Source organism: Coregonus lavaretus, assembly GCF_964263955.1.
Source record: "Coregonus lavaretus genome assembly, chromosome: 12".
Lineage (NCBI taxonomy): Eukaryota > Metazoa > Chordata > Actinopteri > Salmoniformes > Salmonidae > Coregonus > Coregonus lavaretus.
This window is the reverse complement of record NC_139999.1, coordinates 24,623,120-24,695,208: the sequence shown is the minus strand read 5'-3', so window position 1 is coordinate 24,695,208 and position 72,089 is coordinate 24,623,120. Positions and strand designations below refer to the sequence as shown.

Here is a 72,089-nt window from a genome sequence, read left to right as displayed (position 1 = left end):
TATTTCTTTCTACTAAATTAACTGAAATTTGTTCTGACACTAATAGATGTACACATGTAGCTTTTTCCTTCTTTTTATTCTACTGGAACTGTCATATGTATTAACTGCGTTTGTCATGAAAATTCTATTGCCTGTGCATCTTTGCCTGACATGGGGTTGGTGAGAGGCATAATTTGGATTTACACATGAGTAAGTTGCTCCAGTATCTATCATCATTGGGGTGCCTCTATTCTTCACCTGAACCTTTAGCATAGGTTCTTCATCAGCCAGCATAGTTACTGCCACTAGCTGACCCCTTTAGGATTCTCTGGGCACCCCTAGTATCCATTATTTCTGGGTTTTTTATTGTCCTTCTGTGTCTTAAATTTGCTTTTTCCAGATAATAATAATAATTATCCAAAGCGACTTACAGTCATGCGTGCATACATTTTTGTGTATGGGTGGTCCCGAGGATCGAACCCACTACCCTGGCGTTACAAGCGCCGTGCTCTACCAACTGAGCTACAGAGGACCACAGATGAGCGTATAGTGCCTTTTTCTGATAATGTTATAATTGTAGCCTATTGCATTACTTTAGTTTAAAATATACGTTTGTTTATTCAACAAATCTAGAACCCACTATAAATTGGTGCTATTCCCTCAGCATAATAGCCAAAGCTCCTTGCATCCCCTGGTTCACGTAACGAAAATAAATTATAGTTCTAGAATTCATCAACTATTCGCATACTTCACTGGTGTCACGCAAACTATAGAATAAAGTAATAACAATTAGAATTTGTCAAATAAATGTTTTCCATCCAACTATTCAAACTTGCTTCAAATATCTCTTTCAGCTCGATACAGTCAAGCAAGTACGACTCTCTTTTACCCGAGAACTAGATCATGGCATTAGTAAAGTCTATTCACAACCCAACAATAACTAATAGTATATTTATATTCATATAATTAAAATAACTTACTTTCATTCCAGTCTACCTAAACAATTCAAATTATGGCCATAACTCTATCGCAATTGCCAGTCCGCTATTCAAATGTATGTAACTGTCCTTTCTGATTAGACTATAGTCACTCCTCCTTCTTTCCCGTTTGAATAAGTGAGTCCTTCAGTCTGAAAAGACGCAGGCTGCTAAATCGTCCAGTCTTATCCTGACTGTTCCGTCAATCTAAACAACCCACAACCATAGTTGAACTATACTTAGAAAACCTAGACTCCAATCAGCGATGCAGAATCTATGCTTTATTGAAATGACAAGTTAATCCTCCTTTATTCCAATGATAATGGTCAGTAGTTTTAGTATCTGGCACATACCACACTTTATCAGAAAATAGCTTTGAAGGACACAGATCTCACACGCTCAACGTAAACAACTTAGCAGTCAACGAGTCAAACCCCACATTCATTGATTTGGAAACAGATCTAACGACCTATCCAAATGAATTATATTTTCCCCCTAATATACTAAAATTCCTTGACTATATCACCTCTGCTTCTTAAATAATAGATAGCTTATTATAATGCTTAATTCCACCACATGCTCTATGTACTGTCTCCCATCCCCCACGTACGTCTACGTGTTTGGGCGTGCAAGTCAACACCTAGTATTTTATCCAATCCCTCGTATTAAATTACACTCACATAAAATTCATTAAATTCTAATATATTCACATCTACCAAACCATTCATGTTTCTAATGATTCTTTATTGCCACAAATCAGTTAATCACAATCTAGTCTCAGCGGAACGAACAACAAATTACCCAAATCCTTCCCCTCAGTCATAGAATCCTCCCAGAATCATATAGGCTGGTCACTATTCACTGATCTTACAAAATTCTATGACAGGCATTGTTGTACGAAACTCCAAGATATCATTTACAAGAAAAGCTTATTATTCCAACGTATATATAATTATCATACACACCTCTATATCTCATCATTCAAACTTCAGAGTGCGACTCATTTACACCATTTATACCACTCTCATTCCATATTTATACAATGTTGTTCTCAAACGCGCTTAATTACTATTTGTATAACCTACAGGAATATTTTATTCTATCAAAGGGCCCAAATTTGGAATGTTAACCCTATCCCAGTTATTATTTTACTGTAGTCAATTTATAATAATACTACATCACCTCTAAAGTTTCCAAATATAATGTCAGAAACATACCCTAAAAGATTGATCAAAATACTGTTATGTGGGCAGCTTGTCTCTCCCTTTTCTGTTTCCCTTCCTCCTTGTTTTGTCCCCTCTTTGTCTGTTGTATCTGTATGTGTGTTTGTCCCCATTATGTGGGTGTGTCTGGAGTGGATCGGGGGGCGTGCTCAGGATCTGCCTCTCCTGTGCAGCTGCGGGTTGTTTCCAGTGATTCCTGCCTACGCAGCTGCATCCTATTCTCTCATCAACCTGCACTACTAATTCCTGGGCATGGCTCTCCACCGGCGCCAGATTGTTGTTCTTACTAGAGCGGTAACTTGGCTCACCAGTAGAGTAAATTGTCTTTGTCTTCAGCCTGGCTCTTTACTCTCCTTAACCTGTCGTTTGTTTTGTCTTCAGTTCAGACATACCTCCCAACCTGCCTGCCTGCCTTCCAGCCTGCCTGCCTCAGCCTCTCCTTCCTCCGGAGCCGACTAGCCCACTCTGTTCCTTTTCTTCAGTTGTTTTTGGACTAAGACAAATTGAACTTTTATTAAAATAATTTTTGTTTCTTCCACTCCCTTAGTCGTGTTTTGTTTCTCTGAGTGCTGGGTTTAACCATAGCTTAACAAATACAATGCATAGACGTCATATGATCACACCGGTACACGTGACCTGTTCCTCCAACAGGATTCCTCATACCCCTCCTAGTAATGTGAATTTTCCACTCAGTTGGTAAACGTATATCCACATCCATATTCTTCTTTTTCCTAATGCGAGATTAGGCATGCCCTTTCTCCACCAGGCAGAAGCTTCAAACGACCTCAAATATAGTTCCTTTCCTTACAGAAAGGCTATTACTTGCAGGATTTCTTATTATTCTCACTCACACAGATGAGCAGCCACTTGTGCCCAAATGAATCAGACAGTTGAATGACTCACAGTAGCCCAAGCAAACCACTCATCCACATGAGATGATTAGACCCTACTCTATCTAACACGTTCTCTATATTTTGAAGCCTTAGTGACTGTTTAACCCGTTCACCTACTCAGGATGACCGATGTTAACTTCCAATTTATGTCACCTACTCCGGATGATCTATCTTTTTACCTGATCGACCCTTTCTGATTCACTTCCCCGACACAAGAAAAACTATTTTATACAGGATTTCTATTTATTTAGCCCCCTAGGTGATACACTTCCTCGACACATCTGGACTTCTACTACGCTTTCCTAAGCGACCTGTAAATTCGGCCCTTTTTTTTTTATACACTTCCTCGACACAGAAAAGAAGCGGTATTGCACAGGATTTCGCCTACCTAAGCAGACCTAAAAAACGATTCACTTCCTCGACACATTTTAAAGCGGTATTCGCAGGACTTTCTAACATGTTATTGTCTGATCGCTCAACCAGATGGACAATCGCCCGTGTCGAAATGACCCAGACAAAGTGATCAGCAGGATGAATCAAATGAATCAAACGAATCAAATGAATTGAACAGACGGTTCAGACGAACAACAGAGTGACATCACCTTCTCCTCCCTGCTGAAACCTCCTCCCCCCCTCCCCCCTCCTCCCTCTCTGTGGATGACTTCGTCAACCATTTTGAAAAGAAGGTTGATGACATCCGATCCTCGTTTGTTAAGTCAAATGACACTGCTGGTCCTGCTCACACTGCCCTACCCTATGCTTTGACTTCTTTCTCCCCTCTCTCTCCAGATAAAATCTTGCGACTTGTGATGGCCGGCCGCCCAACAACCTGCCCGCTTGATCCTTTCCCCTCCTCTCTTCTCCAGACCATCTCCGGTGACCTTCCCCCTTACCTCACCTCGCTCATCAACTCATCCTTGACCGCTGGCTATGTCCCTTCCGTCTTCAAGAGAGCGAGAGTTGCACCCCTTCTCAAAAAACCAACACTCGATCCCTCTGATGTCAACAACTACAGACCAGTATCCCTTCTTTATTTTCTCTCCAAAACTCTTGAGCGTGCCGTCTTTAGCCAACTCTCTTGCTATCTCTCTCAGAATGACCTTCTTGATCCAAACCAGTCAGGTTTCAAGACTGGTCATTCAACTGAGACTGCTCTTCTCTGTGTCACGGAGGCTCTCAGCACTGCTAAAGCTAACTCTCTCTCCTCTACTCTTGTCCTTCTAGACCTGTCTGCTGCCTTTGATACTGTGAACCATCAGATCCTCCTCTCCACCCTCTCCGAGCTGGGCATCTCCGGCGCGGCTCACTCTTGGATTGCGTCCTACCTGACCGGTCGCTCCTACCAAGTGGCGTGGCGAGAAGCTGTCTCCGCACCACGTGCTCTCACCACTAGTGTCCCCCAGGGCTCAGTTCTAGGCCCTCTCCTATTCTCGCTATACACCAAGTCACTTGGCTCTGTCATATCCTCACATGGCCTCTCCTATCATTGCTACGCAGACGACACACAACTAATCTTCTCCTTTCCCCCTTCTGATAACCAGGTGTATCTCTGCATGTCTGGCAGACATATCAGTGTGGATGACAGATCACCACCTCAAGCTGAACCTTGGCAAGACGGAGCTGCTCTTCCTCCCGGGGAAGGACTGCCCGTTCCATGATGTCGCCATCACGGTTGACAACTCTGTTGTGTCCTCCTCCCAGAGTGTGAAGAGCCTTGGCGTGACCCTGGACAACACCCTGTTGTTCTCCGCTAACACCAAGGCGGTGACCCGATCCTGTAGGTTCATGCTCTACAACATTCGGAGAGTACGACCCTGCCTTACACAGGAAGAGGCACAGGTCCTAATCCAGGCACTTGTCATCTTCCGTCTGGATTACTGCAATTCGCTGTTGGCTGGGCTCCCTGCCTGTGCCATTAAACCCCTACAACTCATCCAGAATGCCGCAGCCCGTCTGGTGTTCAACCTTCCCAAGTTCTCTCACATCACCCCGCTCCTCCGCACACTCCACTGGCTTCCAGTTGAAGCTCGCATCTGCTACAAGACCATGGTGCTTGCCTACGGAGCTGTGAGGGGAACGGCACCTCCGTACCTTCAGGCTCTGATCAGTCCCTACACCCAAACAAGGGCATTGCGTTCATCCACCTCTGGCCTGCTGGCCCCCCTACCTCTACGGAAGCACAGTTCCCGCTCAGCCCAGTCAAAACTGTTCGCTGCTCTGGCACCCCAATGGTGGAACATGCTCCCTCACGAACAAGCTCCCCCCCCAAAAAAAAACAACATTGTAAAGTGGTTATCCCACTGGCTATAAGGTGAATGCACCAATTTGTAAGTCGCTCTGGATAAGAGCGTCTGCTAAATGACGTAAATGTAAATGACATGTATTCTTAAATTCAAAAGCTCCCAGTCTCTAATTTTCTGGTTCTTAAATTTGGAGAGACCTACTTGGTATTTCTGTATCTGATGCCCGGCCCCGGATCGAACCACACAAACATCATACTATATAAGTAAGAACTTGGCTTACCTTTTAAAAGCGGCCGCTTTTGTTTGTATGGTCCGTCCAAGCCGTTTCACAACTGCAGATGTACACCGTCTCTGGTCCCTGTTTTCAACTCCTGGCAACGCTCGCCAAATATGTCGTAGAAATATTTGACTCAAAAGTAGTCAACTCAAAAATATCTCTCAAGAGACTGGAGCTTGTGAATCCAAAAATGAGACTTTATTATTTGCGTAACAAAGCCGAGCCACTCCATGGAACGGCTGTCTCTCTCTGGCTCAGAAATCTATTTTATACACACACAAATGCACAGTCATGTTTACATAGCATACAAAGCTACTTCCCTTAAGATAACTGATTAACATCTTTAACTGCCACGCCACTATTATCTTTCAAAGTCCAACAACATTTACATTTTACATTTTAGTCATTTAGCAGACGCTCTTAACCAGAGCGACTTACAGGAGCAATTAGGGTTAAGTGCCTTGCTCAAGGGCACATTAACGTCATTTAGCAGACGCTCTTAGCCAGAGCGACTCACAAATTGGTGCGTTCACCCTATAGCCAGTGGGATAACCACTTTACAATTTGGGGGGGGGGGGGGGGGGGGGGTTAGAAGGAATACTTTAGCCTATCCCAGGTATTCCTTAAAGAGGTGGGGTTTCAAATGTCTCCGGAAGGTGGTGAGTGACTCCGCTGTCCTGGCGTCGTGAGGGAGCTTGTTCCACCATTGGGGTGCCAGAGCAGCGAACAGTTTTGACTGGGCTGAGGGGGAGCTGTGCTTCCGCAGAGGAAGGGGAGCCAGCAGGCCAGAGGTGGATGAACGCAATGTCCTCGTTTGGGTGTAGGGACTGATCAGAGCCTGAAGGTACAGGGGTGCCGTTCCCCTCACTGCTCCAAAGGCAAGCACCATGGTCTTGTAGCGGATGCGAGCTTCAATTGGAAGCCAGTGGAGTGTGCGGAGGAGGGGGGTGACGTGAGAGAACTTGGGAAGGTTGAACACCAGACGGGCTGCGGCATTCTGGATGAGTTGTAGGGGTTTAATGGCACAGGCAGGGAGCCCAGCCAACAGCGAGTTGCAGTAGTCCAGACGGGAGATGACAAGTGCCTGGACCAGGACCTGCGCCGCTTCCTGTGTAAGGCAGGGTCGCACTCTCCGAATGTTGTAGAGCATGAACCTGCAGGAGCGGGTCACCGCCTTGATGTTGGCGGAGAACGACAGGGTGTTGTCCAGGGTCACGCCTAGGCTCTTCGCACTCTGGGAGGAGGACACAGCGGAGTTGTCTACCGTGATGGCGAGATCATGGAACGGGCAGTCCTTCCCGGGGAGGAAGAGCAGCTCCGTCTTGCCAGGGTTCAGCTTGAGGTGGTGATCCGTCATCCATACTGATATGTCTGCCAGACATGCAGAGATGCGATTCGCCACCTGGTGATCAGAAGGGGGAAAGGAGAAGATTAGTTGTGTATCGTCAGCGTAGCAATGATAGGAAAGGCCATGTGAGGATATGACAGAGCCAAGTGACTTGGTGTATAGGGAGAAAAGGAGAGGGCCCAAAACCGATCCCTGGGGGACACCAGTGGTGAGAGCACGTGGTGCGGAGACAGCTTCCCGCCACGCCACTTGGTAGGAGCGACCGGTCAGGTAGGACGCAATCCAGGAGTGAGCCGCGCCGGAGATGCCCATTTCGGAGAGGGTGGAGAGGAGGATCTGATGGTTCACAGTATCAAAGGCAGCAGACAGATCTAGAAGGACAAGAGCAGAGGAGAGAGAGTTAGCTTTAGCAGTGCGGAGAGTCTCTGTGACACAGAGAAGAGCAGTCTCAGTTGAATGACCAGTCCTGAAACCTGATTGGTTTGGATCAAGAAGGTCATTCTGAGAGAGATAGCAAGAGAGTTGGCTAAAGACGGCACGCTCAATAGTTTTGGAAAGAAAAGAAAGAAGGGATACTGGTCTGTAGTTGTTGACATCAGTGGGGTCGAGTGTTGGTTTTTTGAGAAGGGGAGTAACTCTCGCTCTCTTGAAGACGGAAGGGACATGGCCAGCGGTCAAGGATGAGTTGATCAGCGAGGTGAGGTAGGGGAGAAGGTCACCGGAGATGGTCTGGAGAAGGGAGGAGGGGATGGGGTCAAGCGGGCAGGTTGTTGGGCGGCCTGCAGTCACAAGTCGCAGGATCTTATCTGGAGAGAGAGGGGAGAAAGAAGTCAAAGCATAGGGTAGGGCAGTGTGAGCAGGACCAGCAGTGTCATTAGGCTTAACAAACAAGGATCGGATGTCGTCAACCTTCTTTTCAAAGTGGTTGACGAAGTCATCCACAGAGAGAGAGGAGGGGGGGAGGGGGGGGGGAGGATTCAGGAGGGAGGAAAATGTGGCAAAGAGCTTCCTAGGGTTAGAGGCAGATGCTTGGAATTTAGAGTGGTAGAAGGTGGCCTTAGCAGCAGAAACAGATGAAGAAAATGTAGAGAGGAGGGAGTGAAAAGATGCCAGGTCGGCAGGGAATTTAGTTTTCTTCCATTTCCGCTCCGCTGCCCGGAGCTCTGTTCTGTGAGCTCGCAATGAGTCATCAAGCCACGGAGCTGGAGGGGAGGACCGAGCCGGCCGTGAGGATAGGGGACACAGAGAGTCAAAGGATGCAGAAAGGGAGGAGAGGAGGGTTGAGGAGGCAGAATCAGGAGATTGGAGGGAGAAGGATTGAGCAGAGGGAAGAGATGATAGGATGGAAGAGGAGAGAGTAGTGGGAGAGAGAGAGCGAAGGTTGCGGCGGCGCATTACCATCTGTGTAGGGGCAGAGTGAGTAGTGTGGGAGGAGAGTGAGAGAGAAAAGGAAACAAAGTAGTGGTCGGAGACTTGGAGGGGAGTTGCAGTGAGATTAGTAGAGGAGCAGCATCTAGTGAAGATGAGGTCAAGCGTATTGCCTGCCTTGTGAGTAGGGGGGGACGGTGAGAGGGTGAGGTCAAAAGAGGAGAGGAGTGGAAAGAAGGAGGCAGAGAGAAATGAGTCAAATGTGGACATAGGGAGGTTGAAATCCCCCAAAACTGTGAGGGGTGAGCCATCCTCAGGGAAGGAACTTATCAAGGCGTCAAGCTCATTGATGAACTCTCCAAGGGAACCTGGAGGGCGATAGATGACAAGGATATTAAGCTTAAATGGGCTAGTGACTGTGACAGCATGGAATTCAAATGAGGAGATAGACAGATGGGTTAGGGGAAAAATTGAGAATGTCCACTTGGGAGAGATGAGGATTCCTGTACCACCACCCCTCTGACCAGATGCTCTCGGGGTATGCGAGAACACATGGTCAGACGAGGAGAGAGCAGTAGGAGTAGCGGTGTTTTCAGTGGTGATCCATGTTTCCGTCAGCGCCAGGAAGTCGAGGGACTGGAGGTTGGCATAGGCTGGGATGAAGTCAGCTTTGTTGGCAGCAGAACGGCAGTTCCAGAGGCTGCCTGCGACCTGGAACTCCACGTGGGTGGTGCGTGCAGGGACCACCAAATTGGAGAGGCAGCAGCCACGCGGTGTGGTGCGTTTGTGTAGCCTGTGCAGAGAGGAGAGAACAGGGATAGGCAGAGGCATAGTTGACAGGCTGTAGCAAATGGCTACAAAAATGCAGAGGAGATCGGAATGAAATGGGCTAAGCATCTGGGAGTGGAGAGAGCAGGGCCTCCCTCACCAAATCTTTTAGCTCGGAAACTAAAATTGTTTCACTGAACCACCCGAACAAAAACTCTCCCAACTTCCGCCTTTGGAAATCAGAATTGTTGTGAACCACAGCGGTTCAATGTTTAAAGGAGTAGACTCAACCCACTTTGTTCAGCTAGCCAACTATGACTCCATAGCCAACTAGCAGACTAGCATCCAATAACAATAACACACCGTTTAGCGCCAACACTTGGTCACAACAAACCACCAATATTGTGATATCACACTAAACAGATCATTCGTGTCTGTGTCAAGTTCCTTATATGACGCAGCAATGATTAGACGTTGGCTAGCTAGGACAAGTAAATTGTGGTTAGCTACTACAGTACAGCCAAATGGTCATGTTGGGTAGCTAGCAATGGCCACTGTGTCGACTCTGTTTGAAGAACGACTAGCTAGCTAGCTTCGTGCTACAGCTGGCACGGCCGAGGACACTGCCAAGACACGGTAACTACCCACAACAACCCACGAAGCCTAGCTATGACGCCGTAGCCAACCTGCAAGCTAGCATCCATTAACACACAACTTAGCATCAACACCTGGCCACAACAAACTGCCAAGAGTGTGTCAGCACACCAAACAGACAATTCAAGTCCGTGTCGAGTTCCCTTCACAACGCAGCAAAAAAAAAAATAAAAAAAATAATAATAATAATAATAATAATAATTAAACGTTGGAACCAGCTCTCCAGCGTTGCTAATCGTTACCAATAGCTACCCGCTAGCTAGCTAGCCTCGTGCCTCGATAGTAGTCCACAATTACCTATGGAAAGCTACTACAACCACAATACTAACCTACAATAAATTCAATACCTAACTACAGCTAGCTACCTACCTACGATCTAATACATGGTTAAGCAAAAGTTAAACGTTGGGTAGGAGTACATTACCGTTGGAACCAGCTCTCCAGCGTTGCTAATCGTTACCAATAGCTACCCGCTAGCTAGCTAGCCTCATGCCTCGAAACTAACCCACAAATTACCCACGGAAAGCTACAATAACAACAATACTAACCTACAATAAATACAATACCTAACTACAGCTAACTACCTACCTACGATCTAATACATGGTTAAGCTTTACTCAACACTACATGTAGCTTACCCCTACTTACCTACTTACCTGAGAGAGAGAGAGAGAGAGGCTCTATATGGAGGGTGTGACTCAATTGCGGAGCCTCCGGAGGCACGCAGAGGCCAAATTGAGCTCCGTACCGCACATGTTGTTTACAACACATGTTGTTTACTCCAAAAGACCATGGGCGCTTTTCCATATGGGGCCTCTTCCCCTTATCTCATTATATTGGTGACGTGGCTCAGACACTTTAAAAAATAAAATACATACATTCATTAAAGCATGTTTACACACTGTATTGGCTATTTTCCTTATTTAGACATGCATCTGGATTATAAAATGTAAATCATGTTTACTATATTTTACCTTTGACATTTCCCAACATTTTCCTTAATGATACATAAAATATTACCATAGTAGCCATGATTAGCTGTTCAGGAGTCTAATGGCTTGGGGGTAGAAGCTGTTGAGAAGCCTTTTGGACCTAGACTTGGCGCTCCGGTACCGCTTGCCGTGCGGTAGCAGAGAGAACAGTCTATGACTAGGGTGGCTGGAGTCTTTGACAATTTTGAGGGCCTTCCTCTGACACCGCCTGGTATAGAGGTCCTGGATGGCAGGAAGCTTGGCCCCAGTGATGTACTGGGCCGTACGCACTACCCTCTGTGACCGTACATACATATCCCAACCAGAAGCCGTGGATTACAAACAACATCCGCACAGAGCTAAAGGCTAAAGCTGCCGCTTTCAAGGAGCGGGACACTAATCCCGATGCTTATAAGTAATCCCGCTATGCCCTCAGACGAACCATCAAACAGGCAAAGCGTCAATGCTCGTAGGATGTGGCAGGGCTTGAAAACTATAACGGACTACAAAGGGAAACCCAGCCGCGAGCTGCCCAGTGACTTGAGCCTACCAAACTGGCTAAATGCCTTTTATGCTCGCTTCGAGGCAAGCAACACTGAGCATGCATGAGAGCACCAGCTGTTCCGGACGACTGTGTGATCACGCTCTCTGTAGCCGATGTGAGCAAGACCTTTAAACAGGTCAACATTCCCAAGGCCGTGAGGCCAGACAGATTACCAGGACGTGTACTCAGAGCATGCGCGGTTCAACTGGCAAGTGTCTTCACTGACATTTTCAACCTCTCCCTGACCGAGTCTATAATACCTACATGTTTCAAGCAGACCACCATAGTCCCTGTGCTGTAGCACTCACGTCAGTAGCCATGAATTGCTTTGAAAGGCTGGTCATGGCTCACATCAACACCATCATCTCGGAAACCCTAGACCCACTCCAATTCGCATACCGCCCCAACAGATCCACATATGAAGCAATCTCAATCGCACTCCACACTGTCCTTTCCCACCTGGACAAAAGGAACACCTATGTGAGAATGCTGTTCATTGACTACAGCTCAGCGTTCAACACCATGGTGCCCACAAAGCTCATAACTAAGCAAAGGACCCTGGGACTAAACACCTCCCTCTGCAACTGGATCCTGGACTTCCTGACGGGCTGCCCCCAGGTGGTAAGGGTAGGCACCAACACATCTGCCACGCTGGTCCTCAACATGGGGGGCCCTCAGGGGTGTGTGCTTAGTCCCCTCCTTTACTCCCTGATCACCCACGACTACGTGGTCAAGCACGACTCCAACACATCATTAAGTTTGCTGATGACAGAACGGTGGTAGGCCTGATCACCAACAACGATGAGACACCCTGTAGGGAGAAGGTCAGAGACAACAACCTCTCCCTCAACGTGAGCAAGACAGAGGAGATGATCGGGACTACAGGAAAAGGAGGGCCGAACATGCCCCAATTCACATCGACAGGGCTGTAGTGGAGCGGGTCGAGAGTTTCAAGTTCCTTCGTGTCCAAATCAGCAACAAACTATCAGCTGCACCATCGAGAGCATCCTGACAAGTTGCATCACCGCCTGGTATGGCAACTGCTCGGCATCCGACCATAAGGCGCTACAGAGGGTAGTGCGTACAGCCCAGTACATCAATGGGACCAAGCTTCCTGCCATCCAGGACCTATATACAGTGCCTTGCAAAAGTATTCATCCCCCTTGGCATTTTTCTTATATTGTTGCATTACAACCTGTAATTTAAATGGATTTTTATTTGGATTTCATGTAATGGACATACACAAAATAGTCCAAATTGGTAAAGTGAAATGAAAAAAAAAATTCTAAAGAATAATAACGGAAAAGTTGTGCGTGCATACGTATTCACCCCCTTTGCTATGAAGCCCCTAAATAAGATCTGGTGCAACCAATTACCTTCAGAAGTCACATAATTAGTTAAATAAAGTCCACCTGTGTGCAATCTAAGTGTCACATGATATGTCACATGATCTCAGTATATATACACCTGTTCTGAAAGGTCCCAGAGTCTGCAACACCACTAAGCAAGGGGCACCACCAAGCAAGCGGCACAATGAAGACCAAGGAACTCTCCAAACAGGTCAGGAACAAAGTTGTGTTTGGGTTATAAAAAAATATCTGAAACTTTGAACATCCCACGGAGCACCATTAAATCCATTATAAAAAAATTGAAAGAATATGGCACCACAACAAACCTGACAAGAGAGGGCCGCCCACTAAAACTCATGGACCAGGCAAGGAGGGCATTAATTAGAGAGGCAACAAAGAGACCAAAGATAACCCTGAAGGAGCTGCAAAGCTCCACAGCGGAGATTGGAGTATCTGTCCATAGGACCACTTTAAGCCGTACACTCCACAGAGCTGGACTTTACAAAAGAGTGGCCAGAAAAAAGCCATTGCTTAATGAAAAAAATAAGCAAACACGTTTGGTGTTCGCCAAAAGGCATGTGGGAGACTTTCCTAACATATGGAAGAAGGTACTCTGGTCAGATGCGACTAAAATTGAGCTTTTTGGCCATCAAGGAAAGCGCTATGTCTGGCGCAAACCCAACACCTCTCATCACCCCGAGAACACCATCCCCACAGTGAAGCATGGTGGTGGCAGCATCATGCTGTGTGGATGTTTTTCATCGGCAGGGACGGGGAAACTGGTCAGAATTGAAGGAATGATGGATGGCACTAAAAACAGGGAAATTCTTGAGTGAAACCTGTTTCAGTCTTCCAGAGATTTGAGACTGGGATGGAGGTTCACCTTCAAGCAGGACCATGACCCTAAGCATACTGCTAAAGCAACACTCAAGTGTTTTAAGGGGAAACATTTAAATGTCTTGGAATGGCCTAGTCAAAGCCCAGACCTCAATCCAATTGAGAATCTGTGGTATGACTTAAAGATTGATGTGCACCAGTGGAACCCATCCAACTTGAAGGAGCTGGAGCAGTTTTGCCTTGAAGAATGGGCAAAAATCCCAGTGGCTAGATGTGCCAACCTTATAGAGACATACCCCAAAAGGTGGCTCTACAAAGTATTGACTTTGGGGGCGGGGTGAATAGTTATGCATGCTCAAGTTTTTTGTCTTATTTCTTGTTTGTTTCACAAGAAAACATATTTTAATTCCAAAATCCATTTTAATTCCAGGTTGTAAGGCAACAAAATAGGAAAAATGCCAAGGGGGTGAATACTTTCACAAGCCACCCAAGTCACAGACTGTTCTCTCTGCTACCGCACGACAAGCGGTACCGGAGTGCCAAGTCTTAACAGCTTCTACCTCCCAAGCCATAAGACTGCTGAACAGTTAATCAAATGGCCACCCAGACTATTTGCATTGACCCCCACCTCCCTTTCCCCTTTGTTTTTACGCTGCTGCTACTCGCTGTTTATTATCTATGCATATTCACTTCACCCCTACCTACAGTGAGGGAAAAAAGTATTTGATCCCCTGCTGATTTTGTACGTTTGCCCACTGACAAAGAAATTATCAGTCTATAATTTTAATGGTAGGTTTATTTGAACAGTGAGAGACAGAAAAAAACAGAAAAACGCATGTCAAAAATGTTATAAATTGATTTGCATTTTAATGAGGGAAATAAGTATTTGACCCCCTCTCAATCAGAAAGATTTCTGGCTCCCAGGTGTCTTTTATACAGGTAATGAGCTGAGATTAGGAGCACACTCTTAAAGGGAGTGCTCCTAATCTCAGTTTGTTACCTGTATAAAAGACACCTGTCCACAGAAGCAATCAATCAATCAGATTCCAAACTCTCCACTATGGCCAAGACCAAAGAGCTCTCCAAGGATGTCAGGGACAAGATTGTAGACCTACACAAAGCTGGAATGGGCTACAAGACCATCGCCAAGCAGCTTGGTGAGAAGGTGACAACAGTTGGTGCGATTATTCGCAAATGGAAGAAACACAAAAGCACTGTCCATCTCCCTCGGCCTGGGGCTCCATGCAAGATTTCACCTCGTGGAGTTGCAATGATCATGAGAACGGTGAGGAATCATCCCAGAACTACACGGGAGGATCTTGTAAATGATCTCAAGGCAGCTGGGACCATAGTCACCAAGAAAACAATTGGTAACACACTACGCCGTGAAGGACTGAAATCCTGCAGCGCCCGCAAGGTCCCCCTGCTCAAGAAAGCACATATACAGGCCCGTCTGAAGTTTGCCGATGAACATCTGAATGATTCAGAGGAGAACTGGGTGAAAGTGTTGTGGTCAGATGAGACCAAAATCGAGCTCTTTGGCATCAACTCAACTCACCGTGTTTGGAGGAGTAGGAATGCTGCCTATGACCCCAAAAACACCATCCCCACCGCCAAACATGGAGGTGAAAACATTATGCTTTGGGGGTGTTTTTCTGCTAAGGGGACAGGACAACTTCAACGCATCAAAGGGACGATGGACGGGGCCATGTACCGTCAAATCTTGGGTGAGAACCTCCTTCCCTCAGCCAGGGCATTGAAAATGGGGTAGTGGATGGGTATTCCAGCATGACAATGACCCAAAACACACGGCCGAGGCAACAAAGGAGTGGCTCAAGAAGAGGCACATTAAGGACCTGGAGTGGCCTAGCCAGTCTCCAGACCTTAATCCCATAGAAAATCTGTGGAGGGAGCTGAAGGTTTGAGTTGCCAAACGTCAGCCTTGAAACCTTAATGACTTGGAGAAGATCTGCAAAGAGGAGTGGGACAAAATCCCTCCTGAGATGTGTGCAAACCTGGTGGCCAACTACAAGAAACGTCTGACCTTTGTGATTGCCAACAAGGGTTTTGCCACCAAGTACTAAGTCATGTTTTGCAGAGGGGTCAAATACTTATTTCCCTCATTAAAATGCAAATCAATTTATAACATTTTTGACATGCGTTTGCTGGATTTATTTGTTGTTATTCTGTCTCTCACTGTTCAAATAAACCTACCATTAAAATTATAGACTGATCATGTCTTTGTCAGTGGGCAAACGCACAAAATCAGAAGGATATCAAATACTTTTTTCCCTCACTGTACATTCAGGAAACGCCAACAACAAACTGTGAGCCATTTGTATTCATGCATAAAAAAATGAATAATGAAAGAAAGCATTGTAAGTTTGAATTTTGTAAAGTTAGTGTGGGACAGGTGGAATAATTATTGTTATCGATCAACAATTACAAACCTCCTGAAATGGACAATTAGGATGGTAGCTAACTCTATGGCCTCTCCTATCTGTTTTATCTTTAATCTGAGTCTAGAGGAAGATGTTTGTCCTCAGGCCTGGAGGGAAGCCAAAGTCATTCCACTACCCAAGAGTGGTAAAGTGGCCTTTACTGGTTCTAACAGCAGACCAATCAGCTCGCTGCTCTTAGCAAACTGTTGGGAAAAATTGTGTTTGGCCAAATACAATGTTATTTCTCTAAACAAGTTGACAACAGACTTTCAGCATGCTTATAGAGAAGGGCACTCAACATGTACTGCGCTGACACAAATGACTGATGATTGGTTGAAATAAATTGATAATAAGAAGATTGTGGGAGCTGTACTGTTAGATTTCAGTGCAGCCTTTGATATTATTGACCATAACCTGTTGTTGAGAATACTTATGTTTTATGGCTTTTCAAGCTCTGCCATATCATGGATTCAGAGCTATCTATCTTTAATGGAAGCTTCTCTAATGTCATTAAACATGTAGGGTGTGGTGTACTGCAGGGCAGTTCTCTAGGCCCTCTACTTTTTTCTATTTCTACCAATGACATGCCACTGGCATTAAACAAAGCCTGTGTGTCCATGTATGCTGATGATTCAACCATATACGTGTCAGCAACCACAGCTAATGAAGTCACTGAAACCCTTAACAAGGAGTTGCAGTCAGTTTTGGAATGGGTGGCCAGTAATAAACTGGTCCTGAACATCTCTAAAACTAAGAACTTTGTATTTGTTACAAATCATTCACTAAGCTCTAGACCTGAATCTGGTAATGCATGGTGTGGCTGTTGAACAAGTTGAGGAGACTAAATTACTTGGTGTTACCTTAGGTTGTAAACTGTCATGGTCAAAACATATAGATTCAATGGTTGTAAAGATGGGGAGAGTTCTGTCCGTATTAAAGAGATGTTCTGCTTTTTTGACACCACACTCCACAAAGCAAGTCCTGCAGGCTCTAGTTTCGTCTTATCTTGATCTTATCTTATCTTATCTTGTCCAGCCATGTGGTCAAGTGCTGTTAAGAAAGACCTAGTTAAGCTGCAGCTGGCCCAGCTGGCTCTTCATTGCAATCAGAGGGCTAATATAAATACTATGCATACCAGTCTCTCTTGTCTAAGAGTTGAAGAGAGACTGACTGCATCACTTCTTCTTTTCATAAGAAACATTAATGTGTTGAAAATTCCAAATGGTTTGCATAGTCAACTTACAGTACGCATAGATCTGACACACACACTTACCCCACCAGACATGCCACCAGGGGTCTTTTCATAGTCCCCAAATCCAGAACAAATTCAAGAAAGCGTACAATATTGCATAGAGCCATTATTGCATGGAACTCCCTTCTATCTCATATTGCTCAAATGAACAGCAAACCTGGTTAAAAAAAACAGATAAAGCAACACCTCACGGCACAACACCTCTCCCCTATTTGACCTAGATATGTTGTGTGTATGTATTGATATGTAGGCTATGTGTGCCATTTTTAAATGTATGTAGTTCTGTCCTTGAGCTGTTCTTGTCTATTAATGTTCTGTATTATGTCATGTTTCATGTTCTGTGTGGACCGCAGGAAGAGTTAATGACTATCGCCCCGTAGCACTCACCTCTGTCATCATGAAGTGCTTTGAGAGACTAGTCAAGGATCATATCACCTCTACCTTACCTGTCACCCTAGACCCACTTCAATTTGCTTACCGCCCCAATAGATCCACAGACGATGCAATCGCCATCACACTGCACACTGCCCTATCCCATCTGGACAAGAGGAATACCTATGTAAGAATGCTGTTCATTGACTATAGCTCAGCATTCAACACCATAGTACCCTCCAAGCTCATCATTAAGCTCGAGGCCCTGGGTCTGAACCCAGGGACACCACCCGAGCCACTGCCTGTTCACCCTGCTATCATCCAGAAGGCGAGGTCAGTACAGGAGCATCAAAGCTGGGACCGAGAGAATGAAAAACATCTTCTATTTCAAGGTCATCAGACTGTTAAATAGCCATCACTAGCACATTAGAGGCTGCTGCTGCCTATTGAAATCACTGGCCACTTTAAGAAATGTGTCACGCCCTGACTCAGGGGACGCTTAAATGTGGAGTCAGGGTGTGTATGTTCTATGTTGGGTATTTCTATGTTGGTGTTCTATTATGTGTATTTCTATGTTGGCCGGTGTGGTTCCCAATCAGAGGCAGCTGTAGCTCGTTGTCTCTGATTGGGGACCATACTTAGGCAGCCTATTGGCACTAGTGGGTTGTGGGATCTTGTTCCGTGTTAGGTATGTTGTTTGTGTACCTTGGACTTCACGTTTCGTTTCTTGTTTTGTCGTTGTGTTTAATAGTCAAATAAATATGTATGCATATCACGCTGCGCCTTGGTCTGACCCGTCAATCAACGAACGTGACAAAATGGAACACTGGTCACTTTAATAATGTTTACATATCTTGCACTACTCATCTCATATGTATATACTGTATTCTCTTCTATAGTATTCTACTGTATCTTAGTCCATGCTGCTCTGTCATTGCTTGTCCATATTTGTATATATTCTTAAATTCCATTCCTTACTAGATTTGTGTGTATTGGGTATATGTTGTGAAATTGTTAGATATTACTTGTTAGATATTACTGCACTGTCGGAGCTAGAAGCACAAGCATTTCGCTACACTCGCAATAACATCTGCTAAACACGTGTGTGTGTGACAAATACAATTTGATTTGATTTGATTAGCTGCGGCTTTCGCAACAGCTAATGGGGATCCTAATGAAATACAAAAAATACCAAATACCAAACCACAAGTTAGAATGAGCGCATTTTCATTTCACTGGTAGAATCGGGAAGTTTTGACTTCCTGTGTATTCTTCTGCTCATAGTGAACCATAACGTCCAGCATTCATAGCGAATGCAGATACCGCCCCGGTAGGCATGCCAACAAACTTTGTTGACGGTGTTGTTTACTTCGAACGACCAACACACAGTTGGAACACAGTAAACTCAGAACTTCTTTATGCAAATTATTTTGAAAAAGGTTGTTCTACACTAATGTTTGTAATCATGCCTGTGTGGTGTCCTGCATGTCTGTGCTAATTACGAACAAGCGCGAAAATGAGTTATCTTTCACCTTTTCACCGTTCTACCTACCAGAGATTTACCCCGATGCTACCAGTGGTTTGCGGCTATCAAGAATGATGCTTATGGTGACCAAAGATTATCAGAGGGATTTTCAGGCTGAACAGATGGGGAATCCATTCAGACAACAGCTGAGAAGTGATGTGATACCATCGTTTTCTCCCTTCACGACAAAACAGAAGATTATCGATTAGAGGTAACGTAACGTTAGCTGGACTAGATAAATTAGCTAGCTAACGTTACAGTCCTGTATTGAACTCTGAAAGCCATCAGCTAAATCATATAGCTACTGTATCTTTTGGATACACACTGTCAATCAATTTCACCTATGCCATGGTAGTCACTGCTAGACTGGTAGCTACCTTCAGCAGAAGGTTTGTTCTATCTTTGACTAACATTAACTAATGAAAGCTAGCTAACATAAGCATATAAGAGTAACTCAGTCGGGTAGCCATCTATTCCAGCCTTGTTGATATAGCTAACTCACTCTCGGTGTATTGGTAAATTAGTAATAATGAATGTGTATAAATTGTCTATGGTTGGTTAGTTGGTTCTCAGCTGGCTAGCAATCTTGCTGCCAATTTGGTGATGCTAACTAGCTAACAGCAAGCTGACAATATTGAAATGTCCATGTTAGGTGTGCTAAGCTAGCCAGTCTAATAGAGATCAATGCAATTAGTGGGGTGGTTAAATTGTGTGTTGTTGTGTGTTTTGTTGTAGGTGGTACATAATCTGATTCCACCAGCATGTGCTTTCAACCCCTAGCTCTGCACAAGTTGAAGGTAAATTGGCAAAAAGACCTTTTCTCTTTGTAAAACTCAAGTTATCTGGAGTCCTTCCACAGGCCCTGCTGAAAAACACCCCAAAGCGGCATAATTTTGGGTACACCAGCATGAGGGAGGGGACACACCTCGCGGTTATGGAGCACATCAAGATTGAGGGACAAAATGAGCAAGGGACACTAAAAGCTATACAATCAAGACTACAACAGTAATGACACAACCACCTCATTCTTCTCTCTGCATATTTTCAAAACACAATACAAAGACACGTCTACAAAAATCCCCTGCCAAGGGCTATTATTGACAAGAATGATCTGTCAAAGTAAATGGGCTGGGGGAGGTTTACAGATAGGTCTTCGAGATGAGGAAGGGGGTTTTGGTTGTAATTAGAGACAGTAAATGTATTGTTGTGTATGAGAACGAATGAAAGGTGCCATTTCTCCTCAATCTCCCATACACAACAATACATACTGTGTAAGAAGACTTTTCACACCTTCTGAAGCCCCCCAGCCCATTCACTTTGTTGACTGATCTTTCCTCTCAAAAGCAGCTCCCAATGTCCCTCATTGTCCCTAAAAAATACAATAGACTGCCTCTAAACACTTAGGTCCAAATCGGTTGACACCTTTACCAACAAAAGCGTGTTACCCTACATCCCTTCCACAAAAAGTGTAAAATGGTAACACCACAACCATGTCTTTCCAGGAGACGACCAGTACCAGCAAATCTTCTGCAAGAGGTCCAAACAGTTGGTGGTTAAGGTCTTCGAGCCCTACACCACTTCCAGCATCTTATCCAGCTGGCAGTACACTGCAGACAGGACAAGCACTCAGCTTCCACAGCCCACCATGCCAAACAACATTGTCAGTGTACCGAAGCTGGATAAAGGACCATAAAATAAATATGGATATTTTCGATCAATCCTAGAAATGTGTCTGCCTTTATGGATTCACAGGATATATTTATATAACCTGTACAGGGTTCAGTAGCATCAAACCGATGTTAGACATTCAGATATATCCAAAGAATGTTTATTTGTCAAAATCTAAAATACAGGGGAATGTACAATATTTAATGCTAACTCAAAAAGAGAGCTGGCTATCCAACAAGAATGTATGAACAGTGTTGTACAGTTCAGTGTGTCCGAGTGTGTCTCAGGTGTAGCAAAGTGCAAAGAACTGTAGCTACAGATTGTTACAACAGATCATTTTTGGTATCCATTACTGGGAGTTACAGGATAGATACTGTTTGGTGTAGCACAGAGAATTTTGAACAACCTTAGCTTGGCGATGCTGTCTTCGTCCTTTCTCAGTCAACGAGACATTGTTGGACTACTGCATGGAGCAAAAAAAGTATTTATTTTAATAACTGAGCATTTTCTAAATTCTGACCCCCTGCAACTGGACACAGACATTTTATGAGACTCCTGTTTCTACAAATCGAGGACGGAGACCGCATCGCCAAGCTAATGTTGGACAAAAATTATCTGTGCTACACCAAACTCTACCTATCCTATACCTGCCAGTAATGGATACCAAAAATATTTGGTTAAATCACATTATCTGGTGTAACAATCTGTAGCTAAGAGAACTGGTTATCAGCAGATAATGGGAGAGGTGGTCATGATAAAATTGCCATTCCAAAGAAACATATAGTAAGAAAATACAGTATGATCAATGTCGTAAAGTTCAGGGAATACTTGTAAAGCTGTGGGAGGAGTGTTGTCATGATAAAACTGCCATTCAACTCCTAGTTGAGTCATTTTCTACTTGAAATCCAGCATAATGTCCAATCCATCGAGAGTGATACAGTTAACGGGATACAGACCTGCTACAATGACACACGCAGGCAAAGGAATTCTGTTTCTCTCCAAGAATCCACTCCAGGAAGAAGCCCAGGCACCACAGAGTGTTGTCTGTAAGACAAAAAAAGATACACTATTCTCCATTGGACAGTTTGAACGACAGTTGAACTGTGCCAACATAACAACATTAGGGTAGACTAGTTGAACATGCATACATGTGCACAGAGATTAGATTTAGAACAATATCTAGCCTAATAGAAATAAATATGGCACAACCCTCAACCTTTGCACAGTGACCAGACCGTACAAATGCAGCTAGGTAGGTAGGCAGACAGTATCTAGTTACGGCCATGTCTAACAGGCATGCTTCGGAAAATATTTTTATAGTAAAACCAGCTTATCAGTTTTAGAGATTTACAACAGGTAAATTGTTATATTATTGTTTCTCCTCACTATTAGCTATTACACTTAGCTAGCTTGCTGGATGGCCAATAATAGTTATTTACATCTGTTTGGAATCCTATCTAGTGTCATGCCTATAATTTTGTGATATTTAAATGCATCCATGGTCATAATCATAACCAATGTCAATCCTTGACAATTATGTTACATAGCTAGCTAGTAAAAGTATTTAGTTGCTGATGTTACACGTTTGCTAAAAAGTTACAAATGCGAGGCATGGCGCATAGTAACAAGTTAGGAGGTACCAGGCTAACTAGCTAGTCAACTCCAGTGATGTGCTAACGTTTGCTGTTAAACTGAGCTTTAGGTGGCTGGTTGTAATGTTGTAGCTTGCTGTTTAGTAGCCATATAGATCTCAATTGTAAAACCTCTTGTATTTTTTGTCATAGATATGGCTACCTGTAGTTGTTTAGCTAACTTAGATAGCTAGACTAGCTAGCTACCTACCTAAGTTAGCAAACATACACTTGTTTTATTTCCTCCCACTGTAACACAGTAGTATGTTAGCCAGCAATACACAATATGGGTTTCAATAGATAAACTAAAGTTAGCTAGCTAGCTAGGTGGCTTGCAGGAAAGATAACTTACTTAGCTAGCCACCGTATTTGTCATCTGCCCTCTTGGTGCTGGTATCGGCTGTGACTGAGCTTCTAGCTAAATCCAACTCTTTGTTTGGAATCCTCTTCACTATATTCCAGATGAAACATCTATGGTTGAATGTCATCACGTAGCAAAATAATGCTCCATCGTCAAATTCGTATTGATGGGAGGAATCACTTGAAGCCATTGCGGTCTGGTCAGTTCTTTCAGTTTTTCCCAAAGGATTGTGTTGTTAGTGTCCACCTCCCTTTCAAAAAAGCCTGCCTTGGGAAAAGGATGGGTCCAGAGCACGAAGCATCACCCCTCACAAGTTGTAGACTTTCAGAGACTGGAAATAATGTATCAGCTTGTATATTTAGCAATGCTAATAGGAACATTGCTGAAAGACGTCCAATGGCTCTATCAAACAAGGACAACCATATCTACACGCACAGAAACATATAGTGCGATCAGTATCACATAGAGCCTTTGTGAAATGACACAAATCAGGACTACATTTATTTTCAGACGGCCCCCATCCAATACACCAGAAGCCGTCATAGGTTGTATCATTCAGCGCGCAAAGCCCAGACCTGCCTTCCTCCTGGGCAATTATGTGTGAAACACATCTCACTGACCTAGAAATGCCTTGGACATGATTAAAACAAGCCCAGATTCTCCCAGGGTGAAATTCCCCTTTTAAGGATGTAATTTAGTGGTAAACTAAAAACATAATCCACACTCTCTCGGAGCACTGCCAGGATTAGCTGCTTTTAGCATCGCTGGTGTATTTACACATTCCGCAGGAATAAAATTCAATTTAAACTTACTGTGCCGGTGGGAATTTGAGACAAAAGATCTAAAGGAACATATTATGTATTTACTCCCCAAAAATGAAGAGCTAGTTAGCTGCTAATGTGGCTATCATAAAGAACTACAAATGTCATGATGATCTGGACAAGACTGCCGAATCGAGGTAAAGGTAAGATTCTCTGGATTAACTATCTAATGAATAAATTGGCTACATTTCTTTCAAGGGACAATTCTGTGATCTGTCTTGTGCAAGTTTTAAATTGACACAATATCTGTTAGCAAAGGTGTCAGCTAGCGATGAAAAGCAGGAGCTTGCAGGGATTTGTGGTCTTTCATAATGTCTACTTTGATGCTAATTAGCAGTTTTGAATCTGAGAGAAAATAGAGCCAGATATTGATAAAAGTCACATTGTCCAAGAGAAATTTACAGTGGCTTGCGAAAGTATTCACCCCCCTTGGCATCTTTCCTATTTTTTTGCCTTACAACCTGGAATTAAAATTGTGGGTTTGTATCATTTGATTTACACAACATGAAGTTGAAGATGCAAAATATTTGTTTCTTGTGAAACAAACAAGGAATAAGACAAAAAAACTGAAAACTTGAGCGTGCATAACTATTCACGTCTCTTGGGGTATGTCTCTATGAGCTTGGCACATCTAGCCACTGGGATTTTTGCCCATTCTTCAAGGCAAAACTGCTCCAGCTCCTTCAAGTTGGATGGGTTCCGCTGGTGTACAGCAATCTTTAAGTCATACCACAGAATCTCAATTGGATTCAGGTCTGGGCTTTGACTAGGCCATTCCAAGACATTTAAATGTTTCCCCTTAAACCACTTGAGTGTTGCTTTAGCAGTATGCTTAGGGTCATTGTCCTGCTGGAAGGTGAACCTCCGTCCCAGTCTCAAATCTCTGGAAGACTGAAACAGGTTTCCCTCGAGAATTTCCCTGTATTTAGCGCCATCCATCATTCATTCAATTCTGACCAGTTTCCCAGTCCCTGCCCATGAAAAACATCCCCACAGCATGATGCTGCCACCACCATGCTTCACTGTGGGGATGGTGTTCTCGGGGTGATGAGAGGCGTTGGGTTTGCATCAGACATAGCGTTTTCCTTGATTGCCAAAAAGCTCAATTTTAGTCTTGTCTGCCCAGAGTACCTTCTTCCATATGTTTGGGGAGTCTCCCACATGCCTTTTGGCGAACACCAAACGTGTTTGCTTATTTTTTTCTTTAAGCAATGGCTTTTTTCTGCCCACTTTTCCGAAAAGCCCAGCTCTGTGGAGTGTACGGCTTAAAGTGGTCCTATGGACAGATACTCCAATCTCCGCTGTGGAGCTTTGCAGCTCCTTCAGGGTTATCTTTGCTCTCTTTGTTGCCTCTCTGATTAATGCCCTCCTTGCCTGGTCCGTGAGCTTTGGTGGGCGGCCCTCTCTTGGCAGGTTTGCTGTGGTGCCATTTCTTTCCATATTTTAATAATGGATTTAATGGTGCTCTGTGGGATGTTCAAAGTTTCTGATATTTTTTTATAACCCAACCCTGATCTGTACTTCTCCACAACTTTGTCCCTGACCTGTTTGAAGAGCTCGTTGGTCTTCATGGTGCCGTTTGCTTGGTGGTGCCCCTTACTTAGTGGTGTTGCAGACTCTGGGGCCTTTCAGAACAGGTGTATATATACTGAGATCATGTGACATATCATGTGACACTTAGATTGCACACAGGTGGACTTTATTTAACTAATTATGTGACTTCTGAAGGTAATTGGTTGCACCAGATCATATTTATGGGCTTCATAGCAAAGGGGGTGAATACATATGCACGCACCACTTTTCCGTTATTTATTTTTTAGAATGTTTTGAAACAAGTTATTTTTTAAATTCCACTTCACCAATGTGGACTATTTTGTGTATGTATATTACATGAAATCCAAATAAAAATCAATTTAAATTACAGGTTGTAATGCAACAAAATAGGAAAAGCGCCAAAGGGGATGAATACTTTTGCAAGGCACTGTACATGGTTATCAAAACGTCACGTCAGAGTAAGCCTACACAAAACACAGCCCTTATTTTAAGTGAATGGTGGAAAAATGATTTGAACCATTTCCCTGTTTAACCGCTAGGTTTTATTGATATTATGACACCTCCACTGTGGGGCTGTCTTCCTCTTTGCTTACCTCATGTCAAAATTAAAGCCCTGCACATGTGCACAAAAAAATGAATATCTTGTGGTTGTGGGGAACTTTTATTTTGACATGAAATAAGCAGAGCGGAAGTGAGACTCACTTTAAAATGTACAACAACCATGCAACTCTATGCACAAGGATTACTTTTAACAATTTACACAGAAAATTTGACAAAAACACATTTAGAAGAACAGTTCATATGCAAAGTTTGGTAAGAGAATGATGGCATCAACAACACAAACCATCATTCTGTTATCAAAATTTACATCTGCACTGTTCTTCAAATAAATGCGTTTTGTCAGATTTTCTGTGTACATTTTTTTAAATAGTCCTTGTGCATAGAGTTGCATGGTTTGTTAAACTTTGAAATCAATGGATATTATTTGGCATACATCAGAGTCAGATTAACTCATGGATAGGCTACTATGTCTCTCCGTGCAGTTTGACGGAAGTTACATGCTAGCTTTACCTGTAGACTTCCTGTCATTGCGCTAATGCTAGTTAGCAATGGCTCACAAAATGACGTTAAACTTCCTTCAAACTGCACTCAGAGACATAAAATTGGTATCCATGAGTTAATCTGACTCTGGGTAAGTAGAAAAATATTTAATTGCCAAAATCTCGCACTATCCCTTTAAGGTTAGGTTTATTAGCCCTACGTTCATGTAAGGTTTATTAAGCCTAAGCAACCTAATATGTAGGACTATCTAACCTAGCCCTTGGCATACTTCAGGATGTAGTGCTCTCAAATAAAGATCTGGACCTCAAAGCCAGTTCCACTGCTTTTTTTCTGCTATAATTTAGGACTGATTTACACCTGACAACAGGTGGGTGCAATTAATTATTAGGTAAAACAGAAAACCAGCAGTAGGCTTACTTCTTCAGGGTAAGATTTGAATAACAGTGCTATGGTACAGTGTTTCCCAACTCCAGACCTCAAGTACCGCCACAGCACACATTTATGTTGTAGCCCTGGACAAGCACACCTGATTCCAACTTGTCAACTAATCATCAAGCCCTAATTGAGTTGAATCAGGTGAGTTTGTCCGGGGCTACAACAAAAATGTGTGCTGTTGAGGAGTACTCTGGGACTGGAGTTGGGAAACACTGCTATAGTGTGTGAAGTTGTCAACAGTAGCATTTCATGGAGCCACTAAAATCATACGTTATAGCAATCTGGTGCCTGATGGCACAGTCGATGACGTGCCACGTAACCATTGGTTAATGCATGCAACGTCTAAGCAGGTTAACAACTTTTGAGTTTGAATTGAGGTAGACCTATGTCCAGGGGCCCCAGGGGCCCCATGCCGCCCCCCCCCCCCCCCCCTTGCCGGGGCTGCGGGGTGAGTGGTACGCCAGCGGCCCGAAAACATTACAGACGCATTCCAGATCTCATAACGGCAGGATAGGTGTTAACATGTCAGCTTACCACATCATGTGATACAGCAATTTCATGCCCGACTGCACAGTCGATGACGTGGCACGCAACCATTGGTTGATACAATGCAATGTTTGCGCATCTAGTCTGGCAGGAACTCGACCTTAGACTTCACTGTTCCATTACTGGGCAGCAACATCTGAAAACACATCATTTGAGAGTTGAGAGCAATTATAGCAGCAAATACATGCAGAGCGTTTCTGCCCTCTTGTGGCAGTAGCATAGTAGATAGTCAGTGGCAGCCAAGCATGTTATATGGTTTTTCCAACAGACAGATGGACAGACAGACAGTTAGGCCTAAACATTTGCTCAGCGGTCTAATACAGGTGCATAGGAGACCTTGGTTTGAACCCAGTCGGTCACATTGATCCATTGGTTTTTCTGGAGCAATAACAGAAAGAAAGTTTGCTAATGCTTTATGGCATTGAGCATGAAAAGACTTCCTGCAGAATAATTAGATTACTCATTAGAAACGAATGTACAACATCCTTTTGAGTGCTCTGGTCCATATTACTGTCTTAGATGTTTATCTCATGGGACTAACACCCTAACTCACTAAATCAGAGGGCTAACAATTGTGCCAGCAGTTTACATTCTAGAAAATCAAAGTACCTTTTGTGTGTCCTGTTTGTTTTTGTGGTGTTCCTTTTTCTCAGACCTCTGTCCTTACAACACCTCTCCCATTCCCTTCCCAGCCCAGCCCAGCTCCGGACTTGGTCCATTTCCCGGCTCACTAGAGCATTTCTTCTCCCACGGTATAGCTGACAGGCCTCCATACTTCCCTGCCTGGCTTCTCCTAGCAACATCTCACCAGGGACAGGGTAGGAACAGTGTCAGAACACAGTGTCAGGTGTCCATACCGTAGTTCTCCCTGATAGCCTTGTCTGGACCTGCCAAGACCCCTGTCAACATGCTAATGCTACTCTTCCTGGGGTCCAAACAGGAAACAAATAATAAATAAATAAATAAATAAATAAAATACATAATATAATATACATAATACTACATAATCTCTTTCACTGTGCTGGGGATGACAATGGACAGATGCAGGTAGGTTGGATTCACATGTATTTTCACTCTCCTGGTAGGGAAAGGAATTTCCAGTGAGAATGAATGATCTTTTACATGAAGATTACATGCATGTATTGTTTAGGGTAGTAATTCTATATTTTCAGAAATCTGTGAGGTTCCTTTCTGGGTCATGGTTCTAAGCATGGTTTCATTTTTTGCCTGCGGATGGCAGCAGAGTGTAGATTTACAAAGCTTGTTCTGATTTACAGATTTCTCAAAAAGGCATTTTGCCTTCCGAGATACTGATATTTCATTCTATATTGCAGATACAGTTTTTCCCTCTTTACAAGCTTACATAGCTCTTTCCATTGCTCTCTTCATGTGAAATAATATTGTCTCACACTTAATAGCACTTAATAGCATTTCCCCAATCTACATAGGTAATTATCTTAGACACCACATAAAAATGACAACAATTGATTAAAATATTAATTTATTGAGATATTTACACAGACATACATATTTCTAAATCAGTAAGCTAGATATTTAAGTACAGGTAAAACAGACTATGGGGAATTTAATTGTACATTATAAATTCCCTTATAAGTAAACTATTTTACTTGGGAGTAGGCTCATTACAAAACATCACTATAAAAAATGTGTTTTGTAAAACTCTGCAAGAATGACATTATAATATTTTCCATTGCACCACATAACATTATTATTGTACTTCTACTTCAAGTTGCCTCTCGTAGATCACGTTTTACCACTTATGACTTTCAAAGATAAATATATTTTTCTTTGGAAAATGCATGGCTGATAAAGAACTGTACCTAAGCAATTTAAGATCTATGATGCTACAACGATAACTTGCTAAATAAATGAAGTGTGCACCATTCTTACAAAGCACCAATATGAAGGTCAGCATATATATAATCCTTTATAAGGTTAACTAATAAAACAAGTGTTAAAAATTACTGTGGAACAAATCTTAGGAAGACTCACAAATCATAAATCAAGTGGTTTGACAAAGCAGATAGAATAACAATATTAGAATACATCCATATTTCACAAAGACCTTGGAGTTCTATATTTACAGTATTTAAATGTTTAATGATTCCTCCCACCCCATGAGATAATGATGAATAAAGTGGAATATTTGGCCTTGCAGTTTGTCGTTCATTATAGCTTCTCCTCTCTCTCTGCTCTAGCTCTCCTGGCCTTGGCCTGGCCTGATGATGCTACATTACACCCCAGGGCTACATCCCTGAGCCTTCCAGCATAGCCCCACTGCTAGGGCTCTGAAAACAAGACACAGAAAACAAAATATTATGGACTGTGCACCATGTTTTTGATAATCAAACGTTTGAAAAACTTGTAACTTACCGATTTCACCCCTGCCTCAGTATCGCCATTCAACAGCATCTTTGAACTGTCCTCCTGTGAATTCAAAAAGTAATGTAATCCTCACAAATTGTGTTACACATAGCAGGCTTTACTGTATTGCAGAATATGAAGTACTCCATATTACTACTGCCTGTTGAGTTAGCCACAGCTGTTCAAGTTCAGGACTAGTAACAATTCTTATACTAGAAATCAAATGTGATATTTGAGGCTGGTGCAAATGAAACAGATTGTAACAATGTCAGGGTCAATGTCCTGAGCTGTCTTTGTTCCCCTGTATGTCAGAGCATGGTAGTGGGAGCTGCACCACTGCCCTGGAGGATCAATTTACAGAGCAATGTTTCTCAGTCTATCCTGATCTCATAGACTAGACATAACATAGTAAACGAAAATCCGGGAAACTCAAATTAGTATGATATGTTACGTTTGGTGTGGTTACATATGACAGAAGGATACTTAATACTCCCGAGTGGCGCAGTGGTCTAAGGCACTGCATCGCAGTGCTAGCTGTGCCACTAGAGATCCTGGTTTGAATCCAGGCTCTGTCGTAGCCAGCCGCGACCGGGAGACCCATGGGGCGGCGCACAATTGGCCCAGCGTCGTCCAGGGTAGGGGAGGGAATGGCCGGCAGGGATGTAGCTCAGTTGGTAGAGCATGGCATTTGCAACGCCAGGGTTGTGGGTTCAATTCCCACGGGGGGCCAGTATAAAAAATGTAATAATGCACTCACTAAACTGTAAGTCGCTTTGGATAAGAGCGTCTGCTAAATGACCAAAATGTAAATGTTAATGCAAAAGGAGCGAGGGTGGTTGGTTGGTTGGTTGGTGTGGATGGGTGGGCTATAATGCAAACTTCTAGCAGCCCAATTGTTGCGTGATCAAATCTCCTCACGGACAACTTTAGCTTATTAGCAACTTTGCAACTACTTTTTTGTTACTTTGCAACTACTTAGCATGTTAGCTAACCCTTCCCCTAACCCTTTAACCTAACTCCTAACCCTAACCCCTAGTCTAGCTAATGTTAGCCAACTAGCTAGAATTAGCCACCTAGCCACCTAGCTAACGTTAGCCACAACAAATTGGACTTCGTGAAATATCATACAGTACGTATTGCAAATTTGTAACATATTGTTCAAATTGTAATCCGTAACATTAAGAACACCTGCTCTTTCTATGACATAGACTGACCAGGTGAATCCAGGTGAACGCTATGATCCCTTATTGATGTCACTTGTTAAATCCACTTCAATCAGTGTAGATGAAGGGGAGGAAACAGGTTAAAGAATGATTTTTAAGCCTTGAGACAATTGAGACATTGATCGTATGTGTGTCATACAGAGGGTGAATGGGCAAGACAAAAGTGCCTTTGAACGGGGTATGGTAGTAGGTGCCAGGCACACCAGTTTGTGTCAAGAACTGCAACGCTGCTGGGTTTTTCACACTCAATAGTTTCCCGTGTTTAAGAAGAATGGTCCACCACCCAAAGAACATCCAGCCAACTTGACACAACTGTGAGAAGCATTGGCATCAACATGGGCCAGCATCCCTGTGGAATACTTTCGACACCTTGTAGAGTCCATGCCCCGATGAATTAATTAATGTTTTGTACACTCATTGTAAATGTGTGTTTGTCTGTGTGGGTGTGTGCATGAGTGAGTGGATGTGTGCTAAGGTGCGGAGAATCAACACGTGGAACAGGGCCAAAGAGGGTGCTCTATTTCTAAGCACTGTCCTCCATTTACCTGTGCATGCGCCATGTGCAGCTTAGTATCAGGTCAAAATGACAGAACTTGACAACTTGATTTTTTTCTATTAGGAAAAATTATAGACAATCAAGCAATACTGCAGTAAACAAACTGAAGCGCAGACACAAATGTAGCATGGTGTGTATTCATATCTTCATCACCATAACAGTTATGACATAGGCTAGTTGTAAGTAACACATTTCTGTCTTTGCATTTTAGAAAGCAGAACTTGCATATCTGGCTTAGCTTGTCGTTAGTTATCGGTTTCTACGGTATAATCTAAAATAGGTTACTTCCACTGATGTATTTAGCCACTTTGTAATGAAGAGCAAGTTGTAATTGTAATTCATAACATATCATACAAAATGGGTGATGGACATTAACAAATTAATACATTCCATACGAAACCTATAATAATAATAATAATAATAATATGCCATTTAGCAGACGCTTTTATCCAAAGCGACTTACAGTCATGCGTGCATACATTTTTTGTGTATGGGTGGTCCCGGGGATCGAACCCACTACCCTGGCGTTACAAGCGCCGTGCTCTACCAGCTGAGCCACAGAGGACCACCTAAAATGAGTGTCTTGGGTTTACGTACAGAATAATACGAAATGCTCTGAGACCAGGTTGTCACCAAGGCTACATTGAAACAATTTGGCTCCTGTGTAGCGGAGCACTACAAATCGGATCCTGAAGATTCTTTAGGATTAAGCACACAGGAGGGTGATAGAGTGGTTTGAGGACAAAGAGTCTTCTTGTGATGCAGAGTGTCACGTTACTCAACCCCAATAATTAAGGGGCCAAATAAGTTAGTGAGGGCACAGAGGACTATGTCTAATGGTGTCTCCCAATGCTTAACAAAACCTTTCTGCAATTGTCTCGTCTGCCTGAGCAAGATATTCAAATAGATATTCTCTCTGTTTTACTCATAGCAATAAATTATTCTTAGGTCAGGGACTGAGTCTAAATCATGCTCTTGTGCATTTGAATATCCTACTCTCATTAAATCATTCCATTGGATACCTTGGAGAATTTGCACGGTTGGTCAAAGTTGGGATATTAAACTGAAGGCTCCAAAAAAATGTCACAGACAGACACATTTATGGAATTTCAGTGACAATTTATTTTGTACTGCCACTATCTTCCAATCTTAATGAAGGCTTAGCGGAGTTGGAGAGGCCACACATTGCCACTCACTCTCTCCCAGGCTTTGGTTTGTTTACCTGTTCAGGTGTCACCAGTTCAGAATTCCAGCCTTGACACTGCTGCTCACGTCTCACTTTCTGGTTTGTGACATTACATAGACGGCTGGATCAGGGGTGTGTTTGTCTCTGTAACTTAGCTCACCAAATACTATTATTAATCTCCTCTTCAACAAACATTCAATAAACAATCGATGAGTCTAGGCGGGTTGTGCTTTTTCACCACCCAATTAAAACAATCTATTATTATTATTTATTTATTTTGACTTAGTCAGATAATAGTTAGCCCCTTAATCAACATAAATAAAATCTTAATGTATTTTATATTTTTACTACATTAAATTAAAAAAAAAGCCTTTTTGTCACTGGCGTTACCTACTGTATATTTTAATGTCAATTCAGGCTTTCCAGAAAGTAATTTGACTATTTACTTTGGATATATAATCAAGACAGAAAAGGTTATTGATAATATTAAGATTTTTTTTATTAGTAATAATTTACTTTAAACAAAACACATTTTTCTATAATAACCCCAGTGACAGTAAGACCAGTGACCAGTAACACCAGTGACAAATCTTCAGGCTATTCTATTAAATCCAGCAGGACAGTAACACCAGTGATGGTAATACCAGTGACAAATCTGCAGAAAATATAGAATATCTAAGATGGCGGCCACAGTAGCTCAAACCACACTTATTAAATTGTAAATAAATGACTTAATCATTTGATTTGATCAGTTATTTTAATCAAATTTCCTTTCCCCCTTACTATAAACTGTGCAACACCAGTGACACATTTTAACGCTTCACATGAAATCATGACTCATGACCCCGAGGGACAAGCCATTTTCATGGTATTGACCGTGTTCTACGACAGGGTTTCCTAAAATCTGTCCTGGGGCCCGTTTTAGTTTTTGCCCTAGCACTACACAGCTGATTCAAATAACCAACGCATTATCAAGCTTTGATTATTTGAATCAGCTGGGGCAAAAACCAAAACGGAAGTACACCCAGGCGGGGCCCCAGGACCGAGTTTGGGAAACTCTTTTCTACGATATATATATATATATATATATATATATATATATATACACTACCGGTCAAAAGTTTTAGAACACCCACTCATTCAAGGGTTTTTCTTTATTTTTACTATTTTCTACATTGTAGAATAACTATGAAATAACCCATATGGAATCATGTAGTAACCAAAAAAGTGTTAAACAAATCCAAATATATTTTGTATTTGAGATTCTTCAAATAGCCACCCTTTACCTTGATGACAGCTTTGCACACTCTTGGCATTCTCTCAACCAGCTTCACCTGGAATGCTTTTCCAACAGTCTTGAAGGAGTTCCCACATATGCTGAGCACTTGTTGGCAGCTTTTCCTTCACTCTGCGGTCCGACTCATCACAAACCATTCTCAATTTGGTTGAGGTCGGGGGATTGTGGAGGCCAGGTCATCTGATGCAGCACTCCATCACTCTCCTTCTTGGTAAAATAGCCCTTACACAGCCTGGAAGTGTGTTGGGTCATTGTCCTGTGAAAAACAAATGATAGTCCCACTAAGCCCAAACCAGATAGGATGGCGTATCGCTGCAGAATGCTGTGGTAGCCATGCTGGGTAAGTGTGCCTTCAGTTCTAAATAAATCAGAGACAGTGTCACCAGCAAAGCACCCCCACACCATAACACCTCCTCCTCCATGCTTTACGGTGGGAAATACACATGCAGAGATCATCCGTTCACCCACACCGCGTCTCACAAAGACACGGCGGATGAAACCAAAATCTCCAATTTGGACTCCAGACCAAAGGACAAATTTCCACCGGTCTAATGTCCATTCTTGTGTTTCTTGGCCCAAGCAAGTCTCTTCTTCTTATTGGTGTCTTTTAGTAGTGGTTTCTTTGCAGCAATTCAAACATGAAGGCCTGATTCACGCAGTCTCCTCTGAACAGTTGATGTTGAGATGTGTCTGTTACTTGCACTCTGTGAAGCATTTATTTGGGCTGCAATTTCTGAGGCTGGTAACTCTAATGAACTTGTCCTCTGCAGCAGAGGTAACTCTGGGTCTTCCACTCCTGTGGCAGTCCTCATGAGAGCCAGTTTCATCATAGCACTTGATGGTTTTTGCGACTGCACTTGAAGAAACTTTCAAAGGTCTTGAAATGTTCCGTATTGACTGGCCTTCATGTCTTAAAGTAATGATGGACTGTCGTTTCTCTTTGCTTATTTGAGCTGTTCTTGCCATAATATGGACTTGGTCTTTTACCAAATAGGGCTATCTTCTGTATACCCCCCCTACCTTGTCACAACACAACTGATTGGCTCAAACACATTAAGAAGGAAATACATTCCACAAATTAACTTTTAAGGCTATATTTTCATTTGTTCAACACTTTTCTTTGGTTACTACAATCATGATTCCATGTGTGTTATTTCATAGTTTTGATGTCTTCACTATTATTCTACAATGCAGAAAATAGTAAAAATAAGAAAGACCCTTGAATGAGTAGGTGTTCTAAAACGTTTGACCGGTGATGTGTATATATGTTTTGCAATATAACTGTCTTCCATATGTTTTATTAACAATATTACACTTCAGTTAAAACAAAAATGTATATTTTGTGTCATTATTTGACATTTTTAAGTGTTTTTCCTGGTGGTTAAGGCGGGCGACAGGAAAGCCACCATTTTTGTAGAATGACCCAGACATTCTCAGACCAAATGAAAGGTCACAGTTTAACTATCAATGCAGTGTTTGTCCTTTTCTTATTTTCTTAGAAAGGAATACAATCTTCTCCAGCTCTTTGTACCTCTCTTCTCAGACATGTACCATAGTAATTTGATGTACAAACCTATGTTATTCATAACAATCATTCTGTCATTGTGAAAGCTATTGAAATAATCATACATTAATATATTCATACTTCTATGCAATGAAGAGACTGAAAAAGAAATGAGAAAGAATGTATTCATGTTTATACAATATTAAACATTTTAAGTGGCTTCAGGAGTCAGTAAAGGCAGATATTTCATACAAGTAGAACAATATTTGGTGCAAAAAACACCAAAATACAAATGGCCATCTATACGTAATCACGATAAAAACATTTAAAAAATGACAAATGCATAATTGATCGGTAAAATACATTTTCAGATACATCATTTCAATTTTCTAAAGTGCCTTATTGAAATAAGATTCAAATGATTGCATTTAATTGTGTATCGCTACATAATACAATCTAAAAAGCGCTGTGATACAATTACAAATGTGAGAATATCTACCTGGTCTCAGACCTTAAGCACAAAAGATAAATATCACTTTCCAAAACATGTACAGTAACGGTTATATGTTGCCAGAAAAAGGGTGAGATGGGGTTGGAGAAAAATCTATATCTATAATATAATATATGCCATTTAGCAGATACTTTTATCCAAAGTCACCTACAGTCATACATTTTACGTATGGGTGGTCCCAGCAATCAAACCCACTACCCTGGCGTTACATGCGCCATGCTCTACCAACTGAGCTACAAAGGACCACCATATCTGTGTCAGTCTCTTGTGTCTGCAGCATGCATTCACACAACCACTCACACACATACTGTAAAAATACTCTGATTCCTCAGATCACGTGGTTTGATAGTATACCGTTGGTATAAGCGTTACACGCACCACCGTTTCATAATGATAGCGTTCCTTGGTTTGAACTTTTTGATTAGGATGACATGCAGCTAGAGCTAGGAAGGCACTGTTAGGGATAGGTGCTTTCTCAGTGAGAGATTTCACATTGAGACATGTGACCTTGAATTGCAGATAAATGTGCCATGAGTAGGAGGCAAATTTGATTGTTTACTGTTAACAGTCTGTGCTGATTGTGTGATGCAGGTACAGTGTGCTTCATATACTGTAACCTAGAGAATTACTATTGGATATACACAGCCTAAAATGAAAAGTAACCACTGCTTTGTGACACACTTGAGAAAAACAACCAACTTTGGCTTTGTCTCTTAACATCTTACGTGGGTCCTTGTTTCTAGAGTCATTGCAGTACGGAACACTACATCCACTAGTGAATAGCTTCTCCCATCTTCTTCAGCCTGGTCTTATAGACTAGACGTAACATAGTAAACGTACATTTGACACTAGTATGATATGTTATGTTTGGTATGGTTTCATAAGACAGAAGGTTACTTAAGGTAAAAACAAAAGTAGGGTGGTTGGTCGGGGTGCATGGGTAGGCGTATAACGCGAATATCTAGCAATCCAAAGGTTGCGTATTCAAATCTCATCACGGGCAATGTTTAGCATTTTAGCTAATTAACAACTTTGCAACTATTTACTACTTTTTAGCTACTTTGTAACTACTTAGCATGTTAGCTCACCCTTCCCCTAACCCTAATCTTAACCATTTAACCTAACTCCTAAGCTTAACCTTAACCATAACCTTAACCCCTAACGCTTAGCCTAGCTAACGCATGCCACCTAGCTAACGTTAGCGACAACAAATTGCAATTGGTAACATATCATAGGAATTGTCATTCGTAATATATCATACGAAATGGATGATGGACAATCACAGATTAATACATACCATACGAAACGTAACATATCATACTGTTTGCTATGTTACATTTACCCTCGAGTCCAGGTTGTCCATTTTGAACCTCACACTCACTCTCATATCAGTTACTCTGCATTAAGATATCACAGATACAGTTTGACCTATCCCTGTAACAGTAGCCCATTGCAGAGTCAACCTTCCTTCTCTGTGTCTCTCTCTGTCTCTCCCACTGTGTCTCTGCTCTGAGTGGGTTAGTGAAGGCATTGTGTCATGGCTTGCCGACCAGTCCTTGTAGGTAGAAGTTCCTTGCTGTTGTCTTGAGTTGTGCAGTCAGAGCAACACAACACAGCAGTTCTGTGTCCACTCAACGCGCATAATACACACAAGTGTACAAACTCCAGAAGATTACAACTCAACGGTATACTTGGACCGGTTTGTCCCTACACCTCTTTCTCTCCATTATTGTGAAAGGACGTCCGTCTCAAGTTCTCCTTGACCTTGACAAACTCTGGGGCTCTCACTGTCTCCTCTTGTTTTTCCTGCTCCTTCTCCAGCTGAATCAGAAATAAAAGGGAGTTTATTCAATCAATTTCTATTAGATTAAATTGTAAAAAGCTCTATAGCAATACAATTGTATTGACCAATTGATGATCTCTCCTACCTCTTCTAGCTTCTCCTTCCTCTTGAGGAGCTCTTGTTCCAGAGGGGATATCTTCTTTCTGGCCTCATCTTCCTCCTTCCTCTGCTTGATGATCTGTTCCCTCTTCCTGGCCTCCAAGACACGCTGCAGCTCCGGCTTAGACTCCACACCAACACCGCCACCCCTGAGAGACCGAGGGAGAGAAGGTATTTACTAAGGTCTTCTGCATTTGAATTTTCCTCGTCTCCAGCAGAGGGAACACATCATGCTAAATGCTATGTTCTGATATTGCTCTCTCATACAATATCCTTTCCTCACCCAAAGTAGCGGTGCATGGGTAAAATCACTGGGGAAGCCAAGCCAGGAAAAAGCCATATTATAACCTATGTGTTGTGATAATTGCGTTGTTTGCTGTATCCTGTTAGTTCATATGCCTTGACAACGTGACATATAGGCCTAAGGCCGAGACAATAAGAATACACAGTGGGCAGAATAAATTCAACCACATCTTTGTTTCATCACAAAACCGGAGAGCAACATCTGTCCGGTGAAGTCCACAAACAGTTACATGACCTACAGCATGGACAAGCAAGTAAATATTTCAGACATTTTCGGACTACTAAACAACTATTGATTTAGAACCACGGAGAGTTACCACAAGTCGCAAAGAAAACAGGCGCTTCCTCCACTATTCCAGCACCATTACAACTTCAACATTTCAACATCATCTAATCACCTATGCTTAGTCTAATACCGTGACAACTAAAAGATACCAAAAACGATTTAATCCAATCAACGTAAGCTACATTTTATGTGTCTGTCCATGTTACTGATTTCTGTGTTTGTGTGTGTGCACATGTGTGCATGCAAAGAAAGAACATGTTGACTCAGCCTACTTGTAGAGAAACGCCAATACCATCATCCTCTTTCATGTTGCCTAAACGGCAGTGGTGGAAAAAGTACCCAATTGTCATACTTGTAAAAGTAAAGATACCTTAATAGAAAATTACTCAAGTAAAAGTGAAAGTCACCCAGTAAAATACTACTTGAGTAAAAGTCTAAAGGTATTTGGTTTTAAATACACTTAAGTATCAAAAGTAAAAGTATAAATCATTACAAATTACTTATATTAAGCAAACCAAATGGCACCATTTTCTTGTTTTTATTTTATTTACGGATAGCCAAGGGCACACTCCAACACTCAGACATCATTTACAAACGAAGCATTGGTGTTTAGTGTGTACGTCAGATCAGAGGTAGTAGGGATGACCAGGGATGTTCACTTGATAAGTGCGTGAATTGGACAATTTTCCTGTCCTGCCAAGCATTCAAAATGTAATTAGTACTTTTGGGTGTCAGGGAAAATGTATGGAGTAAAAAGTACATTATTTTCTTTAGAAATGTAGTGAAGTAAAAGTAAAAATTGTCAAAAATATGAATAGTAAAATACAGATACCCAAAAACACTACTTAAGTAGTACTTTACAGTATTTTAACTTAAATACTTTACACCACTGCTAAACGGTCTATGACTCTGTCACACAGTACACACTTTTAGTTTTTGTTGTCCTAGGCTGCCTGGTTAAAATCCTCTCTGAACAGGGGCACACTTTGTGAATTTATGGTTTGATCAGAATCGCCTCTAGTCCAAATCCCTATCTACAGCCATGGCTAATTTAGGAAAGGGGTGAGTTTAGCTAGCTAGCTAGCCACCGGAGGACAGCATCACAACGAGACGCAACAATTCAAGTTTTTTGGTGCGCCAGGACTATTCACAGCTGAGCTCACTCAGTTTAGTTCAACGCTGATTGGCTATATTTAAATATGATTTTATCAACGGAGGCCAAATGCTCGCTGGCTTCCCTTGCATTCATTGCTATGGTTGACAACATACTATTTTTGACCTGACAGTGTCAGATAGATGGGATACACATACTGAGACAGAGGGGCACTGTTTCGTTAGTTCGGATGCTTTCTCGTGTGAGATACTGTATATTCAGCCTCTTGCGAATTGAAGGACATTTATGAAACCCAGAGAGATTAAATACATTATTGTGTATGTTTATTTTTATTTTTTATTTACATTTTTGGGGGAAACCTGGCTTCCCTTGACATCCATGAATACCCACCAATGCTCACCCATATTTTTTTTTCATGATTCAATTACATTAATATGACAAAAATAAAATGTGAAAGGATTATGTTGCAGTTTAGCAAATAACAATTGCATAGAGGTAAAGCTTATTTCCCTGCTAATAAATGCTCCTGTAGTCCTAACATGGGCTACGGGACTTGTGATCAACAGAGCTGTGTTTGTCTATGAATCTCTATGGGGATGCCAGATTAATTAGGAGCCTCTTTTCCATTAGAAAGAAAAAGACAGCAGGAAGGACACCGCTGAGGCTTGGTGGTGGGACCCTTGTTTTGTTTTATCAGAAAGGAAGAAAACAATCCTTCTCCATTGTGAATCTACTTTGAGTTTATTCAATCACTGCATGTGGCCTCTAAAACCTGTCAAGAATTCATTCAATATCTTCCCTCAATATCTCACATCAGACCTCTTCAGGGTGAAACGCTATTACACTCAGGATAAGATAGAAAGTGTTGAGCTCTCTTTGTAACCCTCCTCTCACCTCTTCTCTGCGAGACTGCTAATTAAATTAACGTAGTGCCTTCATCCTCCTTAGGGAGGTGGTTTTTTTTGGTGGTAGAGAGAGGGAGGGCTGCTATTGGAGGTGTGATTAGTGTTTTTGTTAATTTTGTCTGTGCTCATCAAATAAGTGTACACAAACAAACATGGAGGTAATTAATTTCATCAGCACTCACCTCTCCACACACACAACACACCACACCCACGCACACACACACACACACACACAGTGTGTAGCAGTAGCCTGTGTAGATAGTTTATGAAAGAAACACACTACCAATAGACTACAATCCCCAAAAATCTGTGGAAGGTATAGTTTGATCGGCAAGCACAGGACAAGAATAGCACAGTGAAAGGGCTGATATCGGAGTCCACTATATTACTTTCTGGTTGCTGTCGTCCATAGGCCTTTTCATGACAGACTCTGGGACCCCTGACTCCTCTATACCTTCTCACTGCTCTGAAATCCATAGACAGTCCTTTCTTACTACACAGCATTGTGAACGGCATTGACATTTTAACCAAAACATGTTTTTTTTTCTCTGTGTGTTGTGGTCCATGCTTTTTTCCCTCTTTCCTCTTACATCCACCGCCTCAGATTTTCCAGACATCAATGCAATACATTGACACAAAATGCCTTATCTAGAGTGTGAGAGCGAACGAGAGAGGTAGTGAAACAGCAATCAGAGAAAATGGAGACCACTCAGTAAGAGAGAGAAAGGCTGTTCAGGTTGATGACCTGCACCCCCATCACAGTGGTGTGGCTGATCTCCCAGCGCTGTAAGGGCTCTCTCTCTGTCATTGTGCCCAACAGTTTGCCTGTTCTGGGCTTTGAGTCTCACAGCCATACCCCTCTTAGCACCAGTAGCAGTGCCAACCCAATCCCAGCATATACATGTAGATGCTTAATTGAAAGCATGGCACCCTTCCAGCTTACCTCTGAGTATCTGCCTGCCTGCCTGTAGAAAAGCAGAAGCGAATGCGTGTGTGTGCAATACACGCAATATAATCATCCCATGATTATGGCCAAATGGGCCCTCAATGTGGTGCTCTGCAGACTTTACTGTAGTATTCACTGTAGTGTTTGTGTGAACATGACTGTAAAATGATGTAGTATTTACTGTAGTGTTTTTGCAGACATGACTGTAGGATACTGTAGTACTGTAGTGTTTTTGCGGACATGTCTGTAGTATACTATAGTATTCACTGTAGTATTTTTGCGGACAGGACTGTAGTATATAGTAGTAACAACTGATGACTAGGGCTAGCTAAAATGGCACAAACCACCAGACTATGCCAGTTACTGTTTAATGAGGGGAACACTTCATCCAGGACATTAGACATAGGTTCGTGACAGTCTACCTATTGAGTTGGGTCAACAGTTCTGAGCAATGCAACGGAGCAGATGACACCTTATCAAAAAAATATATGTTTTATTACAATTGTAACATCTAAACGTTAGACAGGTTAAAGACAGTCACCTTATTGAAGGCGCTACCAATAAACTGCCTGGACCTCAAACCAGCAAAGCCTCTCCAAACAAACCAACTGAAAACAAAAGGACATTATTGCAGTGGCTTTACATAATGAACAATTTGAATATTGTCACATTAATAAACTCACTGATGGTCAGACTCAACACATACCATTCAGAACAATCAACCACACCTCAAAGATTTCTTCAAGCCCACATGTTCATAAAATGGTTGCTGACAAACAAAAAGGTGTAATGGGTCCGCACTCAAAAAGATGTTGCATAAAGCTTACTTCATTATTAGATTTTTTAAATGATTTTCACTGCATCAGGGATAGCGTACACAGACGTTTCACTGCATCAGGGATAGCGTACACAGACGTTTCACTGCATCAGGGATAGCGTACACAGACGTTTTACTGCATCAGGGATAGCGTACACAGACGTTTCACTGCATCAGGGATAGCGTACACAGACGTTTCACTGCATCAGGGATAGCGTACACAGACGTTTTACTGCATCAGGGATAGCGTACACAGACGTTTTACTGCATCAGGGATAGCGTACACAGACGTTTCACTGCATCAGGGATAGCGTACACAGACGTTTTACTGCATCAGGGATAGCGTACACAGACGTTTTACTGCATCAGGGATAGCGTACACAGACGTTTTACTGCATCAGGGATAGCGTACACAGACGTTTCGGCGTTACAGCCTTCTTCAGTGTGTAGGTGCAATTTTACCAATGATGCTGTACAACCTATACACCCAAAGGACCTTCCAGGTACAAAGCTTGAATAAGAACATGACCATGACCATGACCAAGGGGTGATTTTATACATTTCCTGCATGTTTTCCGCTAATAAAGGTGCTCAGGGAAACACTGACCAAACATTTGGTTCATAGCCTGTCACACAATATTCTTCTACTGTGGGACTCCAGTTAAAGAGCAGGCGGATGCAGAGAATGCTGTGGTAGCCATGCTGGGTAAGTGTGCCTTCAATTCTAAATAAATCACAGACAGTGTCACCAGCAAAGCACCCCCACACCATAACACCTCCTCCTCCATGCTTTATGGTGGGAAATACACATGCGTAGATCATCCGTTCACCCACACCGCGTCTCACAAAGACACAGCGGTTGGAACCAAAAATCTCCAATTTGGACTCCAGACCAAAGGACAAATTTCCACCGGTCTAATGTCCATTTCTCGTGTGTCTTGGCCCAAGCAAGTCTCTTCTTCTTATTGGTGTCCTTTAGTAGTGGTTTCTTTGCAGCAATTTGACCATGAAGGCCGGATTCACACAGTCTCCTCTGAACAGTTGATGTTGAAATGTGTCTGTTACTTGAACTCTGTGAAGTATTTATTTGGACTGCAATTTATGAGGCTGGTAAATCTAATGAACTTATCCTCTGCAGCAGAGGTAACTCTGGGTCTTCCATTCCTGTGGCGTTCCTCATTATAGCCAGTTTCATCATAGCACTTGATGGTTTTTGCGACTGCACTTGAAGAAACTTTCAAAGTTCTTGAAATGTAACGTATTGACTGACCTTCATGTCTTAAAGTAATGATGGACTGTCGTTTCACTTTGCTTATTTGAGCTGTTCTTGCCATAATATGGACTTGGTCTTTTACCAAATAGGGCTATGTTCTGTATATCCCCCTACTTTGTCACAACACAATTGATTGGCTCAAACGCATTAAGAAGGAAAGAAATTCCACAAATTAACTTTTAACAAGGCACACCTGTTATTTGAAATGCATTCCAGGTGACTACGTCATGGTTGTGAGAATGCCAAGAGTGTGCAAAGCTGTCATCAAGGCAAAGCGTGGCTATTTGAAGAATCTCAAATATAAAATATATTTTGATTTCTTTAACACTTTTTGGGTTACTACATGATTCCATATGTGTTATTTAATAGTGTTGATGTCTTCACTATTATTCTACAATGTAGAAAATAGTAAAAATAAAGAAAAACCCTTGAATGAGTAGGTGTTCTAAAATGTTTGACCGGTAATGTACAGTGGGGAAAAAAAGTATTTAGTCAGCCACCAATTGTGCAAGTTCTCCCACTTAAAAAGATGAGAGAGGCCTGTAATTTTCATCATAGGTACACGTCAACTATGACAGACAAATTGAGCATTTTTTTCCCGGAAAATCACATTGTAGGATTTTTTATGATTTTATTTGCAAATGATGGTGGAAAATAAGTATTTGGTCCCCTACAAACAAGCAAGATTTCTGACTCTCACAGACCTGTAACTTCTTCTTTAAGAGGCTCCTCTGTCCTCCACTCGTTACCTGTATTAATGGCACCTGTTTGAACTTGTTATCAGTATAAAAGACACCTGTCCACAACCTCAAACAGTCACACTCCAAACTCCACTATGGCCAAGACCAAAGAGCTGTCAAAGAACACCAGAAACACAATTGTAGACCTGCACCAGGCTGGGAAGACTGAATCTGCAATAGGTAAGCAGCTTGGTTTGAATAAATCAACTGTGGGAGCAATTATTAGGAAATGGAAGACATACAAGACCACTGATAATCTCCCTCGATCTGGGGCTCCACGCAAGATCTCACCCCGTGGGGTCAAAATGATCACAAGAACGGTGAGCAAAAATTCCAGAACCACACGGGGGGACCTAGTGAATGACCTGCAGAGAGCTGGGACCAAAGTAACAAAGCCTACCATCAGTAACACACTACGCCGCCAGGGACTCAAATCCTGCAGTGCAGACGTGTCCCCCTGCTTAAGCCAGTACATGTCCAGGCCCGTCTGAAGTTTGCTAGAGTGCATTTGGATGATCCAGAAGAGGATTGGGAGAATGTCATATGGTCAGATGAAACCAAAATAGAACTTTTTGGTAAAAACTCAACTCGTCGTGTTTGGAGGACAAAGAATGCTGAGTTGCATCCAAAGAACAACATACCTACTGTGAAGCATGGGGGTGGAAACATCATGCTTTGGGGCTGTTTTTCTGCAAAGGGACCAGGACGACTGATTCGTGTAAAGGAAAGAAGGAATGGGGCCATGTATCGTGAGATTTTGAGTGAAAACCTCCTTCCATCAGCAAGGGCATTGAAGATGAAACGTGGCCGGGTCTTTCAGCATGACAATGATCCCAAACACACCGCCCGGGCAACGAAGGAGTGGCTTCGTAAGAAGCATTTCAAGGTCCTGGAGTGGCCTAGCCAGTCTCCAGATCTCAACCCCATAGAACATCTTTGGAGGGAGTTGAAAGTCCGTGTTGCCCAGCGACAGCCCCAAAACATCACTGCTCTAGAGGAGATCTGCATAGAGGAATGGGCCAAAATACCAGCAACAGTGTGTGAAAACCTTGTGAAGAGTTACAGAAAACGTTTGACCTGTGTCATTGCCAACAAAGGGTATATAACAAAGTATTGAGAAACTTTTGTTATTGACCAAATACTTATTTTCCACCATAATTTGCAAATAAATTCATTAAAAATTCTACAATGTGATTTTCTGGAGAAAAAAAATCTCATTTTGTCTGTCATAGTTGACGTGTACCTATGATGAAAATTACAGGCCTCTCTCATCTTTTTAAGTGGGAGAACTTGCACAATTGGTGGCTGACTAAATACTTTTTTTCCCCACTGTACATAATTAAATTGGCTGTTAATGGAAATGCATTAAACATATAAATTGGAAAAGCTATCCATAAATATAGCAGCAGTTAACAATGAATGGCCAGAAAGGGGGTGCAATAGCATGCGGCATGGCACGTCATTCATAGACACTAACTGCTTTAGTGCCTATTGACGATAGTATCTTCTACCCATCTTTATGGGCACATGAGGACGGAGCTCACTCGTGTGCCCTCTATATAACTCTATGGTATGTTTACGGGCCGGTTCGAGGGCGCCTCCTTTCAATCCGGGTCCTTCACCCAGACAGAGCTAAGTAGTTGAGCACCACAAAGACTCTCACAAATAATAACCAGTATGCGTCAATTAAATGTGAGTACAAGCCTTTTATCTTATAGAATGGGATAAGAAGAGGACATCACCATTGTTTGTTTTGTATAGTTGATATCAGCCGCGATATGCTAAGGGTTCAGTCAAACAGCCATTTTGAGTCTATTGATCTGTTCTCTTTGGGACTTGTACTGTTAATGGACACAAAGTGCTCATTACATTGCAGTTTTGTGCATTGCCTTTATGTTAACTAGGCCTGCTTTTATGCAGTTGTGTAAAGTACTTAAGTTTTGGAGGTATCTATACTTTTGCTTTTACTTCACTACATTTCTAAAGAAAATTAAGTACTTTTTACTCCCTGACACCCAAAAGTACTCATTACATTTTGAATGCTTAGCAGGACAAGAAATTGGTCAAATTCACGCACTTATCAAGAGAACATCCCTGGTCATCCCTACTGCCTCTGATCTGGCGGCTCACTAAACACACATGCTTCGTTTGTAAATTATGTCTGAGTGTTGGAGTGTGCCCCTGGCTATCCATACATTAACAAAATACAAATGGTGCCGTCTGGTTTGCTTAATATAAGGAATTTTAAATAATTTATACTTTTACTTTTGATGAAGTATATTTTAGCAATTGCCTTTACTTTTGATAATTAAGTATATTTAAAACAAAATACCTTTAGACTTTTACTCAAGTAGTATTTTACTGGATGACTCACTTTTACTTGAGTCATTTTCTATTAAGGTATCTTTACTTTTACTCAAGTATGACAATTGGGTACTTTTTCCACCACCGATTTTATGGCTATGCTTTCTACTTTAGTTAGCTTTGGATTGTTTGTTTGCTTGCCATGCTATGTAGCCATTGATAAATTAGCCTGCTATAGCTTCGGCCTACCATGCCGCATGTTATTGCACCCTCTTGCTGGCCATTCATTAAACTACTGCTATATTTATGCATAGCTTTACCAATGAACATGCTTATAGGCCAAATAATGATGTATGTTCATTGCTGTTATTGTTTGCACCGTTTTGTCTCCTTTTAGATAAACCATACACCATACAAAGCCAACCAAGTCTCAATTCAAGACAAGTCTCATGTCAACAATCATTCCCTGCCATGTATCATCTCCATAATCTGAATCTACAAAGGCTCAAACTGAACTGCATCTCTGCCTGCTCTTTAACTCCCACAGTTGATGGGCATCACCATAACTCTAACCTAAACCTCAATCAGCTACAATCTTGTAACTGAAAAATATTTTATGACGGGCTATGAACCAAATATTTGGCCAGTGTTTCCCTCTGCACCTTTATTAGGGTAGGACATGCATGAAATGTATAAAATCACCCCTTGGTCATGTTCAGGTGTGAGCTTTGTACCCGGAAGGTCCTTTGTGTGTATAGGCTGTACGGCGTTGTTGCTGTTTATTTCTGTGAGCAACCATTTTGTGACCATGCGGTCTTGAAGAACTGTCCGGTTGTGTTCGATTGTTCTGAATGGTATGTGCTGAGTTTGACCATCAGTGAGTTCATTCAACAATGTTCATTAAGTAAAGCCACTTTAATAATTGTCCTTTTGTTTTCAGTTGGTTTGTTTGGAGGCTTTGCTGGTTTGAGGTCCAGGCAGTTTATTGGCAGCGCCCTCTAAGAAGGTGACTGCCTTTAAGTAAAGTAATTTGCATTTCAAATATATCTATTGTTTATGTAAATGGAGTAGTTAACTGTTTATTTTCTATCATCAGAAGTACAATATTGTTTGTCACTATTTTTGGTCATCTTGTGAACTTGGTCAGCTGAATCTCTGAAAGCACTAAAAACATATTTTTAGTGGAAGTAATAGATCGAAGTCTTTTTGGTGTACGCTTAATGTGTTATTTGTGTGTCAAACAAGCAAACCTAATCCTCAAAGCTTTAATAAACGTTGCTTGTTCTTTATAATCCTCTGTACTGTTCACACCCTTTTATTCAATTTTCACCTAAAATGACATACCCATATTTAACTGCCTGTAGCTCAGGACCTGAAGCAAGGATATGCATATTCTTAATACCATTTGAAAGGACACACTTTTAAGTTTGTGGAAATGTGAAATTAATGTAGGAGAATATAACACATTAGATCTGGTAAAAGATAATACAAACAAAAAAACGTGTATTTAAAAAAATAAAATGGTTCATTTTTGAGATGCAAGAGAAAGGCCACAATATAATATTGCAGTTTAGGCGCAATTTAGATTTTGGCCACTAGATGGCATCATTGGGTGTGCAAACTTTCAGATTGATTCAGTGAAGCATTGCAATACTGGACTATTTTGTGTCAAGTCTGCCCAAATGTGCCGAATTGGTCAATTGATTCTTTTTCAAGTACATAACTATAGAGAACATACAAAAATGATATGGTAATACAAAATGTAAGTTTACAGACTCCTAGGAATGTCATACATGATGGACCAGTAGCTTATACACTAACTTTCACACATCTAGATGGCCGGGCGGTGTGCGTGTGGAGCCAGAGACAGCAAGGGTTTAAACTGTAGAACCCAGTTCCTACATATGAATATAAAAATGGATTTCATCAAACAAAACTATGCTACATTTTATCTCTGGGACCCTCAGGATGACAAATCAGAGCAAGATTACTGAATGTAAGTACATTATTTACCTTCAGAGGTGAATGTATCAAACCAGTTCCCGTGATAATTTTTTGTTGTTGTTGTGCACTCTCCTCAAACAATAGCACGGTATGTTTTCACTGTAATAGCTACTGTAAATTGGACAGTGCATTTAGATTAACAAGAATTTAAGCTTTGTGCCCATATAAGACATATCTATGTCCTGGAAAGTTTGCTGTTACTTACAACAGTCATGCTAATCACATTAGCGCACGTTCGCTCAACTGTCCCGTTTTAATAGGTCTAGAACCTGTCTAACGTTTACAATTGTACAAAATTATATATTTTTGATAAGTTGTTGTCTGGTCCGTTGCATTGCTTAGAACTGTTGACCCAACTCAATAGGTGGCCCGTCACAAACCAGTGTCTTATATTCTGGTAGAGGTGTTCCCTCATTGAACAGTAACTGGCAGGGTCTGGTAGTTGTACCATTTTAGCTAACCCTAGTCAACAGGTTACAATTACAATATACTAGTCATGTCTGCAAAAACACTACAGTGAATACTACGGTAAAGTCTGCAAAAACACAGTGAATACTATAGGAATCGACAGCGAATAGTGTGTATATAAATATAGTAATACTACAGTATTTAGAACGTAGTAAAATAGTATTTTTTTCATGTGGGTTACCTGTAAATATGTAACATGTTTTCTTTGAACTAGGACAACAATGGAAAAGCATTTTAATCTAGACAAATGTCTAAATGCATTATATCCACATTGGTGGTTGTATTGTTTTTTTAATAGTCAAATAAAATCAATCAAGCGATACTACAGTGTGGAGTATAGTTTATGACAAAAATCTATAGTAAGCACTACATGATCGAGGGGGAACCTCTGAGGAAATCCCCAGCATGAGCTCCCCAAGGACAACACATTCAAATCAAAACAGCATCGACAAAGCTAGCAGCAGAGGTGGGTAGAGTACTGAAAATCTGTACTTAAGTAAAAGTAAAGTATCCGATCAGAAAAAAACATAAGTACAAATTTAGTTTTGTAATTTTTTTACACCTTATGGTAAACTGTGACAGCAAACAAAAAGGACAACTTAATGCAATTGATTTGACATTCATTTATCATTTAAGCCTGCCAGCATCATCTTGCAGATGTCCTCCAGCACAGGTAGTCTCCAATGAAGACTGACATCTGTCCATAGGCTGTACAGTTTCAACTCTGGTCGTATTCAATGTTGACTTAATATCTATCAATGTGCTCAATTTCATTAAAAGGTAAATGAATAGCATTAATGGAAATGAATTTCACAATATAATTTCAAGTACACGTGATGGTGAATGCATACTAAAAAGATTTACACCAAGTGTGTTTTTAAATGTTTTACTCAGAAGGAAATATCAAGGAGGATCAGGTAAGTGATACAACAGTCAAATAACAATATCGAAATGTCACTATATTTTATTTTCTTGAATGTTAATTTCTCTACCAATGTCATTTTAGAGAATTTGGCAGTACGTCCAACCGGCCTCACAACCGCAGAACACGTGTAGTCATGCCAGCCCAGGACCTCCACGTCCGGCTTCTTCACCCGCGGGATTGTCTGAGACCAGCCACCCGGACAGCTGATGAAAGTGTGTGTTTGCACAACTGAAGAATTTCTACACAAACTGTCAGAAACCGTCTCAGGGAAGCTCATCTGCGTGCTTGTTGTCCTCACCAGGGTCTTGACCTGAATGCAGTTTGGCGTCGTAACCGACTTCAGTGGACAAATGCTCACCTTCGATGGCCACTCGCTGGAGAAGTGTGCTCTTCACGGATGAATCCCGGTTTGAACTGGGCAGATGGCAGACAACATGTATGGAGTCATGTGGGCGAGCAGTTTGCTGATGTCAACGTTGTGAACAGAGTGCCCCATGGTGGCGGTGGGGTTATGGTATGGGCAGACATAAGCTACGGACAACGAACACAATTGCATTTTATCGATGGCAATTTGAATGCACAGAGATACCGTGACGAGATCCTGAGGACCATTGCCGTGCCATTCATCCGCCGCCATCACCTCATGTTTCAGCATGATAATGCACGGCCCCATGTCGCAAGGATCAGTACACAATTCCAGGAAGCTGAAAATGTCCCAGTTCTTCCATGGCCTGCATACTCAGACATTTCACCCATTGAGCATGTTTGGGATGATCTGGATCGATGTGTATGACAGCGTGTTCCAGTTCCCGCCAATATCCAGCAACTTCACACCAGATACTGATTGGTTTTCTGATCCATGCTTCTTCCTTTCTTTAAGGTATCTGTGACCAACAGATGCATATCTGTATTCCCAGTCATGTGAAATCCATAGATTAGGGCCTAATGAATTTATTTCAATTGTCTGATTTACTTTATATGAACTGTAACTCTTGGAAGTTGTTGCAAGTTGCATTTATATTTTTCTTCAGTGTATCTGAGAAATACTTATCTTACTCCAGAAATATATAATATTACAAAGGCAGAAGGTAATAAAGTGCAACTTACAGTTGAAGAAGTCGGAAGTTTACATACACCTTAGCCAAATACATTTAAACTCAGTTTTTCACAATTCCTGACATTTAATCATTGTCAAAATTCCCTGTCATTGGTCAGTTAGGATCACCACTTTATTTTAAGAATGTGAAATGTCAGAATAATAGTAGAGAGAATGATTTATTTCAGCTTTTATTTCTTTCATCACATTCCCAGTGGGTCAGAAGTTTACATACACTCAATTAGTATTTGATAGCATTGCCTTTAAATAGTTTAACTTGGGTCAAACGTTTCGGGTAGCCTTCCACAAGCTTCCCACAATAAGTTGGGTGAATTTTGGCCCATTCCTCCTGACAGAGCTGGTGTAACTGTGTCAGGTTTGTTGGCCTCCTTGCTCGCACACACCTTTTCAGTTCTGCCCACAAATGTTCTATAGGATTGAGGTCAGGGCTTTGTGATGGCCACTCCAATACCTTGACTTTGTTGTCCTTAAGCCATTTTGCCACAACTTTGGAAGTATGCTTGCGGTCATTGTCCATTTGGAAGACCCATTTGCGACCAAGCTTTAAACTTCCTGACTGATGTCTTGAGATGTTGCTTCAATATAGCCACATAATTTTCCTTCATCATGATGCCATCTATTTTGTGAAGTGCACCAGTCCCTCCTGCAGCAAAGCACCCTCACAGCATGATGCTGCCACCCCCGTGCTTCACGGTTGGGATGGTGTTCTTCGGCTTGCAAGACCCTTTTTCCTCCAAACATAACGATGGTCATTATGGCCAAACAGTTCTATTTTTGTTTTATCAGACCAGAGGACATTTCTCCAAAAAGTACGATCTTTGTCCCCATGTGCAGTTGCAAACCGTAGCCTGCTTTTTTATGGCGGTTTTGGAGCAGTGGCTTCTTCCTTGCTGAGCGGCCTTTCAGGTTATGTCGATATAGGACTCGTTCTACTGTGGATATAGATACTTTTGTACCTGTTTCCTCCAGCATCTTTACAAGGTACTTTGCTGTTGTTCTGGGATTGATTTGCACTTTTTTCACCAAAGTACATTCATCTCTAGGAGACAGAACGCGTCTCCTTCCTGAGCGGTAAGATGGCTGCGTGGTCCCATGGTGTTTATACTTGCGTACTATTGTTTGTACAGATGAACGTGGTACCTTCAGGCGTTTGGAAATTGCTCCCAAGGATGAACCAGACTTGTGGAGGTCTACAATTGTTTTTCTGAGGTCTTGGCTGATTTATTTTGATTTTCCCATGATGTCAAGCAAAGAGGCACTGAGTTTGAAGGTAGACCTTGAAATACATCCACAGGTACACCTCCAATTGACTCAGATGATGTCAATTAGCCTATCAGAAGCTTCTAAAGCCATGACATCATTTTCTGGAATTTCCCAAGCTATTTAAAGGCACAGTCAACTTAGTGTATGTCAATTTCTGACCCACTGGAATTGTGATACAGTGAATTATAAGTGAAATAATCTGTCTGTAAAGAATTGTTGGAAAAATTACTTGTGTCATGCACAAAGTAGATGTCTGTCCTAACCGACTTGACAAATCTATCGTTTGTTAACAAGATATTTGTGGATTGGTTGAAAAACGAGTTTTAATGATTCCAACCTAAGTGTATGAAACTTCCGACTTCAACTGTACCTCTGATCGCGTCTGGCTAAGAACCTACGAGCAAAAATCTCCTCAAGAGTGAAGACTTCACTTCAAGAGCCGGGGTGGAGATACAGGGTTTGACGGACAACTTTGAAAGCCAATGGACTTAAGGGTTTTGATGACAAGCTATTTTGAATACATTTCATTGGTCAAGGGGTCGTGAAACGTTCATACAGACGTAAAGGGGAACCAATAGTATTGATTCATGTAAAAAATAATAATAAAGTAAATCACCAAATTTGGAGTTACGAGGATTTCATCCAACAGCGACTATATCATAATATAAATCTATGTAGCTGAAGTGATTTGGTAAAATGTAACGGAGTAAAAAGTAAGTTACTTCCTTCAGAAATTACTTGAGTAAGAGTACAAGTACAGCCCACAGAGAGTAACTAGAAAAGTACTAGTTCCTCCAAGAATCTACTTAAGTACATGTACCCACCTCTAGCTAGCAGTAAAGCTGGCTAGCAGTCCAATTGATCCAAAAATTATAAAGTAAGCACTACTTGATTGAGGGATACTACAGTGTGTAGAATAGTATTCTACAGTATACTAAAACATTCTATATTAAGCACCACTACACGATCGAGGGATACTAGAGTGTGTAGTATAGTACGCTACAGTATACTACAAAAGTTTGTAGTAAGCACTACACGTTCGAGGGATACTACGGTGTGGAGTATAGGATTCTACAGTGTACTACAGTTTAACTACAGAATTATATAGAGTTATATAGTAAGTACTATCGTATTCTATAGTATTTTTTATGTGGGAAGATATTGGAGACCGTAAATTAGACTTGAAAGTTCTGATATATTATCTATTAATGTCTATGTTTTATATTCTTCCCATTTCTCACATTAAGTACACTCCAGGTTTTAGTGTACTGTGTCTTTCTCTCTCTGTCAGATCAATCCTAGGATGTGGATATATTCGATAAGAGTCATATTACCAGAAGATAGACAGACAGCAGGCGAGACATGCATGTCCTTTTCTACCAGATTTGCTTCACAATTAATTATTTATTAGTTGACTAGTGGGTTATGACTGATTGGTCTGGCTCTCCTGTAGGATATTGTTATCATAACCTATTTAGCGCCTGAATGATTAACTGACCAATGCTACAGAGTAAACAAGTTCAGATACAGGTCAGACACACCACACAGATAAGTCGGGAAATGATCGTACTGTAGAGAGATTACAGAAAGGGAAGTTAAGAGCAGATAAGGGAGGTATTTGCCCATTGTATACAGCATTCCATATTCCTGGAAACAGGGTTTCCGGATAATGACATTCTTTGACATTATGTGGCATTCTATAATGACATTCTTCTTGCATATTGGAGAATATAAGGATTCATGTTTATGATCACTGAAAATCATGATTATCAATGATTATAAAGAGAAATCCAACTGCATAATGACGCAAACAAGAAGAACACTAGAAGAATGTCATTTTTACTTCCAGAGCCTGATTTTCTATGGGCCTACTCTTCAATGGCAGTGAAACAGCAGGGCTGGAGGGGCATAAAAGGTCCTCTGTTGCCCACTCGCTTAAGGGTCTGAGTTCCCACTGTCACCTCATGGAGGGTTGGAGTGCTGGAGGAATGGGGATTTGCCCAGTTCCCAACAACTCAGTGATAGGGACAGGATCGTGGTGGGCTGTCACCTAGCAACAACTGGCTTCTAATGGGCCTGCTAATTAAAGAGATGTTGACATTGAAAGAGAGAGACAGACGACAGGCTTCAATGGAGAGAAAACACTGCTCTGTTTGGGTAGTTGCTATTTGATATGCCATACACTGTCTGTGCAGTATTTATTTATAATGGCATTTATTCATATTCGTAGGGGTAAAAGAATAACAACTGAGTCTAGGATTGATTAAAACTTTTGGTGTTAACACAAATATGAACTAGATATGATCACTGGCTTGTTTTGTCATAACTTAGCAGCAGTATAAAGTTGAACCACACTTTTCTGTACACCTCACCACTATTGCAATCACAGCTGGACTTGTGATGAACTTGCAAATTTTTCCTAAATGCTGGCATGTTTTTCTTCATACCAAACTCCTAACAGAGCTGATTCTCTGTAGCCCATTTAGAATTCCTATTTGAGACTTTTTAAATAGGGGGTGTTTTTCCCTTCCATCCCCCATACCCAAACCTGGCATGTTGAAAATATCCTGCTTCCTTAGTTTAAAGGGAGGCATCTGCTCTTTAAACAGTCCTCTTACCTGCAGTGCTGCAGGAGCTAGCTAAATATTTTTGGAACTTTCAAGTGTACAGTGGGGGGGAAAAAGTATTTAGTCAGCCACCAATTGTGCAAGTTCTCCCACTTAAAAAGATGAGTGAGGCCTGTAATTTCCATCATAGGTACACGTCAACTATTACAGACAAATTGAGAAAAAGAAAATCCAGAAAATCACATTGTAGGATTTTTTATGATTTTATTTGCAAATTATGGTGGAAAATAAGTATTTGGTCACCTACAAACAAGCAAGATTTCTGGCTCTCACAGACCTGTAACTTCTTCTTTAAGAGGCTCCTCTGTCCTCCACTCGTTACCTGTATTAATGGCACCTGTTTGAACTTGTTATCAGTATAAAAGACACCTGTCCACAACCTCAAACAGTCACACTCCAAACTCCACTATGGCCAAGACCAAAGAGCTGTCAAAGGACACCAGAAACACAATTGTAGACCTGCACCAGGCTGGGAAGACTGAATCTGCAATAGGTAAGCAGCTTGGTTTGAAGAAATCAACTGTGGGAGCAATTATTAGGAAATGGAAGACATACAAGACCACTGATAATCTCCCTCGATCTGGGGCTCCACGCAAGATCTCACCCCGTGGGGTCAAAATGATCACAAGAACGGTGAGCAAAAATCCCAGAACCACACGGGGGGACCTAGTGAATGACCTGCAGAGAGCTGGGACCAAAGTAACAAAGCCTACCATCAGTAACACACTACGCCGCCAGGGACTCAAATCCTGCAGTGCCAGACGTGTCCCCCTGCTTAAGCCAGTACATGTCCAGGCCCGTCTGAAGTTTGCTAGAGTGCATTTGGATGATCCAGAAGAGGATTGGGAGAATGTCATATGGTCAGATGAAACCAAAATAGAACTTTTTGGTAAAAACTCAACTCGTTTTGTTTGGAGGACAAAGAATGCTGAGTTGCATCCAAAGAACAACATACCTACTGTGAAGCATGGGGGTGGAAACATCATGCTTTGGGGCTGTTTTTCTGCAAAGGGACCAGGACGACTGATCCGTGTAAAGGAAAGAATGAATGGGGCCATGTATCGTGAGATTTTGAGTGAAAACCTCATTCCATCAGCAAGGGCATTGAAGATGAAACGTGGCTGGGTCTTTCAGCATGACAATGATCCCAAACACACCGCCCGGGCAACGAAGGAGTGGCTTCTTAAGAAGCATTTCAAGGTCCTGGAGTGGCCTAGCTAGTCTCCAGATCTCAACCCCATAGAAAATCTTTGGAGGGAGTTGAAAGTCTGTGTTGCCCAGCGATAGCCCCAAAACATCACTGCTCTACAAAGGGTATATAACAAAGTATTGAGAAACTTTTGTTATTGACCAAATACTTATTTTCCACCATAATTTGCAAATAAATTCATTAAAAATCCTACAATGTGATTTTCTGGATTTTTATTTCTCATTTTGTCTGTCATAGTTGACGTGTACCTATGATGAAAATTACAGGCCTTTCTCATCTTTTTAAGTGGGAGAACTTGCACAATTGGTGGTTGACTAAATACTTTTTTCCCCCACTGTACTTACTAGCCTATGTTGTGAGTGGATTACCAAGACGCTTTTAGAAAGCATTTTGGAGGGGCAGTGTAAGAGGTTCTTGTCATAGGCAACATTCCCATTTACCCTCTTGCCTTTTCTCTTGGAAAAGGCAAGAGGGTAAATGGGAATGTTGCCTATGATCACACTTTGTTTCGATCATTATGACCCTTTTTAAACCCATCCTTTCTGTTTGTTATGTTATTACAATACAGTACCTTTGGCTTATATAATTGAGAAGTGGGATTACACCGTTGTAGCATTATGATCAGTTGTCATCTGACCTTTCGTGACTAATGTCTATGTTTTAGAATGTACTTCTCCTTTTATGTAAATCCATACATGTTGAGGTACAGTGGGGAAAAAAAGTATTTAGTCAGCCACCAATTGTGCAAGTTCTCCCACTTAAAAAGATGAGAGAGGCCTGTAATTTCCATCATAGGTACACGTCAACTATGACAGACAAAATGAGAAAAAAAAATCCAGAAAATCACATTGTAGGATTTTTTATGAATTTATTTGCAAATTATGGTGGAAAATAAGTATTTGGTCAAAAACAAAAGTTTCTCAATACTTTGTTATATACCCTTTGTTGGCAATGACACAGGTCAAACGTTTTCTGTAAGTCTTTACAAGGTTTTCACACACTGTTGCTGGTATTTTGGCCCATTCCTCCATGCAGATCTCCTCTAGAGCAGTGATGTTTTGGGGCTGTCGCTGGGCAACACGGACTTTCAACTCCCTCCAAAGATTTTCTATGGGGTTGAGATCTGGAGACTGGCTAGGCCACTCCAGGACCTTGAAATGCTTCTTACGAAGCCACTCCTTCGTTGCCCGGGCGGTGTGTTTGGGATCATTGTCATACTGAAAGACCCAGCCACGTTTCATCTTCAATGCCCTTGCTGATGGAAGGAAGTTTCCACTCAAAATCTCACGATACATGGCCCCATTCATTCTTTCCTTTACACGGATCAGTCGTCCTAGTCCCTTTGCAGAAAAACAGCCCCAAAGCATGATGTTTCCACCCCCATGCTTCACAGTAGGTATGGTGTTCTTTGGATGCAACTCAGCATTCTTTGTCCTCCAAACACGACGAGTTGAGTTTTTACCAAAAAGTTATATTTTGGTTTCATCTGACCATATGACATTCTCCCAATCCTCTTGTGGATCATCCAAATGCACTCTAGCAAACTTCAGACGGGCCTGGACATGTACTGGCTTAAGCAGGGGGACACGTCTGGCACTGCAGGATTTGAGTCCTTGGCGGCGTAGTGTGTTACTGATGGTAGGCTTTGTTACTTTGGTCCCAGCTCTCTGCAGGTCATTCACTAGGTCCCCCTGTGTGGTTCTGGGATTTTTGCTCACCATTCTTGTGATCATTTTGACCCCACAGGGTGAGATCTTGCGTGGAGCCCCAGATCGAGGGAGATTATCAGTGGTCTTGTATGTCTTCCATTTCCTAATAATTGCTCCCACAGTTGATTTCTTCAAACCAAGCTGCTTACCTATTGCAGATTCAGTCTTCCCAGCCTGGTGCAGGTCTACAATTTTGTTTCTGGTGTCCTTTGACAGCTCTTTGGTCTTGGCCATAGTGGAGTTTGGAGTGTGACTGTTTGAGGTTGTGGACAGGTGTCTTTTATACTGATAACAAGTTCAAACAGGTGCCATTAATACAGGTAACGAGTGGAGGACAGAGGAGCCTCTTAAAGAAGAAGTTACAGGTCTGTGAGAGCCAGAAATCTTGCTTGTTTGTAGGTGACCAAATACTTATTTTCCACCATAATTTGCAAATAAATTCATAAAAAATCCTACAATGTGATTTTCTGGATTTTCTTTTCTCAATTTGTCTGTCATAGTTGACGTGTACCTATGATGAAAATTACAGGCCTCTCTCATCTTTTTAAGTGGGAGAACTTGCACAATTGGTGGCTGACTAAATACTTTTTTTCCCCACTGTACATACAGTGATCACTAGAAATCCTGGATTTCTTTATTTACGTAATGCCATGATATGGGTATGTGCCTATAATGTCATATCATATGAATATATAATGGGGAATTACTTTAGGAATATCAATCCTCTGTGATATAATATAAGTATATGTGAGGCAAAACATTACAAAGGGCTTGGCTGAGAATTCTGAATTACTTGTCAGGTTGACCGTCTGTGCACACACAGATGCATACACATGCAAACAAGCACAGTGTGTAAGAGCTGAAACCACACCGATAGCTAGATTGCTGGATAATAACCTAAATCAGCTGTTAGTTTAAGATCTTGTATGGGACTCTGTTGGGTGGGAGTTGTACCGTTTCTGGCTCATAAGCAGCTCTCGGTGGAGCTCCTGGTGGCTTTTGGAGGCTTTCACTGGATTAAGGAGCTTTTTGGGCTTGATGAGATCATCATCTCCCTCGATGTAGTCTGGCTGGGGGACATAGCCAGCCACAGGGGGCTGGTCTCTGTGAGGGTAGTCCTGAGGTAGGTGGCTCCCATCCTGCCTGGGCTGCTGCTCCCACTGCAGGTCCGCATAGGCTGACGCTGGAGGACAAAGAGGAGGAGAGAGGGTAGGACAGGAGAAATGGACAGAGAAAGACACCATTGTTAGTGATTAAGAAACAAAACAGGGGAAACGTATACTAGAAATTGAGGCGTGACTGAAGGAAACAGGAAGGTGTCCATAGCAGAGGTTCCCAAGTCCCATCATGGGGCAATAATCTCTGGATCCTCAGGAGATGAGGAAACATTCCTGCTCATTTGCACACATTAGCCGGGCAGCAGCTGAACAACGGCAGGTGAGCTGCCAGGCACTTGGCTCCGTTTGTGTTCTTTAGAGCTAGAGGAAATTCCATATCCCCCTTTCCCCTCTCTGCTATGGGTTGAGATGCTGACACGCTAGGTTACACCTTCTTTGCTCACTGTAAACCATACACGCAAGCAACGGGAATGTCATGTTCACTGAGCCTTAACTTTCTGAGTCAATTATTAGGTATTCCATAAAGGTGTGGCGACTATCACTCAATCCCTCAGTGACATCTGTGACGTGAATGGGATTTAGTCATTCTGCAGCACTCTCAATGGAAGTGATAGGATCATTCATAGAATGTTGCTTCCGTCGTTAGGATGTGAATGGTCCCATAAGAACATACACAGATACATTCAAGCATAGACATGGTTTCGTACTGTCTGTCCCAAATGTCCCAGCCTATTGTATTTTCCACATATTTCAGTGGGTTTTGTTCCATCAGAACAAACAGATTAAGAGGCACCTGATCTGTGCCAGAGTGTTTCTGTAGAGAGATCAGATGTCATACGCAAGCAGGCCAGCTCAGAACAATGACTCTCTTTCTCAAGTGCAACCAGACACCATCTCTGCTACTTAATATTTCAGAAAAATGAAATGAGCTGTGGTTGTCTTGTCTCAGCACTTCCCAATCAGGGCTAGTGACAGGATGTTGATGGGCTGGGGCCAACGGGATATTATCTGGGCATTGGAAACAGTAACAAACACATCAACACATTTTAGATGGAAAAATAAATCTGGTTCCTGTGTTGCCTTATCAAATACAGGTGATTGAATTCAGGCCATTGCTTGAAATGCTAGTTGGGCCATTTTGTTAATCTGCCTCATTCTCATTCTGACAGAATGCCACTAACAGCAGATTGACAAGTACAATAAAAGTATTGCGTTTTAGTCGTGTACAATGCAGTAACTCTGAAGGAACAACAGCAGAACCATGTGACCCAGGCTGTCTCGTTTGTCTGAGGATTATAAGGGCATTATTAATTACTGAATAGAGTGGGCCTGTTGCTCTACAGAGATATGTCATCTGTGTGAGAGAGGGAGAGCACAGGGAGAACACAATTCATAGAGGGAAAGATAGAAAGTAATAGAAAGAGAGAAAGCAATACAGAGAAGGAAATCAAAGAGAAAGTAATCGAAAGAAAGAGAGCAATACAGAGAGAGCTGGAGATAACAGAAGTATTACAATGAGAGAGACGGGGGTATGGAGAGAGACGGGATAAAAAGTAATATAAAGAAAGTGAGCAACACAGAATAGGGAGGGATACATAGAAAGAGAGAGACGGAGAGAGAGAAAGAGAAGCCCAGGGTCATTGTTTTTTTATGAGCGCTGGTCCAGCGATGCAGACTCACTGAAATCACAGATGCCTTCTAAAGCCTTGGAGGTAAATGGAGGGAGATGTTTCTAAAGCAGTAGCGAAGTCTAAAGCAGCTTACTGTCCACCAGCTCTCTGCTGGATCCCTACACAATCACTAATACTCATTCCCTCTCTATGGCTATAATGTAACACTTACAGGACATACTAATGAACATGCATGCTGAGAGTATGTATTGTACTGTGTGTGTTCATGTTTGGGTGTACATTCACATCTGTATGTGCAACATTTTGTGCTGGCCTTGTGATCCTGTGCATGCGTTTTGACCAGCAACAACAACCTGGTCTCAGAGCATTTCGTATTATTACGTATGTCATTCCGGGACACTCTATTAAGTATGATATGTTACGTTTCGTATGGTATGTATTAATTGGTGTATGTCCAAGACCCATTTTGTATGATATGTTATGAATTACAATTTGTATTATATGTTACGAATTTGCTAAATGTAAAATATGTTATGAAATTGCAAAATATATGATATGTTTCGAATTGTAGCTAGGTGGCTAACATTAGCTAGCTGGCTAATGTCAGCTAGGCTAGGGTTAAGGTTAGGGTTAAGTTTAGGAGTTAGGTTAAAGGGTTAAAGTTAGGGTTAGAGAAGAGTTAGCTAAAAAGGTTAAGGTTAGGGTTAGCTAAAAGGGTTAGGGGAAGGGTTAGCTAACATGCTAAGTAGTTGCAAAGTAACTCAAAAGTAGCAAGTAGTTGAAAAGTTGCTAATTAGCTCAATCCGTGATGAGATTCAAACTCCCAACATTTGGGTTGCTAGACATTCACGTTATACTCTCACCCATCCATCCTGACCAACCACCCAACTTTCGTTTTTGCCTTAAGTAACCATATGTCTTATGTAACCATACCAAACGTAACATATCATACTAATTTGAGTGTCGGATTTTCATTTACTATGTTACATCTAGTCTATGAGGCCAGCGAGGCAACAAACAAAAAAGGAAGACCGGTTGCATCATTTGTTATGCAATACAAATCCACAATCTTCTGTGTGAATGTTTGCTTATCCTTCATAAAAATAGACAAGACTCCCTCAAAAGATCAAGACAGACATGCAGTGTCACATGTAGAGTTGCAAAGCTACCGGTAGTTTACCAAAGTTACCGGATTCTTCAGTAATTTTGGTAATTAACAGAAAATCGATGGCAATCTATCGTACATTTAGTCATTTATACTTGGATAACTTTTAAAATCTGTCTCCGTCCATTCGTCTGTACGTTTGTTCTTTAGTCACACGCGATATCTCAGACAGCACTGGGCCGATTTTGACTAAACTTGAGTGAATGATGCATCTTGCCATAGATGCCATTTACAAAATTACACTGATTGGCCCAAGGCAGGAGCTATAGTAATGACTGAAACTAGTTAGTCACACACGATATCTCAATTGGCCCAAAAGGGGGGCGCTCCATCATTCGTGGGGGACAACATTTACTGTTCCCTTGTTTATATCTGTGTCCATATTGTCCACACGTTTCTAGTAGATAGACCATATGGTTCAAGAGAAAATAGCCTAATAACAAAAAAAGCATCTAATCAACAAATGGCATTATTTTCAACTCTGCAACTATTTCAACTATTTAATTTGTTCACAACTGCCACCAGTTTGACGACAAAACATTGACATCAAATACGACTGACAGTAAAATAAATAAAAGTATGTAAAATAAATAGTATATTTCATGCTGAAAGACTGATTAAAAACCAGTGGTATTCACTAAGGTCATGGTTTATATTTAGGATAATGTTTTATAGCTTTGTCATTCTATTAGTTTTTTTCTAATCTTATTGAATTACTTCATAGATTTGACATGTGATAAGGCCAAAGATAATTACATACACCTGTAAAAATCTGAAGTACCCAAAAAGATGTGATAGATTACATAAAATCCTTGAACATTTTAAAAATTCTGGTAGTTTACTGGTAAGAAGGTTTAGAAAGTTTCCAGTAAAATACCCTCCCTTTGCAACCCTAGTCACATAGGAGACAGACATGTAGGATAAATCGGTAATTCTTGAGTCATATAATCCTGGCTGTGGTTGTATTGATTTGACATTTAGGACATGCTAGATGTCATCTCGATGCACCCTGGGTAAGTTAGTAATATCTCTGTGCACTGAGTCCATCATCCAGTTACATTGGGTCAATGCATTTAGATGGATCCCTGGAGGAGCATGGCAAATCATATTTTCCTCTGTGTGTCTATGGTAGGGGATGAGGCTCAGGCTACAGTACAGTGGCTAGAGAAACAGGAGCCTTTTCAATCTTCATTCTCCCACAATCTTTGCAGTAAACCATTTTACGGAAATATGTCGTTTGAGTCGCTGTTTGTTCTTTGAAATGCTTTATAATGTCACTTAGGTTCTGTTTGCATATTCTGAGTAAGTGGTAATTGGAGTCAAAGCAGGCTACACATTGTTTGATTATAAATGAGTTTGGGAAATTATTGTGAAATAGCTGGGCCTGTCAACCAACTATTTCCTTTTGCCTTTCGCCAAAGCTCATTCAGATTTTTTCAGTGAGAGATTTACTTCCCTGTTACTCCAGGAGGTGGATGCAGATGGTTTGGGTAGGGAAATGATTTAATTCCTGTCTCGTTTTATGACGCTATGCACCTTGGGAGGAAAAATCTGAGAGTGAAAGAGTTTTCAGATTGTATACAAACAGAACACTGGTTGTTGTCGTGGCAATGCAAGTGTAGCCCCTTAGATGCCCAGAGCACCCAGTCTCCCAAGGGGCAATGCGGGGGAGTTGTTTTCCCAGAATACACTGTGAATACAGATTGTTGACACACCATGAAATTCAGACTGAGGCTCCATGAAGTCATTATCATTAAAATAGGCAAGGGTCTAACATAACAGCAGAAGCCAACGAAGACGCATGTTAGGCCACTAACCAGACATGCCATCAGAATAATTCAGAACATACAGTAAACTTCATGGAATTGTAGAGTTGAATTAAGCAAATTATTCACTCAGGGTCACTAGATGAATCAGTGATACAGACAGAATGGTACAGACATACTGCTTGAATAAGTGACCCCAGTAAATGGTGTGCTTGTTTAAGTGCAGTATTTTACTGTTTCTGTACTCAGGGCAGTTAGTCACAATCCCCTGATAACTGTTCAAACATGCCCGGCAGGCAGCACAGTTTATTTGACTTGATCACACAAAGGTGAACCCGGTGTTATGCTATTTAAATCAATAAGACATCCAAATACTGCAAGTGGAACACACATAAAAAGAGTTTGCGAAAGGTGGCTCAAACAGTTTGAGACATATATGACAACAGAGCTGCCATTGATCAGTTCAATGTGCACATAACAGGTCCTGTATTGTCCAATTGATGGACAGAGGATGGAGGGGCTCTTCTATACAAAGAACATGTAAATGTCCCAAGACTCAAGAGTACAAAACAAAAAAAATCCTGCTTAAGCATTATGAGGACATTACCTGAATGAATCTTGCTATTTGAAGTCATAGTGCCTGGTGATAACACCTTGGTGTGTCCAGCACATCGTTCCCAAACTGTTAACATGACGATCTGTGCTGCTGTGCCAATGCATAAATTATAGACATAGCTAGCTGTCCTCAGTGGATTTTGCTATGAGACTGATCTGATGCTCTGTGTCTCAGGTACACATACATGTACAGTACATTTCACTCCATGTTGGTCTTTTCCAGGCCCAAACAATGAGCCCTCCTAAATGTATCTAAAATACCTTCTCCCTAATAAGTAGAGACAATTGTAACAGATAACAACATCTAGTATCTACAAAGTTCCCTCCAGTTAACTTCAGTAATACATTCCAGTGTCCTCGCAAAACCATGTTGTTTTATCAACATACTGTACAGATCTCACTACCTTCTCTCTACTTGCACAATTTCCTTTCCCATAAATAAACAAAGTCTATAACATATAAAACACTGTCCTGCAAAATCTGGCTTCTGCTGAAGCCTCTGTGTCAGCCCTGCTGTTCTGCCACAGTGACAGAGTGGAGCGTAGCTCTGCATGGGTCTTACCTGACTTGACCAGTACATCCCTGGGCCTCCCAGCCTGGCCAGAAGGGAACAGGCTGTGACTGTGGGTGACTCTCTGTGCCATGCCTCTCTCGGTGTCTGTCTGTCTGTCTCGCTCTCTCTGTGTCCGGGTGTATCTATGTGTGTCCTGCTGCAGCACTCCTTTAAGCATGCTTCTCTGCCCAGGCTAGAGTAAACAGTCACATGACCCCCGGGCATTCCACTGCCCGCCCCTCCCTCTCTCGCACCCTGTCGCTCTCTCTCTTTCTCTCACTCTTTATCTCTAATATTATTACTCTCTCTATTGCCTCTCCCCTCCCTCTCTAACCTGCTGTTAGTCTCTCTCTCTCTCTCTCTCTCTCTCTTTCTCCCCCCCTCTCCCTCTCTCTCTCTCTCTCTCTCCCCCTCTCTCTCTCTCTCCCCCTCTCTCTCTCCCCCTCTCTCTCTCTCCCCCTCTCTCTCTCTCCCCCTCTCTCCCTCTCTCCCTCTCTCCCTCCCTCCCTCCCTCCCTCCCTCAGTGGTCTGTAGCTGGTAGGATTAGCAGAGGGCTTAAACTCTGGCCTAATGCTCATATTAACCATAAATCATCTGGGCGCTTTCATACTCAGTGTAGTACAGTAGCCAGGCTGACAGTACTGGGAGAGAGCACCCTGGGCTGTTCATCTACACATGGCTTTCCCAATGCCTCTGCTTTAAGGGGATGTAGAATGTATACAGTGTTAGCTAGATAGAGATTATGAGCTAGCCCGCAATCAGTCAGAGGGTTGTCAGTATCAATCTGACATTTTTCTCCTGACAAAGAGAGGGTCACTTACCACTTTAGAAAATAACTAAGTGACAAGTGACTTATTTGTTACAGTTATAAATAATGTTTTTGATAAAAAATATCCTAAATTTGTCAGCAAAGTAAGACATTGGATTAGGAAAAAAAATTAATCTCTTCAGCACTCTGATGAAAACTCTTCAAGACATGTTGATCTCAAAGTTGGACACTTTAGTCTATGTCGAGTACCACGAAATCCCTTGTATTTCACAAAATCAACGTAATCAGATTTTATATCATGTTAGCACAGGCACTAAATTGTAAGACTCTTTTAAGACTCTTCAAGGTTTTACTGGATGCTTTGAGCCCTTTAAAAAAATGTTTCATACATAACACAAACAGTGTATCCAGACCAGTAAACAGCCAAACGTGCCAAGTGTGCGGAAGTACCTCTGCCTGGCTGGCAGGTATGGTCACTGTGAGTGGAGGGCCAGGTCCATTACTCCTCTATGTACATGGAGAGGCAGTGATAACACACAATGGTAACTCAGAGGTGCTTGGCTTTACTTCCCAGGCATGTTATTGTTGCATAAGACTGTAACCGGAGAGGGCCAGACATACCTCTGCCATTCCGGTGCTTTCCATTTTTCACACACTGCTGCTGCTGTTGGTCGACATTATACGTCTTCTGTAGAAAGAGGGAGAGAGAGAGAGGTAAAGAAGAACAGAGAGAGATGGGTGGGGTGGGAGAGAAATAGAGATTGGTTCAGACGATACATCAGACACTGATCATTGCCATTTCTCACATCCGCCCAGCATGCTTGTGATGTCATTAGTGTCTCCTCATTGATTTTAAATGGACATTACCGGTCTGGGGGCTATAAACAGCTAAAGGCCACTGGCACACAGTGACAGCAGACATTAAACACTCACCCTGGTGTCCTGGCCCTCTCGCCCTTCCATTCTTTCTCCATCCCTCTCACTTCTACTCCTTTTACTTCTATCCATTCCTCTCCTCAGCCTCCTCCTCACCTCCTGTTACTGCCTCTCTCTCTCTCTCTCTCTCTCTCTCTCTCTGAGGCCTGGTTGTCCATACTGAAGCCTTGCAGCACAGCCTCTTCACAGGGGTGAGCTGAGCTCCATTCAAAGGGCCTTTTGGACACTCTCTCGGCTGTGTGAAAGGATAATGTGTTGCCGTCTATGGTTGCTAGGAGAGGCCTTCACAGGCTTGGTTTGATGACAAGGCCCTTACTGTCTTGAGTCTCCCCCTCCCCCCCCCCCCCTCCACTACCTCCCTGGCATTACTGGGGGTGGGGGCATTTCTGTTAATCCACTGGTGGGGTATAGGGTGAAGTCTGTGTCGTGCATGGAAATTGAGAGTTTGGGTGAATGGAGGTTTGGGGAGGGCAGTGTTTTAATGAATGATCTCTTTCTCCTAAATGTGCCTCTGTCGCTGTGTTGGGACAGGGTGTTCCTCATGTAAAATGTTCTGTAAATATGACAAACAGCAACAAACATGAATAATACATGACCTCACATGGAAAATACCTCAACTCTGTTGATTGTATCATGTACTATGATACATGTTATTTTTTCTGACATGATCAAAATAGAGGCTTCAGTTATGATAATGTCTAGAGACTAGTTTTTAAAAATGCTAAATCCAATACATTTATGTTGTGTAAAATGTAATAGTAATAATGGAAATAATTACTTTTCTACAACACATTGCTCCTTATATTCATGCTCTCTCTCATTGCTTTGAAGTACAACAGAGTTGCTCTAAGCAGCATTATGATTACCAGGGGCTCACTAAGAAGGTCTAAGAAGCAAAGCCTGTGCTAATAACAATTGAGTCATGTTTGAAATGAGCTTAGAGGGGAATTAAAACTCCATATTTACAGTCACACTGCATAAACCCCTCTTTCGTTGATGAGTCACCTCGTAACGTCTTTGAGCTGTGTGAATAAAGAATAGTAAGCTCTGTATTGATCTCCAGTGATTATGAGTGTCCATAACTTTATCCTCTTAATTTTCCTGCCCTAGGAGTGTATCGAGGTTCATGGCTTGCCTCTGTAAGTGAACAATCAAATCCAAACAGGCTGAACCTGTCCTATAACAGGTCTCAGTAGGGTTGCAAAATTCTGGTAACTTTCCAGAAATCCCAGTTGGAAGATTCCTGGTCTAAATCCATTCTGGAAGCACTGGACCTTGTCCCTACTGTGTAGACTGGCTGACCCGGGTTTAGATATTCTGTTGTATTTTTCCCTGGCCCAGTGTCTCATGACCATCAGTGGTCATTTGACCTTTCCAATCAGAGTCCTGTTTGATGTCCCTCATGTTTTATTAAGCAGACTGAGAAAGTGCCTCTATACCTCTAACCCCAAAATAAGGGGTGAGACAAAGAGGTTAGACTTTATTTTGTCAAATCAATTTGGACCCTGATCCGGTGATCTGGTGCTCTGGTTTCACCCCTCAGGGTAGTCAGGTTACCCAGACAACACAGGTTGTTAGTAGAGGCCCTGGACGGGAGAGTAGGGTTGCTAGAAAAGTACACAAGCAATGCACCTTCCAACCACTAACTCTAACTTGAACCCTAACCTTACTAATAACCTTGATATTGCCTGATTACACGCTCAGGCTCAGTTAAGCACTCTTAAGCACTCAGTTACACATACGCAAACACGTATGTACGCACACATGCACCCACACAAAATGTGAGTATATCATTATAATTACAAAAAGTTATGATTATGTTTGCATTATCCCTTTGAATAGAGTCCTACTCAATATTTGAATATTGAACGCTGTGTCAACATTAGTAATTTCAACCATGGATATAAATAAATACATCTTCCTTTAATTACAGAATATTGTGGCTGACACTGCCTCAGTACAGTACACTGTGTTCCCTACATGAGGTATTTGGATGTTTTAACGTCCCCCATGAAAAAGGAAAAACCCGCACTCACTAAAATATTATTTAAGTTTCAATGTATTTTTTAGCAGCAGAGGTCAGAGCAAACAGACACGTTTGGGCGACAGCCTTCATCAGCCTTTTTTGTTTTACCTCCCCCTGAGTCATATGAGCCCTTAACATAGTGCTCTCCTGGTGAGATGAAAGGGCAGTAAAAGCAGAGAGCTTGTCAGAGGCATTCAAGACACTGCCATTAGATGAGACAGAGGGAACTACTGCCCCAGAGATTGTTGGCTTGACACACACTCTCCAAAATGCAGAATTAGAACCTGACACCTGTAGTAAGGCATTGAAAAGGAAAAGGCGCAACGCTCGCTCACCATAAAAAATGCATTGTTTTATTTAAAAGTTGCAAAACGCGATCAGATTGAATCCCGCCCTAAGTTTTCATTTACATTTTAGTAATTTAGCAGACGCTCTTATCCAGAGCGACTTACATGAGCAATTAGGGTTAAGTGCCTTGCTCAAGGGCAGATCGACATATTTTTCACCTAGTCGGCTCGGGGATTAGAACCAGCGACCTTTCGGTTACTGGCACAACGCTCTTAACCACTAAGCTACCTGCCTACCTACCAGGCCCTGTCAATAGAGACCCAGTTAGCGACCCAAAACGAACTCCATGTGGATCCTGACTTACCAAGGAACTAGCGTAGCTTTTCCCAATCCAAACTGGAGTAATCAGTGGGCAAACTGCAACACTGACCGTGTTGTACACTGCTGAAGGGCCTGTCACCAGCATGTGTCTGTGCTACTAAATAAACTTTTCCACTTTTCTGCCATTTTTAAAGTCATGCCCCCCTCCGTCCTGGACTTTTCCTAAATAAGTCTATAAGACAATGTTTCCACATTCGCGGAGACCGCAATCACATGAAATGCTGCATATGTCGGCTCAATCAGAAATTACCATTAAATGTCAAGCGCGCTATAACGCAGCTCTACCGCCGGTGGGATTGAATCCCAGCTTTCGATGGTCACAGCACAACAAAGATGGGAACCACTCCATTAAGCTGATCCTAGATCAGTGCTTAGGGACAGAGTCCACCTCAGGCCAGTACATTAGTCACTCTCACCTCCGCCTGTCTTTGATCTCAGGAAGGCAGATTCTGCACCACAGGTCATCACAGCTCAACATGAACCATGTTCCACTATGCCAGTTACCCTCCAGGAAGGAAAATTGATGTACTCAGGCAGGACACAATGTTTTACAGATGGTTTTAAGATGTAACGTTCACATCTGGGAGGCCTTGTAAACTACAAAGCGTTCCCTTTCCTGCAACAGGCTTTAACATGCACAATACATACACACACACAAACACACACACACACACACACTCAACAACAACCCACAATACATGCAATGGTACTGATTCAGATTTTTGCATGATCAGATTGAATGGTGTGTTGAAATTGAGTTGAGTCTGCCACCTAGTGGAGAAACAGGTATACTTCTCCGCTCTCTACAGATCGTGGTGGCAGTAATTAACTTCAGAGCTAGGCACGTTCAAGACAACTAAGCCCATTACAGCTACAGTACCATTTCAGGTCATGCACTTGTCTAGCACTAACCATATGTTGCAGCTTCAGTGAATAAACAGATATCTGAGGGATTTTAACAGTTTTCAGTATAATGTCCTATATGGTGGAGCCAGAAGAGCTTGTAATGAGGACAGGACCATGCAGGTAAACACAAACACCATCTGATCCTAAAGATCTGCAGCTGGGCCTCTGTAGGTCACATCAGTGTTGTGTTCGAGACCATCGAAAGCGAGACCGATTCAAGACCAAAAACGGAGCAAATCGAGTCCGAGTCAAGACCAAGACCGGGTGGGGGACAAAGGGTTTCAGACCGAGGCAAGACCGAGACCAGAAAAATGAGAGTCCAATTCAAGACCATGATTGTAATTTTGTCAAATCACCACCATAATAAGAGTTCAAACTGTCCAATATTTCTGTGTTCATATTTCAGAACAATATATGGATTCTTTAGACCTTCAGAATTTTCAATGATGTTCTGATTTAATCCCTTCAGTTTTTGTTGGAAAGGAAAGGGTTAACACTGAAGAGAAAACGAGATCCAATCAGGATTGTTCTTTGCTGGTCTCTGGGGAGATACAGTGGGGAGAACAAGTATTTGATACACTGCCGATTTTGCTGGTTTTCCTACTTACAAAGCATGTAGATGTCTGTAATTTTTATCATAGGTACACTTCAACTGTGAGAGACGGAATCTAAAACAAAAATCACATTGAATGATTTTTAAGTAATTAATTTGCATTTTATTGCACAACATAAGTATTTGATCACCTACCAACCAGTAAGAATTCCAGGTCTCACAGACCTGTTAGTTTTTCTTTAAGAAGCCCTCCTGTTCTCCACTCATTACCTGTATTAACTGCACCTGTTTGAACTCGTTACCTGTATAAAAGACACCTGTCCACACACTCAATCAAACAGACTCCAACCTCTCCACAATGGCCAAGACCAGAGAGCTGTGTAAGGACATCAGGGATAAAATTGTAGACCTGCACAAGGCTGGGATGGGCTACAGGACAATAGGCGAGCAGCTTGGTGAGAAGGCAAAAACTGTTGGCGCAATTATTAGAAAATGGAAGAAGTTCAAGATGACGGTCAATCACCCTTGGTCTGGGGCTCCATGCAAGATCTCACCTCGTGGGGCATCAATGATCATGAGGAAGGTGAGGGATCAGCCCAGAACTACACGGCAGGACCTGGTCAATGACCTGAAGAGAGCTGGGACCACAGTCTCAAAGAAAACCATTAGTAACACACTACGCCGTCATGGATTAAAATCCTGTGGTGCACGCAAGGTCCCCCTGCTCAAACCAGCGCATGTCCAGGCCCGTCTGAAGTTTGCCAATGACCATCTGGATGATCCAGAGGAGGAATGGGAGAAGGTCATGTGGTCTGATGAGACAAAAATAGAGCTTTTTGGTCTAAACTCCACTCGCCGTATTTGGAGGAAGAAGAAGGATGAGTACAACCCCAAGAACACCATCCCAACCGTGAAGCATGGAGGTGGAAACCTCATTCTTTGGGAATGCTTTTCTGCAAAGGGGACAGGACGACTGCACCGTATTGAGGGGAGGATGGATGTGGCCATGTATCGCGAGATCTTGGCCAACAACCTCCTTCCCTCAGTAAGAGCATTGAAGATGGGTCGTGGCTGGGTCTTCCAGCATGACAACGACCCGAAACACACAGCCAGGGCAACTAAGGAGTGGCTCCGTAAGAAGCATCTCAAGGTCCTGGAGTGGCCTAGCCAGTCTCCAGACCTGAACCCAATAGAAAATCTTTGGAGGGAGCTGAAAGTCCGTATTGCCCAGCGACAGCCCCGAAACCTGAAGGATCTGGAGAAGGTCTGTATGGAGGAGTGGGCCAAAATCCCTGCTGCAGTGTGTGCAAACCTGGTCAAGACCTACAGGAAAAGTATGATCTCTGTAATTGCAAACAAAGGTTTCTGTACCAAATATTAAGTTCTGCTTTTCTGATGTATCAAATACTTATTTCATACAATAAAATGCAAATTAATTACTTAAAAATCATACAATGTGATTTTTGTTTTAGATTCCGTCTCTCACAGTTGAAGTGTACCTATGATAAAAATTACAGACCTCTACATGCTTTGTAAGTAGGAACACCTGCAAAATCGGCAGTGTATCAAATACTTGTTCTCCCCACTGTACATCTAGCTAGCTATGTCATCCATTGGCTAGGCCTTCAGAAGCTAGATAAAGGCATATGCCATTCAACTGTATTAGGG

General features: G+C 42.1%; 1 protein-coding gene across 1 annotated transcript; it reads right to left on the bottom strand.

The window, feature by feature from the left end:
• Positions 1 to 35,421: 35,421 nt before the first annotated feature.
• LOC311138562 (actin-associated protein FAM107A-like) lies at positions 35,422 to 64,740 on the bottom strand (the record flags this gene model as incomplete). Its single annotated transcript, XM_084173304.1, has 4 exons — positions 35,422 to 37,582; positions 37,690 to 37,852; positions 58,669 to 58,897; positions 64,572 to 64,740. 4 exons carry the CDS (start codon positions 64,738 to 64,740, stop codon positions 37,469 to 37,471), a joined length of 675 nt encoding a protein of 224 aa, XP_084029430.1. The 3' UTR covers positions 35,422 to 37,468.
• Positions 64,741 to 72,089: the final 7,349 nt, after the last annotated feature.